Source organism: Tasmannia lanceolata, unplaced genomic scaffold (assembly GCF_043159265.1).
Source record: "Tasmannia lanceolata isolate RefF3 unplaced genomic scaffold, GAP_Taslan_0.1 ptg000015l, whole genome shotgun sequence".
Taxonomy (NCBI): Eukaryota; Viridiplantae; Streptophyta; class Magnoliopsida; order Canellales; family Winteraceae; genus Tasmannia; species Tasmannia lanceolata.
Genome location: NW_027518692.1, coordinates 8,335,120 through 8,396,067, shown reverse-complemented (window position 1 = coordinate 8,396,067; position 60,948 = coordinate 8,335,120). Strand labels below are relative to the sequence as shown.

Sequence of the window (60,948 nt, the reverse complement as noted above, 5' to 3'; positions counted from 1 at the left end):
TGAAAGTACAAGCATCCATAACTGGTGGGAATATAACATTCTAAAAGTACAAGCATCCATAACTGGTGGGAAATGATCTTTTGCCAAAGAGTAATTCTCTGCCTGAAAATTGTATATCCGAATTCGATTACAGTATAAACTATCCGAATTCGGATTCGGATTCGGATTCGAAGAATATCTAATATCTATTACCGAATTCGTATCCGCCGGATATTGTTCGAATTCGGATATTATCTGTATCAGTTTATCCGGTAAATTCAAACATTTTATTGTAGCACTTTATCTTTTTTCTCCTTACTCGAATGAATTTTCCAAACCCTAAAACTAGACCTCTACATTCTCTTCACAAAATTAGCTCCCAAACCCTAAAATATATGAAATCCTCTTCTTCCTTTTGAAACAAAGGCAGAGAGAGGGAGGCGGTGGGGATGGATGATAGTGTTGGTAGTGGTCTTTGGGTTTTTCCCTCTCTTTTTTTGTATATGATGGAATGGGTTTGGGCTATTTTTGTTTTTTTTTTCTAAAAAGAAAATTCACTTTTCTTTTAGAAACAAAAGATAGTGTGTCATTACTAAAAATAAATATTAATGATATTATTAATAATAAATAAAAAGAAATTACTTCTCGGATTCGGATGTTATAAACGGATCGGATATACCATTTACCAGATTCGGATCCGCTAAGAGCCGGATATCTCATAAACGGATTCGGATAATATCCGCTTGAAACGGATTCGGATAATATTCGCTTTAAACGGATTCGGATGCGGACGGTAATCGAATTTCTGAATATCCATTTACACCCCTAGGGAGAACCCTGAAAACCCGTTTCTCAACGAGTAGGAATGGCCATTTGTAGTGAGACCCGTGAACATCAAACAGTCATCCTGGCTTTTCAAAGACTGGCTCTTCAAATATCACTGCACCTCAGCGGAAAATATATCAGTTATACACCATCATAACAATTATTTACTTCATCAATGATACTCTCCAAATATGACCAACAACTAACACTTTTAACCCCAATTAATTGCATTGAAAATTTTAGCATCAAACCCAACAGTGAAATATTAGATAGACTTTGCTCTCTCCCATATAAATCATATTTTGTTGCTAAAACATGCTCATTTTCTTCTCTTTACTTCCATCTCCATGTACATACCTTCAACGTTCTAATATATCATTTGCAGAATTCTTCCCCTATATGGTAGTTGGTCGAGGAACATCAATTAACCGCTCTATCGTTTGTAACTGATCATAAGGTGCTATCTGCAACACAAATCCAAAAATTTTAGTTACAAAACCAATGGCATGCAGTAAGTGCATGTGAAATGGTCTTTTTTTTTAGAAAAGAAATAAAACATTAACAGAACAAACAGCACCAAATACAAAGTGGGCAGAGATTGCCCCACAAACAAAGAATTACTAGAGACACCCTTATTTACTCAAAGAGTTTGCCAATGAGAGGCTCACAATTACAATCAGGTGAAAAGGTAATCGATTTATTATTAGTAGAAAAAATGATAAACCAAAACATAAAGGTAAAAGTGAATTAGATTGAGTATTATTGAATGTTATCATCAGATACAAGGTAACATGAAAAATATTTTATATTGATCATAAAAACGATACAGACACTTGTTTTAGGATTGTCTGAACTCCCAAGTAGCCACCCTAATATTGCCATGTGTACTAAAGTTGTAGGGGTATGTTTTCCATTTTATCAAAAAACCGAGGGAATTTTTATAATGGAAAAAGTTACTACTGTTGTATTCGACACGTGGCAAACTATGGAGGGCTGCTAGGGATCTCCCTGAAATGGCCATGTCATCCTAGCAGCTCTATGAGTAAAGATTTGAAGCATTCTATTATATTAGACCTTGAGGTACACATGATTTACTTTTTCTTAATGGCAGATTAATATCTACCTAATTCTAAGATGATAAGATCCTTCATACAGATAGAGACCTTAGAAAAGTTTATAAGAGCAACTGATGTAGGACTAAACTCGCAACAAAATAGCATAACATAAAGATCATAGCATACTACACAAAGATAACAGGCAGAATAAGAAAATTGTGAGTTTTTATCCCCGACAACCACCCCCCCCACCCCAGACAGACAGACACACACACACACACACACAACAACAACAACAACAACAACAAAAATGGAAAAAAAAAACTTAATACCATTTGAAGTCTTCTAATATACCAAATGATCCTAATTCAGACAAATAAGCCTTAAAATGCTAGAGTTGGTGGGGATTCAACTATCCCGAAAGGGCTGTTCATAGCATGTTGATCGAGTAATCAGGACAAATTACATGCAAAATAATCTCTGAAAGGAAATAAGAATTGATGGAATGTGGAAACTCAAGTGTTACCAAGCACAACAGATAGGGTGTGTGAATCACTACCCATAACCATAACAAATAATGTGGTGTAAAACAAGAGACAAATCACCTGACTAAACCCATCAGGCCATGTTATGGAAACTGCATAGTTCCCCATTGGTCGAATATCTTCTGGCTCAATATCTTCAGAAACATCAGCAAACTGCAATTTTTGCTCCCCAGTCCACTCATCCTGATTCAAGCAATGATGTATTCATACAATGGAAGCAATAAATAAGAAAAGAGACATCAACAATAGGAAAGCTTTCATGGAAGAATAGAATATTTAACAAAAAATGTGAGGACATGATCTCCTAAATCACCACATAAAAGAAGAGCCCATGGCTTGAAGTATTGGTGCAGAGAATGAATATGTTTCGTGAAAAATCCCTTAGAAGCATGGTTTTAAATTTCGGCCGAAATCCGAAATTTTGGCCGAAATATTTTGGTGTCAGTTTGGACTGGAACCAAAAGTACATTGAATTGGAAAAATATAGGATTTTGCAGGAATTTCCCCGAATTTTCTTTTTTCACCCTTATTTACAAAATTTCCATCGAAATGTTAAAGATTTTCATCAAAAATTTAAAAATTACCACCGAAATTCCCACCAAAATTTTATACATTTCAGTGGAAATTTTAAAAAAACCCAAAAATTTCATGTACATATACATGATTTTGGCGAAAATTTTCACCGAAATTTATACATTTCGGTGGTGGCTGAAACCGACATTTAAATCCTTGCTTAGAAGAAAGACACAAATTTCACGGGAAGGTCCACATACAACACTTTGAGCAGAGCGATCATTCCGTCTCACTGTTGCAGGATGCAAAAGGAACTCTTCATCCGAATCTGGCACCTTCACCCTGATGGCTCTAATAGATTTATCATACATCACTGCCGTTGACACTGAAAAGGAGAACTTTAATCAGAATATGGATAATACCAGTAAACAATGGTGGGTCCAATCCCAAGCTTACCTATCAGATGAGAATAAACAGCATAGCAATTAAAGATTATTCTATTGATTGGATATGCATTCTTCCCCTGTTTATTTGGATAATAAGCAATAAAATGTGGAGGTTGATATCCGGTCCCCTGTTTTGATATTGGAAGCTCTCTATTTTACACTTCTCACTGGCAGTTACAATTGCCAACAAGCATCAACTGCCAATTATAGAAATGTAAAATAAAGAGGGGTGGCAATATCAAAGCAAAGGTGTGTGAATACCATCTCCCTAGAATATTAATAAAAGGGTTTTGCTAACGAGTGCCCTAAGGGAATCCGTTAAGGTGCATTGGGAAAGAGATTTTACACATATTTTTATAATGAAATCTCAAAACAGGTGCAATACAATGAAATCTCAAAACAGGTGCAAAAGTATGAAAGTTTGTGTAAAATGATTGAAAAATCTCTTTCCCAATGCACCTTAACGGATGCCCTTAGGGCACTCGTTAGCAAAACCCTTAATAAAAATATGAATTTAAATCCATGGCAACAAGATCCTTAGCTTACAAATGTGACTCTAGACGTAGACTGAAGAGAGAGCATAATGCACACATGCCACCAATAGCCCAAAGAATCCTCAGAACATATATATGAAGAAAGAAATGAGAGGGATTTGAAAGTTTTGGGCCTAAAGGGAGCATAATTGCCGATGTTAGCATGACACCTGATGATGTTAGTGTTAGAGTTAGTGCCCTAAAAGCCAGTACATTTCATATATCTTGTCACTTAAATATGAATAAAGGTTACTTTTCATGACATCTATTGGGTATTATATGATTGAATACTGTTAAAGTATAAAAAGATAAATAACGCATTTCTCCAACAGCTTAAGCTTTTGGAGAAGTTGGTTAGTTAACATGGTATCAGAGCCAAAGGTCTCGAGTTCAAACCTCCCAGATAGCAAAATCCACATGTGATGGTCGGCCCAAAGTGAGACCACATGTGCCACGTGTTTGCCAAGTGGGCCACACGTGCGAGGGAGTGTTTAAGTATAAAAAAAAAACAATGCATTTCTCCAACAACTTAAGCTTTTGGAGAAGTTGGTTAGTTAACAAATATCTTTGATGTGCTAATTATCTGACAGATATTCGTCCTTAGGTAGCAAAATAGGAATATCATGCTCAAGGATTCACAGATCCTAGGGAGCAATGAGATATGGAATTCCGGTTCTTTGTAGACCTTAAAGGTTCCTAATTGGGGTCGAGATTGGACATCTCCTCCTGTACACAACCAGCACCAGTCTTGCCTACATGCACGTGTCGTGAAGTGACTTTTCTCAGTCACTTGGGTAGTGGATCCTAAGCAAGAAGAGCGGATGCGACGATGGGTTCACGCACTGAACAAGATCACACTAGAATAACCTGTGGACAAGAGATAGTAAGGCAATTCTACCAGATAGGGATTATATAGCTATGAATTTTTCTTTGGTTGAAGTTGAACTATCAGTGTGCTTCAATTTGTTATATTCAAAATATTAGAAATGGTATTTTGAGTTTATAAACTAATATATACCAGAGGTATTAGAAGATAAAAAAATGAAAGAAACTGAACTACATAACTTGCATCAAAGGAAGACATCGCCAGGGAACAGAGACTGTATAGCACATTAATCTGAATCAAGAACCACAAAACTGGTGACATGCAGCATTACAACTGCCCATCATGTAGATGTTTAATTCTTTAGTTAGTGCATGGAGATAGAAAAAAAGTATGCAGTTTGGAAAATTGCAACTAATTGGTTAAAATCCATTAGAAAATAATTAGTCATAATTTGAATAAAATGCTCCATTAGAAAATAATTAGTCATAATTTGAATAAAATGCTCCAGTTCGCATATCTCTTATCCTGTAATATACAGATTCCTTCTTACAAGGACCATTTTCTCACATTTTAGATTAACATAGTGAAACTTTTGACTGGATGATAGATTACCTTGTTGGCGAATTTTGGCGCATTGTCGGACGACACAAACTCCAAGATTTTGAAACGTCTTGGAAACGTCACCTTGAGGATCAGTCACTACTTCAGGCATTCCACTATCTCCGGAAGCTGATAGCTGTCAAAGTGAAATCTATTACAAATTTTAATGGTTTGAAAAATAATCATATAATTCCACAATCATGCCTATGCTTTAATGTTTTACGGGCCGGGAAACATCTGCCATAGAATTCACTTCTATATATATCATGGCATCATGGGTAAATCCTAGGTAGTTCTGAATAGATTAGTGGTTCTTAATTCACTCACTTTATAGTTATTTTCTCTCACTTTTACCATACAACGATATAGATGGAATTTATAATAGTAGTTCATATCACTGAGACCTAAGAGACTATGATCTAGGCTTTATCAAACCATTGAGAAGTATATTGAATGAGATAAGTTGCAAAAAAGAAATATAATTTGGGCTGCAAACACATCAAGTTCATTTAAACATAACTTTTAAGTCTTTAACAGATCATCACTCATTTTTCATGCACCGAACATCCTTAAACTTCATTAATTTGACATCATTCTCAACATAAAGTCATTTTTCATTCAACTTAAAGATAAATAACTAAATGAAAGCACTCAAAACTGATTGAAAATCAACATAATTGATCCATGCAAGGCAACTGAGAAGCCCAATAAATGTGGTACACAGATACTGGAGGAGATGAAGAACAGGTACCCAAATACGTAAGGAGATGAACTGGTGAGGATAACCAATGGTAAAGTAGATGGGGCCACTCTGAATGAACAAACCAGATACCAGCACCTGGTGACTGTTTTGAGCCAGTAACAAGCCCATAGGCTAGCAACCAGAATACTCACACGAACAGTTGACGACTTCTAAGTATGGAAGACTGAGAACTGTAGTGAACAGCCCAGAGCACAAAATGAACATAAAATAGAGAAATAAATTAAGAGATATGACAGACTGAAAATACTGCACAATAGCAGAGAACGATTACATGATGTAAGCACTCCATGATAACAGCATGTAAGAATAGAGAATGGAATTGATCATCAGATGGAGATACATTTCTGATGGTATACATATTTATTTCACAAACCAAAGGGACACTCAGGGATTGGTTTGATGAAACAAAAGTGCACGAATATAGGAAAGGCTTAGATCACTGAAAATACTGTACAATAGCAGATAATGATTACACGATGTAAGTACTCCATGATAACAGCATGTAAGAATAGAGAATGGAATTGATCATCAAATGGAGATACATTTCTGTTGGTATTCATATTTATTCACAAAGCAAGGAACACTCAGGGATTGGTTTGCTGAAACAAAAGTGCACGAATATAGGAAAGGCTTGGTCTAGTATGACAAAAATGCATGAATCTTTAGGTTGTGTATAGTATAGGAAGGGAAAACTCTGTGTCTTATACTGTGAAAAAGTCAATTGGAGAAAAAGGATTTTTTCTGACTAGACGAAGACCTGATATACACAAGTAATAAGGACCAACAACCAAAATTAAGTTGTGCATATAATGGCATAACATGATGTTACTGAGTTAAATGATTAAATAAACTTGACCCAAAAAGAAATGTATAAATAACTGTTAACAGCGCAACAGTAAGCATAAAACCACAGTTGCAATTGCATGGTAGTTAGGACAGGAAGAAAAGTTAAAGTGTACCACATACAGTTGGTCTGATCGGAAGATCAAAGAGATGTGGGATCCCGAACTGTTGGACAACCTGTGCTGATACATTTCAAATTGTAAAAGAAGGAATCATGGCAAAAAAAAGCACTAGAAACTAGAAAATAATGAGGGTCTCAGTTACATGCCTGACGACCTGAACCTTCGCCAAATGGATAGTAACGTTTTCCATCAGCATCAAAGTGACACATGTTCTCAACTACTGCAACACATGGAACCTACAAATAGAGCTCAGCCTCTCAGAACCATGGTTTTAAATTTCGGCCAAAATACTGAAATTCAGATTTCGGCCAGGACCGAAACCGAAATTTATACTGAAAATTTAAAAATTTCAGCCAAATTTCCATGGAATTGTTTTTTCGGCAGCCGAAACTGAAACTGAAATTTCAAACCTTGCTCAGAACCAAACACATGAATAACATGTTAACTGAAATAAAACCTGACTACTGAATAAACAACTCAGCAGCAAATTTGCATTGGTACTTTAGTTATTCCCTTCCACTTTTGAAAATTTAAAAGGATGTGCCGTGAAAGATATTAAAACCAATGCCATAACCAGTAATAGAACTTCATTCACAATTTCATGAACGAATTATATTTCCATAATTCATATGAGCTAACAGGCATTGATTAGTGTGAGCCAGAAAGACACCTTAAGCTTTGAAAACATACGGACTCCTTTTGCGACGTCAATGAATGCTAGCTTTTGAGGGGTGGTAACTATCACTGCGGCAGTCAATGGAACAACCTGGAGATTTAACTTATTGAAGTCATATTGTAGGAAGATGAACTTTAAATCATCAAATGAGATTGATAGATTAATTATTTATTTTACTATCGTAAAAAAATGAAATGAAAAGAAACACCTGGCATAAAGTAAGCTGAATGTCACCAGTTCCAGGTGGCATATCAATAACAAGGTAGTCAAGTTCTCCCCTGTATAGTTTAAGAATTAGTATATAAAATGCAAATTGTGATCTCAAAAGTGAAGTTATAATTATAAAGTTGATCCCACAAATTGATACACATGCCTAAATGGAGATTGATTATGAATGGTACAAAGAGCCAATGTAGTTCTGTAACTCAGAACCAAATAATGACAGCGAAAATAAAAAAAAATGAGGTTCCTAACCAATGAATAATATTAAATAATCAAACTGAATATGTCAGTGCAATAATGATTGACTTATCATTTCATATCTTTTCTAGCTTCTCTCTTTAAGACCATTATTCATGCAAACCAGAGATAATCCAGTCCAACAAAATTTAGATCCAGCAATAGCCTAAATTAGTAAATTAAAAAAAAGTGGTACATAATTCATTAACTCCTGTCTAATTTGAAGACAAAAAGTGGTACATAATTCATTAACTCCCATCTACTTTGGTTCAAAATCTGAGCTCTAACTCTTACAGACTCTATTTTGTAAAACATAAATCATAAACTATGTACAAATTCTAGAATTCTTTTATTGAATTTTTTGAATGAAAATGGTAAGTGTATAATACCACTCAGTAGTAGTGAGTAGCTGGTTTATAACCCCAGAAACCATTGGACCACGCATTATTGCACGCCCTTGTCCAGTAAATCCGAAAGAAACCAACTTGACACCCAAATACTCGGTTGGAAGTATGGTTCTCCTCTCTGGGTTCTAAAAGCAGCCACTTCAAGGTCACTATAAATAAAATCCAATAAAAAAATAATTAATGTTAATTAAAGCATGAAACATACCATTTCTAACACCCTGTTTTCAGGGGAAACCATTGTCGGTAAACTTGGACCATAAACATCAGCATCAAAGATTCCCACTCTAGCACCCATACCAGCTAATGTGTATGCAAGGTTTACAGCTACTGTGGATTTTCCCACACCTCCCTGCACAGCTTAAACCAATAGTAACACAATGAATATACGAAATAAAATGTAATTAAGATGATAATAAAATGGCATGCTTAAATACCTGTCAAGAATTAGCATTACATGTAAGGAAGACAGTTCCCAGTAAACATGTCAAGACTCGTGATTTTGAAATTTTATTGTATATAACTTGGTCATATTTTGTATAATTAGAAGTTAGAACCCTTAATTTCTCATCAAAATTTTTTATAACCAGATCTAGCTACCACAGGACATCATAGGTGAATTCCTCCTTAAAATGATGGTTAAAACATTTTTCAGGAAACAGTTAAAGAAGCATATCATCTATTTGTTTAGAAAATATGTGGACAGATCAATTGCAATGGAAGTGGCAATAAAAAAAATAATTGCAATGAAAGAAAACCTCAGGAATTCAGGCTAGTGTGATAGTGGAAAAACACCTATTCTAATGTCTATAGTTCTAATTAAAGAGACCAACAAATATCAATTTTAAGATCACAGGACACTGAACACAAAATCCCATTCTGCCCATGAAATAATCCATACAACTCCACTCTGTCATACACTTTTTCCATATTCATTTTGCATAAAACACACGAATCCCATTAAGGTGGTAAAAGTGAATACACTAATTAGCTATCAAACTCAGTCTCACACACTCTAGGTTTTTGAAATGATACTTCCCAACACACCAGACCAATAATTTTTATTACAAGTATGGTTTATATTGAGTAAAATGAAAAGGTCATAGAAGCCCTACCTTACAACTTGAAACTGCAATAATATTCGAAATGGTCTGCAAACCCTTGGGAAGTTCCCCCGTAAATACAGGTTTTGCGGGTTGTGCTGACATTTCTACGTTGACTTTTGTAACCCAAGGTAGTATTGCCACCACCTCATTTGCCTGCTGCTCAAACTGACAAGCGAAATATTTTTCAGATCTTTTTAGAAGAAATACTAATGCAAAATGGAATAGAAAATCATTTAGCCAATAATCTTTTTTATCAAAAAAATTAAATAATTGATAATAGAAAGTAAATGTGGCATCTTCATATTGGTTCTATAGGTGATTAATACTGATGAATGCATTGCTTACCACATCAGAAGGCATTCCTAGTTACATCCATATTATTGTGCTCAAATAGCTGAGTAACCAGATTTTACTAAATATATCTATTCTAGAAAAATAATTGATTGCCTTTAATGTTTATGATTTTAAAGTTCATCAATTGTTTGATATGGCAAACACTATAAAGTTGGAAACTGATCCATGTTGTATATGGACACTTAATAGGTGAGGAACTCCCAGTTTAACAACATCGATCAGTTAAGAAAGCCAAAAGCTTTTGGCTAAACATCAAATTCATTGTGTGACAATGGTTAAGCATTATTCCCATGGTGTTAGATCAATAGGTTTGTAGTCAACGCTAGTGCAAGAATGCATACTGAGCATGAAATTAGCACATCTACATGTTAATGGAATTGTTTACCAAGTCAGGTACCAATAAGTTAAGGATGTGTGGGGTGTGTGAAGGAGGTGTGCATTTTGCTTGCAGGTAGCTTTGACGGGCTCGGTTCTTCACTACTGTTGGTACTGACTATTGCTTTTCCTTAACAATACCTTTGGTAATCACTCCTCAAAGATCTTTAATCAAATTTCCAAGAAGAAATTTGATACTATGTAAAATTGGGGAGTGCAACAATACATGACTGATCTAATGTGACAGAAATTCATTGGTTATTCATAAATATGTATATTGAAAATATATAAGCAACAAGAATCAATTATAAAGGGCATAGATAGAAAAAAATAAAATAGAGTATCACATAATTTCAACATTTGATTACTATCCCTTTGCGTTAACCTGCACTTCTGTGCTTATTTTAGAAAAAAGTCCCACCAAAAAAAAAATCATTGGACACTTGGAAGTAAATACTTTTGGCTGGGTACACCAGTCCATGTCAATGCCACCAAGCCAACATGCATTCATGAACATACCCCAACTTGATCATAATAGCATATTATGTTGCATTAAGGATTTGTATGAGAAAAAGGGGCCTAGTATAAGGAAACTTCTTTTCTTAAGAAAACAAATACAATCCGTAAGTTTGAGAATATTTATGTAGATAATCCCACAATTTTTTATGATGAGAGAATTTTAAATGAAAGAAAAAATTTCTACCAGTTGAAGCATTAGAGCAGTTCTTGATGAAACAATGGTAGTTGTATTTTATTTACCATGTCCTTGATTGGACATGCCGGTGTTGTGAGCTCCAGCCGAAATGAAACCTGAAATAAGCAAAGAAAGGATTCCTTAATAAGCACATCATCTTCCACATGTCTGATGGAAAGTTTCCCCTAGTGTTCTTAATAACCTTGCCCAGGGCTTCATCAATATCCAGATCCTTCACAAACCCACATGAGACAATATCAGTCCCAAAATCTGGATCAATGATTTGGGACAAGGCTGTCAACACATCTTTCTTGGCTATGTCTGTTGATATTGTGGAAGTGCCAGCTACAAAAATAAAACATGGAAATTTAGGATACATAAGAGAGAAATATACCAATGAATAGAATAAAGAGAGCAACAGTGAACTAGTTTTATGAAACCAAACAAAAGACCCTACATGATTAGGATCAAAACATTTATTAATTAGGAAGTATAATTTATAGGATAAAAAAATCATAGGATCAAAACATTTATTAATTCCCACATGATTACAAATTGTAGACTTTCTCCGTTCAGAAATCACATTTTGACAAAAAATTGTCCTTTGAGTGTGAAACTGAAAGAAACAAATTAGGATGTGAGGTCACTTTGTTAGGATCAATCTTACAGGTTCAATGCCACCTTATCCAACAAATTAAAAACACAAGCAAAGTTCGATTAATCTGGAAGAAATTTTAGATGTGGAGGTATAAATGATTAATCTGGATGATTTTAGTTGAGGAAGTATAATTTATGCATTGCTTAGTTGCACATGCTCACCAAAAGTAAATGGAATGTGCAATTTCATTAAATCAGATGTGAATTTAATCCCTTGTGTAGAATGAGGCACACTCCTCACAAACTACCTAAAAGCTTCAAAACACTTATAATCATCTAGAGTTACCAAAGTTCAAGCCATTTTTCAAAACTTCAAGGATTCATAAACCTTATTAAATTTATCCTTATCTATTGGGCGACAAAACTTTTGTATGTATGTATATACACCTCCCTCCGCTTGTATAAATAAAGTTAGAAACTTAGAATATTCATTTGTGAGTACGGAGCAGTAGACGGTAGGGTAGTTTTATAGAGAAAGACTGGCGCAGCACAAATACCAAGATCAAACAAAAACCAAGAAAGAACAAGTAACAAGAAGAACTCGTACGAAATCTCACGTATGCCGTGAAGATAAAATTTTATTCAATCTCAAAAACTCTCCCAACTCCAATCGTCCATCTCTTTTAATACATCTCTAAAAGATTTCCAAAAGATTTCCACAATCTAAAAAGTAGCTAAAAATGATATTGGCATATCTATCTAAAATATTAAAGTTTCCTTAGCTAAAAACTAGCTACAAATAAGAAAAGCAACTAGAACCTATCAAATCTAGTAAACAACTAATTTAGAAAATGATAACCTTTTAGGAAACAAAATACTAAGGGAATAGGAAATCATATTTTCCAAATCTTGAAACTTGCTAAATCTCAAAGCTTGTAATCTTGCAAGCTTTCCAAGAATGTAAGTTTCCCATATCTCAAAATCAAGTAAGCTTGGCAAGTTTCCATTCCGCCAAAACACTTCCTTATTCACGAAAACTTTCCGTATTTTCCACTTGTGAAACTTCCACTTATGAAACTTCCTAAAATAGCCATCCTGAAAATTTACTGCTAATTTTTGGATTGCATCAGTCACCCCCTGTTGAAAGAATTCACCCTCGAATTCGATACACCGTCCTGCGGCGAATCACCCTTGCTTCCTTGTTTCAACCATACAAGCTTGTAGGGCTTTGAATGGTTTGTTATGTCGATCTGCAACTTGGACGCGAGAGACTCTGATAGGATGCTCTCACATCTCCCACTATCGAAACCAAACAAGCAAATTTTCCTCGACACCGCACATGTAGAATGAAAAATATTATTTCTAAAATAGTTGACAAAATTGTCTTGAAGTGAAATCATTTCTTTTCGAATGACCGAGGCTTCTCCAACAACTCCTTGTAGTTCTAATATTTCATCCTCGTCCTCGTCCTCATACTCATCATAAATGGGTTGTAGTTCCACTATATCATCTTCATCCTCGTACTCATCATAGATAGGTTCACCTTGGTCTTCATCGTACGCTTCAACAAGTAATGGCTTTCTCTCTCTCGAATTCTGTAGTCATTGATAAAGATATTGAAAGTAGATAAAGGAAAGAAGACTTCTATCATGTTCTTCTTCATCTTCTCCCACGTATTGATTTTGGATTTTCCACGACGGGATCGTGTCACTTCCAATTATGTCCACCATGCCGAGGCTCGTCCCCTCCTAGTATAGGTTTGATGAATTCTCTTTCGCCAAGCCAAAAGGCTTGGCTTCTTGTTTTGATCTTATTATGATTCGTATGTGGTTCGTATGTTGTTTGTTCCTTCTGTTCCCGCTGCCACTGGGAAGATATAGATCATAATAAGACCAAAACAACTATGGCGCAGATACAAATTGAGTTCTTGAAGCGGATCCAGTTGATCTGGCTTATGTACTGGCACCATCACTAGCTTATACATCACCGCGATTCTTGCATTTATGGACCGAAGGAAAAGAACTCCAATCCTTCTTCAGGGCAACATGCTCTATGATTATATATGATATATCTTGGGACTTGAAGGTCGCAGCCCACCCGCCCATAATGTTCGTAGGCGACAGATTAGGCCGCAAAGGCATAGGAACAAGAAAAAAAAAGAACATTAAAAAAGATATTTCATGAGGGAACGAGCAAGGATCCCTGATGAACCGAATCTTTTGGTGCAGCGTGGAGGGCACGGCTCCAATGGCGTGGAGCCAAGGTCGGCCCAGCAAGAGACTGAAAGAGGCCGGAATGTCCAGGACAACCGGCTCTAGCAAAGAGAACCTCTCCGTTCTCCTTTATCGTAGATCCAGCCATCTGCCTGGCTAGACTCTCTTGATTTACCAAGGGACTCTCCAATTCCACTAAAGTTGGTTTAGTTGGCCATCCTTGGATTGCTGTGATGAAACCGTTGTACTCGGGTTTCAGTCCTCGGATAATAATCCTCCCCATCCGTGTCTCCGAAATTTTGGACTCTTTGTCGAGTTGCGATATTTCATGACAACTTTTCTTCACCTTCATGAAATACTCGACAATCGTCATACTTCCTTGAGATACGGAGCCTATCTCGTTCTCAAGCATCTGTAGTCTTGCGTCATTTGTTTTTTAAAACAAAGTGGCAAAGACATCCACGTCTTGGCCTCTCGAATATAATCAAGAAAATTCCTCTGAATATTTTTCTCCACCACAAGATCAACCTTCTCAAGATTCAACTTTTCTTCGTCTTTGCGAAATTCCTCAATTGTTCCGCTGATTTTGTTCAATCCCTCCAGAAATTGCCGTTGACCATCCATCAATTCCAAAACGAGTGCTTTGATCTTTCAAAAATCGTCATGCATTGAATCCAAAATCTCCCATGTTGTAGCCATGGCGCGGGATCGACGGCTTTGATACCAATTTGTTACGTGCCTAATTGGCCGTAACATAAGCAAACAAACGGAAAATAGAAAAAGAGGGGGAGAGAGGTTGATTCGAGGCAACTAGACCTCCTAATGGCTCGATTCGAGAGGAACCATAACTCTCCTAAACAAAGTGTCCTTTGCTGTAAAAATTCTCCTCTTCTTTTTCATTACAATACACTTCTTAAATACAAGCATGAAGGAGTGCTACATCACTACCCCATTAACCCACTTACATAACCCATAACAAGTAACCAACACCTACTTACATGACGCATAACAAGTAACTAACACCCACAAATTTAAAATGCAAAATCCTGTAATAACTACTTTGTAAATAATTCACATACACCATACTAAGTATGTATCAGGTAGCCTTCAACACGAACATAGCTTTACCAGCTTTGATCCTCCACTTCGTCAAAGCATCTGAGGTTTCGACACCTCCATTGAGAGAAGTGGTTTCTGCACCGTTCACTATTTCCCATAAATCTTGCCATTGGAGATGAGACTCTATGCAAGATTTCCAATATGAATAATTTGAATTATTTAGCTTCTCAATTCCGTTGACTGAATTGGCGAAATCCATCTCTTTGATCAAAAGCTTTTAACGAGTGGCGAACTTGAAGTTGGATCCCTGATCTACAACTTCGACGTCTGATTCTTGAGCGCAGACGAATCAGATCTCATTGCTAGAGGCTTGATCTTCCTTCCTTTGACTTTCTTTCACTAGTCCCTGACTAGTAGCTTCTTTCGCGATCGTTCATCATCCCTGATGGATGAATTCGATGTCCGTGCACCAGTCTCAAACCGGTAGCTCTGATACCACTTGTAGAAAACAAGTGTATCAAAGCCTTGTGTGCTTTGATCCTTTTTTTCTACACAAAATTCCCTGTGATATTTACTAGATAATTATTGCATGTATGTTGATGAGGCATTCTTGTCCCATAATTATAACATCCAAGCCAAAATCTACAAAAAGGTAGAATTTTGCCTGAAATTTCTTGGGAACAGTGCCTCTCTCTCTCCCCTCTCTCTTCTCTCTCTATATTGGTAATGACACCCCTACTTATTCACGTACTCTCCGAGTCTATTCTGTGCAACCAAACACTAGTTATCAATAATTTCTGAGTTAATTCGAGGCAAAGCCGATGCTTGTCTCCTCCCTTTGGACTACTTACTCCACCACTCTCCGAGTCTATGCCGCGCATCCAAACAGAGCCAAAGAATACTAAATTTTGGGACAATAATTCAAGGCATTACAGAACTTGAAAGCAAGGCTTGTGTTTGAATTGAGGTAGAATTTACCTTCAACAGAAGCAGCTCTAGTGAAAAATTGTGTCGGAAGTGACTGATTCCGCGAACGCAGCATAAATCCCTCATGAGTTTGAGATGCAATGAAACAACTAGTGTTGTAAAGAAAAGAGATTCCTTTCGGTGAAGGAATTCCTACACCAAAGGTAGCAATACAGAATCAATCAAATTGCAGAAAAAAAAAATAATGAAAGCAATAAAATCTGAAATTGTCCCAAGCAAGACAGAAAAATACCTCCATTTGAAGGCGATTTTGAAAGGGGAAATGGGAGGTTTGGGAAAGGTAGAGAGTGAAGAATTTGCATTTTGGGAGAGAGAGAGAGAGAGAGAGAGAGAGAGAGAGAGAGAGTGTTTCGAACCTCAGACTTCAATATTATCAACAACGTCAGAAATCTTTTCAAATAAACAGCTTTGTGTTTGTTGTGGTTGAAATTTACTCGTTATTTTCCGTCGCCCACAAATCTGGGCGATGATATTTTTCGCCCCACTATAGGATTATGCGCCTCCTTGTAGTGTGACTTGACGTCAAAAAGCGTTAAGTCTGCCACAGTTCACGTTATCAGGGGGCGCATAATCCCACAAGAGGGCGAAAAAGTCATCTCCCTAAATAAGGCGGTTGGGTTTTGGGTTTAAATGACAAAAATGTCCTTCTTTAAAGGTTAAATTTCAAACAAGTAGCAGCATCATCAACGGCCGGATGAGACCAAGCCAATATGGAGAAGTTCCATTAACCATCTGAAAATCAATCCAAAATCTATAGAACTTTGATTGGCATTGGTTTTATTAAGCCATTAGTTTGTAAATTTACATGGAAAATAATGGCGTTTTAGTCATTTTAATTGGATAGCTTCCCGCACTTTCATCTCTTCACATAAGCGTCACAAATAACCATACTAATATTTGTCAAATGCCGAGTACCAAAATAGGATGTATTTGCCATTTATAAAAAATGTAAATATATTTTTGGTTAGGACATGACAAAATCCCCTAAAATATTAAAAAGGACCTCTACACATCACAAAATCTCCAAAATCTGAGAATCGATTATGGGCCCAAAACTGATTGTTGGACTCAAAATTCTGTTCGTTTGGGATTAAAATAATGACCCACTATCGGCTGTCATAATCTCAAACGAACATGGCTTAAATGCAAATTTAATCCAAATCATTAAATTAAGGAATCCAATGCTCATTCCTCATCTCTTCCACCGTCATTTCAAAGATGTTATTCTAAAGACCATTTCAACCAGCAAAAGAGGAACAAGAACTTGTTCACAAACATGGCATTAATGAAAGAAATTATACATCCACCACAATCTAATCCATCTCCAATAATTAAGAGATGAAATTGAAAAATTTTAAGTACTTCAACACAATGCATAGAAGAGACAGAGCCTTCAAAACAAAAAAACTCTCTTCTTCCACAATGCCTCAATGTAAAATAATAAAAAACCATCTCCACGGGCAGACTCAAAACCTCAGCCCCGCAATCACACCAATAAATCTACACATTGCGCGATATAGAGTACACACATGAGCGTAGACAACGTGTACTCAAATACGAATCTAAGCTCAAAACCCTTAGATCTTCATACTCAAAATACGGACATAATAGCCTCATTTCCTACTGAAAAATGTGAAGAAATACGAACCTGAGCTCAAAACCCTTGGCTCCTCATACTCAAAATACAGCCAGAATGGCCTCTTTTCCTGAAAAATGCGAGATACACCGCCCCTTTAAATGTTTCCCTTCAATATTTTTCACATCAGTGCCACAGCTTACTACAGAAACCATTGCGGGGTCTCTTGCTAGATACGATATCCGAAAACGAATCAACCAGCTGCCCCGCTAAGCTATTTGGGTCATCAATCAGAGTTTGGATGAAGGTATTCACCACCCTACGCTCTTGCTCAGTTGATCTCAAGCTAAACCAAGTAAGGAACTTCATCCTAAAATTCTGTTCAACATGACCTCCACATTCTAAATACCGGATGATCTTCACACAGTATTCATAGTTTTCATCCAACCGACCATACCCACCTGAGAATCGCAATGGTGACCCGTTAATTAAAGTGCTATCACAATCAAATGCTTCCTCATTTACACTGTGTGTTCTTTTCCTGCACAGTTTTGTCCGGGACTCCACGTCTCTGATTCCCCTAACTGTGAAAGTCTGAGAGTCACCACTACCATTTGATCTATCTTGACCATTCTGATCTGTTCCTCGAGAATTGATATCATTTTCAGCTTCCATGATCCGCTCTGAAGTACATCCTATATCTTCATCTCTAGAATCATCTGGGTGGGGAGTGAGCTCCGCGTTGAGATCTGGCACCGAGACAACATTTAGATCAAGCCCGCGTGAAACAAAAGGAGGTCGGTCTTCTTCAAAAGTTTCGGGTTTCATCACACCATTCCCACAACATCTTTCGAAGTCAGCACAGCAAAACTCATCAAAGCAACCTTGTTCTTGGGCCCAAGCTAAACGCAGGATCTTTCCTAGGTCTCGGACCTTGAAACCAGAGGACCCAACTCTTGTGATATTGGGCTCTCTCTTTGCACTGGAAGAGCTTCCTTCGACACCTGAGTTTTCATTCTTATGATCTACGGCCGCTGTTGGGTTGGTACACTTATGGATTATCTCCACACTCTTGGTGAAACACTTGGCCTCAGAGTGGCCAAAGTCACCGGAATCCGTGAATGAGATAACTCGAAAGGAGTATTCAGTGCATGGTAACAAATTCGATACTAGAATCCTTCTCTGAGCTCTTGGAAAGACACAAATGGGATCCCCGTGGTGTGGTTGTTCTCGGCTCTTGCAATACCAAAGCTTGTAACCTTGGATATTATCAGATGATGCGTTACATGTTTCTTTCAATACAATTACTAGAGACGAAGATGTCACATCTTCAAATTGGAACTTGCAAGCAGCAGGAAGTGAATCCTCTGCATACAACAAAACACAGACTCGAGTTTATTCGATAAAAGTGTGAAACTTCATATATATTTTAAAAAAAAACCTGAAAGGTAAATATGATTGAATTGTTGTCTAAGCTTACCTCTGTAATTTGGGTTAGCATGAGACTTGGTGTTCAGCCATGCATCTGCCTTCTCGATTGCAAGAGAGCATAGTTTCTGAACATCACCAGCAACAGAAAGCCTGCTGACAATGCCGCGTGCCATCTTGGCCGAAACACCATTCACGGGACCCACCTCAGTTTCGAGCTTGCCCTTAGCATCTCCCACAATTTCATGCAACTCTTTGAACCTGGAAGTACCATCTAGAAGCTTGTAACTCAAGGATATGCGATAGCAGAGAGCATCTACACGTCTAACATCCTTGGCTATCACCAGTTGCTTCTTCCAATATCTGCAGGATATAGTCCATCAGCAATAAAATCAGTCTCTAAGGAACCCACCATCTATTATAAGCAATGTCACAAACATCTCCGATATTTTCAAAATATAGCGATTTTATCACGACATTTTGATAAAACGACAATCCCAAATAATCCCGAGATTTTTTTTTTGAAAATTGACATTTATTATTCCAAAGAGTGCCAAATAAGGGACAAGATGACCCCTAACAGGCTACAACAGTCCCACCCTCTACATACAGTAGAAATATATGTTGTATGCTACCCATTACATTACCCAATAGCTAACTTGTATCGAATACAACAAAAGTGCCATAATTGTGGGGCCCCACGAAGTCAGGATGCGCGTTCGCCATGTCACACAGACTTCTCCACCACATTCAAGTTGGCGAGTTCGATTTTCAAATACCCCGCTCGAGGACCTAGAGCTATTGTGCGCCCCTAAACCGTGCACGATAGCCATATCGTATGCCAGCCCATCACTTTTGGGTGCAGTATCACAGAGAGAGATTGGGCCGGTGGTCTTCTCCGGCAACCTCCCCGCTGATGACCACCTCCTTCTCCACGGTGACCACCTCCAGTCACTCCTACATCTCCTCCACACAAAAAAAAATAATCATAAAAAAATCTCCACCGGAGGAATCTCAGCCACCAGACCCACCACCACTGTCTTCAATAATCCAACAACCTCCATTGCCACTGGCCACCAAGCCCATCCTCAGGCCACCACCCACGATCTTGATTCCGAAGACCACGGCCTCCTACGACCAGAACCGACAACCCCATTGCTACATCCGGCAACCCACAACCTCCCACGTCCTCCAGATCCGACAACCCACGGCCTCGCACCGCCTATAGCCGGCCTTCCACGGCTCCAGATCCGGCAACCCACGGCCTTCCACAGCCTCCGGCAACCTCCCCATTTTTTCACGACTCCAGATCCGGCTTCACGGCCCCCACGGCTCCAGATCCGGCCTCCATGGCCCCAGATGTGGCCTCCACAGAAGAGCCACACTCCAGATCTGGCCTCCACGGTTCCAAAACCAGCCTCCATGGCTCAACTTTTTCCAACAAAGGGGTGAGACAGAGAGAGAGAGAGAGAGAGAGAGAGAGAGAGAGAGAGAGAGAGGGCGAGACGAGATTATTGCCCTCGTCAACTCCTCCCCAATGTCAGCCGTCAGAGCACTGCCGGAAAACACACCGAGCTTCATTTCTTTTCGTCCGTCCACACCCCAGCCGTTCTTCTCCTTGCCCCAACTCTCAACCCTAGAATCTTCAATCTCCGGCATCTCCTCCCCTGACACTTCATTTTCCCGGTGACTTCTTGCCGTGATTCTTGATCTCAGTTCCTCTATATTCTCCTTCATCGATCGATTCTCCTTCTGTAAAATCTCCATTTCCTTCCCATACAAAGAGAGAGAGAGAGAGAGAGAGAGAGAGAGAGAGAGAGAGAGAGAGAGAGAGAGAGGGAACCCGCCTCCCTCCCTAGGGCTTCTGTAGACCAAGATTTTAAAAGTATAGCAATATTTTGATTTTAATCATTTACAACAATAATATCGAAATATTTTTGATAAATAAAATTCCAAAATAATCCTGAGATTTTAAAAAGGGAAATGTTATCAGCACAACCAATTTTTGATATTTGCACAAACACATCTTATCTTTTATTATTTAGCGAGCTGTCAAAGGTCATGATCGTTCCCAAAAAGGGCTGACAAGCCAATTAAAAAAGAAAATATATGCTGCATTTGTGCAATTATTAATACATGGTTGTGCTGATAACATTTCCCTTTAAAAAAATATAGCAATATTTTCATTTTAATCATTTACCACGATCATATTGCGATATTTTTACGATATTTTTTAATATTTTTATTTTTATCATTCCCCCCTATATATACCCAATATATATATATATATATATATATATATATATATATATATATATATATGAGAAAACGGTTCCTACACATATGTGTAGATAAGTTATCTACACACTAGCTTAAAATACATTGGGGGCCACATTATTTGGGTGATCCAAACCATTCATTTTTAAGGCCCTCACATAGATAGGGTGTCCACAAAAAATCAGATCCATAGGATCATCCTAACCATTCGAACTGTGGAGGCAAAAAATGGACTAATTTGTGAAGGTTCAAAGAATCCATTTTACCTCCACAAATCGTAGGGTTGGGATGATCCTATGGATCTGATTTTTTGTAGACACCCTATCTATGTGAGGGCCTTTAAAATGGATGGCTTGGATCACCCAAACAATGTGGGCCCCCACTGTATTTTAAGCTAGTGTGTAGAGAACTCTCTACACATATGTGTAGCAACCGTTTTCTCATATATATATATATATATATATATATATATATATATAGATAGAGAGAGAGAGAGAGAGAGAGAGAGAGAGAGAGAGAGAGAGAGAGAGAAACTGTTGGTGAGCTTAAGCGCACCATTTTTTTGGTGCGCTTAAGTTGTTATAACGCCTCCCATTGGTGTGCTTAAGCGAGACCCAGCGGGACCCAAACATTTAAACGAATGGGAGGCGCTATAACAACTTAGGCGCACCAACAGTTTTCTCATATATATATATATATATATATATATATATCCCAAAATTTTCCCTTGCCGAGAAATTCCCGAGAACGATAATTGTGACAAAGATTATAAGAAACTGTCACTACTCACTAGAATGTCATTGCCCTTTTTGAGTTAACATGTTATAAGAATGGAGAAACACAACTTGCAAAAAGAAAGAACTATGGCTCAAACTCATCTAAACAATCAGCGTTTTATACAGTTTTGAACATGAAATGCAACTTTTTACTCACTCAATTATTCCCGAGACTTTGCCACAAGACGCACAGCAGTAACTCCCATCTAGTTGCATCAACTGTCCAAGATTGACAACCCCAGCTTTTTGGCGTTGGAGAGCACATTCAATATGGCAAGACAACCCACACGAATCACACTCCCCAGATTCCGATGTGCAGACCAGCCAAAGACTGGGATCCTTGTTATCGTCAAATAGATGACAAATGCAACATGAGCACCTCTTACAAAATGTGTCATCTGAGGTTAGGACTGCCCTACATGCAGAGTTCTTACAGATCCATGTGTTAGGACAACCGGCATCTGTACACTGTTCTGCAACTGATGGGAGTCTAACGGGATGCTCCCCTTTCTTTTGTTGCTTCCTAGACTCCTGATTCTTGCATCCTTTGGTACTCATTTTGACAAGTTGGTCAGTCATTTTACACTTTGATGAGCCTAAATGTTTCCTTTCTTTCTCAAAACATTTCCGAAGAAGTTCCTTCTTTGAGGAGGACTTGAGATGCTCTTGGCTGTTTTCCTGACATTGTGGAATCTCATATGTTCCATTTTTCTCTGGGGTACTCATAGTGCTGGAAGAAAGAGTCTGTAGAACAAAAAATGGAAGCAGCGCCAAAATAAAGTCCTTTAGATCAATTAAAAAAATACAGAAATGGCAGGATCCATATTAGAGTTTCAAATTCATAATTTTCACCTCCTCTTCTAGTTAACTCAATAAAAAAATCAGATCTATTTACAAAAACTCTCATTCAGTTAGATATTCTAGATTAATATGGGACACCAAAAGAATTGACTGCTGAGCCAAGCCATATGAGATAGGAAACTCTCAAGTACAGTTCTAAGGGAGGGAATTGACCCACCTATTCCAACCGGGGAGAATAGGCTATTCAACAAGGAGATTCTGAAATTAAATTCAAGTGCACTAATGCATGCCAATAAAAAAATTTGAACAGATATACAAGCTCAGTAACTTTCAAGGAAGAGGTTCTGTGAAACAGAAAATATATAAAGGCAGGATACACAATATACTTCCAAAGATTGTAAAATGAAATGTTTTCGCATCCGTTTCATTACTTCATATCATTTCCCGCTGTTAACTGTTGAAGAAGAGAAGGAAAGGAGAAAAGAGTGAGTTAGGGAATGCTCTCCTTCACTTATGTATTTATATAAAGGACAGAACATACATAAAAGACCACTATGCCCTTAGGAATTTACTCAACACACACATCTAACACTCCAACTCAAGCTGGAATGTAGATATTATACACTCCAAGCTTGTTACAAATATCATTTAATCTTCCTTTACTCAAGGGCTTAGTGAGGATGTCAGCTAGTTGGTCCATGGATTGAGTGTAGGAAACATGAATCTCGCCTCTATGTATTCTCCGGTGAATGAAATGACAATCAACCTCTATGTGCTTGGTTCTCTCATGGAATACAAGATTGGTAGCTATATGGATCACAACCTTGTTGTTACAATAAAGTTGAGCTGGAGAAGATGGAATAAAACCAATCTCTGATATGAGAGACCTCAACCAAATAAGTTCTCCACTCGTATGAGACATGGCTCTGTATTCTGCTTCGGCACTGGACTTGGAAACGATGTCCTGTTTCTTAATTCTCCATGATACTAAATTTCCACCAATTAAAGTACAATATCCAGTAGTTGATCTCTGATCTGCTGGAGATCCTGCCCAATCTGTATCATAAAAATCCTTCCAACTGGATATACCCATACTTCTTGAATATGAGGCCTTTCCTTGGCGTTCCTTTTAAGTAGCGAAGAATCTGAACCACAGCTGCCCAGTGTGAAGTACGTGGTGAGCTCATATGTTGGCTGACGACGCCAACAACAAATGATATGTCTGGGCGAGTGACTGTAAGATATCTAAGTTTACCAACCAACCGCATGTACCTGCCAGGGTTCATCTAATAAATCTCCTTATGAAAGAAGCTTCACATTTCGGTCCATAGGAACAGAAGTAGGTTTCACCGCAAGATAACCAATCTCCTCAAGAAGATCCAACACATATTTTCTTTGTGAGAGGGAGATGCCTCTAGTGGAGTAGGCAACCTCTATGCCAAGAAAGTACCTAAGACGGCCCAGATCTTTGGTGGATGGAAAATTCTTTCTGCAAGAAGGTCTTCAATTTCTAAATCCCCATTGAATTACTACTTGTAATGATAATGTCATCAACATACATTATCAAAAGAACAGAACCAGCAGCAGACTGATGACCGAATACTGAGTGGTCAACTGCACATTGCTTCATGCCAAAGCACATGACAGCATAACTAAATCTTGCAAACCGGGCTCTAGGGGACTGCTTCAGACCATATATAGATCACTTCAACGGACATACTGAGGTTGACATCCCCCCTGAGCAACATAACTAAGAGGTTGCTCCATATAAACATCCTCAGTAAGTTCACCATGAAGAAATGCGTTCTTGACATCGAGCTGGTGCAGGTGCCATCCATGGTTGACTACAAGAGAGATGAGAACTCGAACAGAGGGGATCTTGGCGACAGGGGAGATGTCTCGGTATAATCAACGCTAAAGGTTTGAGTGTACTCTTTAGCAACAAGATGTGCCATAAGGCGCTCTACAGTCCCGTCAGGTAAATGTTTGACAACATAAACCAATTTGCAACCTATGAGTCGAGCTCCAGGAAGAAGAGGAACAAGTCTCATGTTTGATTGGTCTGAAGGGCCTCAATCTCAAGATCCATAGCCGCACGCCAACCAGGATCATCAAGAGCCTCAAGTAATGACTTCGGCAAAGAGACCGGTGACAAGGAGGACACAAAACTTCGAAACATAGGAGTCAGATAGTCATATGAAAAAACATATGAAACAGTATGAGCAGTGCTATGCGGGCAAGTGCGAGAAGCAATACGAGAAGCAATAGGCGAATCTGGAGCAATGCTAGGAGAGGGAAGGATAGGTAACTGATGGGTGGTAGTATGGACCTCCAGCTGAGAGGACATTGGCGCAGGCGTAGAGTGAGGGGCTGTCGCTTTGGGCCGACGATAATATGTCTTCCTAGTGGTAGGAGGAGGAGCCTCAGATACCTGGACTGGAGAAGAGGGCTCACAGATAGGAACATCTCCAGAAACTTGTAACGGAGAGGGTGAAGAGGGGCATACTTTAGGAACGGGAAGGACAGGAACAGGAAGCGGAAGGGCAGGTTCAAGACTAGTGGGAGGACTCTTCGGAGGTGTCAGGAAATAAGAGTCCGACTCAAAAAATGTAACATCAGCAAAAACAAAGGATCGACGCAGGCGAGGGCTGTAACATCGATAACCCTTCCGAGTTCGAGAATAACCAAGGAAGATACATCGCTCGGCCCGGCGATCCAATTTATCTAGACCAAGGCCAAGCTTGTGGACAAAGCACACACAGCCAGACCCTAGGAGTGAGAGGAAACGGATCATGGTCGGGGTGTAAAACAGCGAAAGGGGAATCACCATCAAGAACTGAGGAAGGGAGCCGATTGGCAAAGAAGCAGGCAGTGAGGATGGCGTCACCCCAATTAAGCTTAGGAACTCGCATTTGAATAAGAAGAGTGTGAGCGCTATCAAGTAGTATGTGAAAAGAGGAGTGTCACCACGCCAGGGCTGCATCCACTATGAATAGGTGGCACAAATACGAGCAAGATTGCCCACTCCAGAATAGATAACTACGGTATGATCCCAAATACGTTTGACGGTCGGAAGGTACATCATGGTGCCAGCAATCTGAGTGGTCATGCTCTGCCATAAGAGTGTGCGAATAAGAGCATCGTCCTGCTCTCACTTGTCATATGTGGGATCAGAGGAGGAGGGAGGATCACGACGAATGAGAGAGACCTCCGTCTAGCAATGAGATAAGTCTCCACAGCAACCTTCCAATTCATATAATTGGACCCATTTAATTTGACTGAAGTTATCGGTGGGAATTAGCAATCCACCGATGAAGAATGGCTAGACGAAGAAGAAGCCGTTGGGTTGGGATGAACAGGGACTGTAGGGGCCTGTCCAAGAGAAGGATCCTCAATGATGGGAGAATCCATAGCTAGAAACGGAGATGAAAGACTTCAACCACAAACACGACACGAAGGACGAAGAACAACTAGATAAGCCCAAGACAGGTGGCACAGCTCCGATGAAGAGAAAAACAACAAGGAGACATGATGGAGCCATAGAACAAGAATCAGCGCCGCGGATAAGGTGTTAAAGATCCAAGGGAGATCTAAACCATGAGGAAGGAGTAGACCTAGCGTAGGGAATTGCTCAGGGAGAGAAAGGATCGTGGGGAAGAAGAGGAGATGAAGGGGAGAAGAGGTGGTGTGCCGGGAAGAAGAAAAACAGGGGGGCGGGAAAAAGGAGGAGGGGTCAGGGGGTGTCGGAAAAACAGAAGGCGGATAGGGGAGGTTGGGGGAAATGGTTGGGGGTAGCAGGGAGGTGGTGGGGGGGGGGGTGAAGTAGGGAGATAAGGAGATAGGCGAGGGATGAGAGGCGTTGGGGGGTCGTCGGAAAGGGGGGGATTAGCAGAGAGGGGGGATAGGGAGAGAGGCGAGGGGTGGGAGGTGGTTGGGGGGGGGGTGGTTAGGGGAGGCAGAGAGAGAGAGAGAGGTGGGGTCGAGGGGTTTGGGTTTGGGTTTTGGGCGAGAGGTGGCTGGGGAAGAAGAGAAGAAAAAAAAGGCCAAAAAAATTAGCGTAAGGTTTGGAGATGAAGAAGAAGATGGTGGTCCCTAGGGTACCACAACCCTACGGCTCTGATACCATGTTAACTAGGGTTGCAACTTGGGTCGGGCAGGTCAGGTTTTTGAGAACCCTACGCTACCCTACCCGAGAAACTGGGATGCAACCATGCCCTCTTGAAAGCTAATAATAAATAAATAAACATGCCCTCTTGACTATCATTTACAGATAGTAAAATCATGAATGCATAATTAGATTTGGAAGAAGTTACTCGGGAAAGCTTACTCCTCAAATGGCATCAAACAAAATATTAATATAATTGAGATCTTACTCTGATAAACATTTTAGAGACTACAAAACCCCTTCATAATATGACATCTCAGCGACAACCCTATCCGGGCTTGAAAAACTATATTATCTGAAGTCTAGGAAATGAAAAGTTAGACAACCTTATAAAATGAAGATAAGCCAGGAGATTGAAAAGGGCTAGAAAAACTAAATTAACTGATGTCGAGGAAGTGAATAATCAGAATAACTTATAAAATGAAGATAAACGAGGAGATTGAAACAGAAACATCTTAAATTAGGGCGGCAGTGTTGGGGTTTTGCAAGAAAAACCCTAAACCTTCAATTTTCATGTTTCAACACCTTCAACACGTGTTTTACCGGAAATCTCATGTTTCTGGCAATTTTTCCGGAGATCAAGGAACAACAATGTGTTCCTCTCCATCATATGGCCCTGCCCTTAAAATTTCGCTGTGATTGAACGGTCGGATCATGAGATATTAATCTGATAGTGCCCGAAATCTGATTGCTTGGTCTAGCCTGGACAGCCTGGACAGCCTGGTAGAGCCTGTGACCTTGTACTCACAGTGAAAGCGTTAGTGGGCCAGAGTTGTGGCTCTGAGCAGCCACTTCGACACTCAGGCCAATTTTGAGTAAATTCCAGAGCCTAAGAGTGCTAGTGTTGAAGTATAGTAGTGCAGACATGAAGTGTGAAGAAGAATAACATTACTCCAACCATGCACTTCCTATTGCACTGATCATTTTATCATTTATCATTCTAATGGCTGCCACATGCTTCTTTGCAATCCCCAAATAACTGTCCTAAACTGATGAAGTGATGAAAGAAAGACAAACTGAGCTTGTGAAACAGTTGTAACATGGAAGATAACTAATTATGTAGAATGTACAAACCGAATACATGGAACATAACTAATTATGCAGAAGCCTGACAATGCCAATATCTTCGACCAATGGAGCAAACATGGGCACTACTCTGTCCTGATACTTATACCTAAGTTGTTTCGTCTTTCTCTAAAGAAGGGAATTATTAGGACTCTCTTTGCAAGTTCTCAAAAGAATGACTTAACCTAAATCAGAAGGTGATAACTACTCATGTGCTGTTGAAAATCCAACACCAAATGAAGAGTAATGACCAACTTTGTGCAGCCGTGCAGACCAATTTGCGCCAAGGTTTTAAATCTCGGTTTCGGTTTCGGTACGAAATTTCGGACGAAATCTTGTAAAAATTTCACTGAAATTTCGGTGAAATTTCGGAAATTTCCGAAACGTTTTACCGAAATTTCCGAAGGTGAAATTTCGGAAATTTCACCGAAATTTTACCGAAACGAAATATTTCGGCGAAATTTGGTACTTTTCCGACTCACAGTGAATTTCGTTTCGTTTTCCACCGAAACCGAAATATTTCGGCCGAAACGAAACCGAAATTTAAAACCATGATTTGCGCATTCTGTGAAGCTAACAAAACCCAAGAAAATGACATAGAGTGGAGATGTTGACTGATCTCACAAATCTAGTCTGGGCTACAATTAAAACTGAGACAAATTAATACCCAAAACAAAAGGAAGAAGCCTTGATTCATGTATCACTGTTCTTAAGAAGTGAACGAACTTAACTTGTCACACACTTCCCATTACGATGCCACACTTTTATGAACACAGACCCATGCTATAGTTCGATCCACAACTTGACGAAAGGTATCTTCAACATATATGTGCATCTAGCATGGGTAAGCCCAATCCAAAACAAAGATGAAAACACACTCTCAGACTTCAACATTGGAGACAAAATTACGGAAAATGTATCAAACAATCCGAGGGGGAGCGTGGGCTTCTAACACATGATTTCGTAAAGGGATAGAGAACTGATCAGCATGCTAAAAATTTGGATAACATAGTGAATAAGATACCAACATTCCAAATTTTCCTAAATTCTTCCATGCCATTCACGAGCTAAAAATAAGAAAGTGATGATTACCTGGGTTTTGAGCAAAGGTAGCTGAATTTCTTCTTGTTCTTCCTTGATCCAAGTGTTCTAGGAAACTCCTTTGCCGATCTAGGGTTTGAGAAGCAAAATAGGGGAAGTTTTGAAAGAAGTGAAGGAAGGTGGTGATGACGACGTCAATGGAGATGGCCAGGCCGTGGTGGGTTGACAGAAGATGAGATCGGCCGGAACTAGGGCATGATGACTGAGATAGTGGGGACTTGTAACAATGGTGGTATTGTGAAGGAAATGGGTTTCAATGATGGTAGGAGGCTGAGGCTAGAATTGGTTTGAAGAGAGGAAGGGCAGAGAAGATTAAAAAAAATATAGAGGTGGGTGAGGTCGGAGCTCCGGCGAAGTTGCCGGCGAAGAAGACTGGATCTCTCTCTTTCTCCGTCTCTCTCCCTGTCTCTTTTCTAGCAAAACGAAGCCCCCCTTTCAGCACAGTGACACTTTGATATTCGCACCCTATAACTTGTCCTTCTCTTCTTTAATGACTAATGAGCATTCCCATTCTGCTAATTCACCCCACTCCTGCTTCTTTTGGTCAGGGAAATGATATTAACACAACTGTGTTTTAATATTCGTACAAATCAGCACTACCGGATTTTGATGATTACACAAACTCAGCTTGTCTTCTCCTCTATTTTCACTCGTTTTATTTGAGAATTTGCAAAGACATTCCCCAACCTTTCGGGAACTTTTTACACGTTAACGGACAAGGTGAGTTAGTTAAAAGAGAGAACATTTCCTACACACTTGTGTAGGTAAGTTACCTACACACTAGCTTAAAATACAGTGGGGGCCCACATTAGTGGACACCCTATCTATGTGAGGATCATTCAAATGAATGGTTTGGATCACCCAAACAATGTGGGCCCCCACTGTATTTTAAGCTAGTGTGTATGTAACTTACCTACACAAGTGTGTAGGAAATGTTCTCTCTAGTTAAAATACCAAAATGAGGTTGTTCCGATCATGGTTTTAAATTTCGACCGGAATCGGAAATTTTTGTCCGAAATTTCGATGGAGATCGACACCGAAATGGGTAAAAACCGAAACGGTCATTTATTTCGACCAAAATTTCGGAATTTCGGTCGAAATTTTGGTTTTTCCAAAATTTGACCCAAAAAATCTTTTTTTTTAATATTAATTTAATATTTCACCGAAATTTCGACCGAAATTTAGACCGACATTTAGGTAATTTCGGCCGAATTTAATATTGAATAAAATATTAGTTTCGGGTTTGGTACCAGATTTCGACTGAAATTTCAAGGTCCGAAACGGGTACCGAAACTGAAATTTTAAACCTTGGTTCCGATCATGGTTTAAAATACAGGTTTTGGTCCCTGGGAAAACCCAAATTTCGACCGAAATTTGGTAAGAAATTAAAAAGAGTATTTAATTTAATTTCGATATTTCGGACCGAAATTTTGTAACAATTTAAAAAAAATAAATCCAAAAAAGAAAATTTCGGTCGAAATTTGGTATTTAGTGAAAAATGGGATTCGGGAAATCCGAAATTTCGGATTTTGGTCAAAATTTAAAGCCATGGTTCCGATATCATTTTCCGAAATTATGAGGGGTATTTTCACAATTTTTCCAGATTTTGGGAAAATGCAAGAATGGTTCAGGAACTTCAAATAAAGTGCACAAATGGATTTCGGAGATCACCAGGGCTTGGTTTCGGGAATCATGGCTCAATTCCGGGACATCCAGGGGTTCGGTTTTTTGGATTTTCAAAGTTAGGCCTCGGTTTCAAGACATTTGGGAATCAATTTCAGGAATTGGTTTCAGAATCAGGTTTCGGGAACTTTATTCGATTTCTGGTTTTTTATTCGAGTTTGAGAGTTTTACGGTCCGGTCAAAATGGGGTGTTTGCAGCCTTCAACTGCTTGAAGGCTGTTTGACATTCGCCCGTCTATTGGAAATCTTTCACGTTTCTATGTGTCTTGAAGAACGGTGGCATCGTTCAACTGATTTGGACATGAATCGCCTGAGGGCGACAATCCTCTCTATCAATCTCTGGACCTCTCAAATCCCTTCTAGAGGGCCCATGTCTAGCAAGGTTTTGATCTTTTCTGGCTTAGCCTCAATTCCTCTCTAGCAGACCATGAAATCGAGCAATTTTCCCGAAGGCGCATTTCGAGGGGTTGAGCTTCATTCGGTTATGGCGGAGCAAGGAAAAGGCCTCTTCAAGGTCAGCAGCGTGGTTTCTGGCCTCAAGACTCTTCATAAGCATGTCGTCGACATACACTTCCATGTTCTAACCGATTTGGTTGGCGAAGATCTTGTTGATGAGACGTTGGTAGGTGGCTCCCGCATTCTTTAGGCCAAAGGGCATTACTTCGTAGAAAAAGAGCCATTGGTCGGTAATGAATGAAGTCTTCGAAATGGCGGGACCGTACATCTGAATTTGGTTGTATCCGGAGAAGGCGTCCATGAAGCTCAGCATTTCGTGTCCTGCTGTGGCGTTGATGACATGGATGATCAGGGCGAGGGGGTAACAATCCTTAGGGCAGGCTTAGTTGAGATCGGCGAAGTCGATGCAGATTCACCATTTTCCACTTGACGTCTTTACCATGATGACGTTGGCGATCCACTCGGGGTATCGGATTTCCTTCATGAAATTGGCACTAAGGAGTTTGTCCACCTCTTCTTTGATGTGCCGTTGTCTCTCAATGGCAAAGTTCCGATTCTTCTGTTTGACGGGCTTGAAGCTCAAGTCAATGTTCAGTTTGTGAACTGCGACCTCCGCTGGGATGCCCTCCATATCTGAGGCCGACCAAGCGAAGATGTCTGCGTTGGTCCTCAGGAAATCGACGAGGTCGGTCCGGCCCTTTCCCGCTAATAACGATTCGATCAGGATCGTCTTTTCTTCCGAGTCGAGGAAGAGGGGGATCTTCGAGAGTTCCTCTATTGGCTCTCCCCTGGTGGTCTTGATTCTAGGGTTGATTCTTTGACTTGTCTGTTGATATGTTTAGCATAGCTTTGCCTGGATCACATGCTTACTCATGTTCTTGTTATAGTGTTATCGGTTTCCTTATTACATTGATCATATGCTTGGCTGTAATATTACTTGTTCTTATTATGATCACATGCTTAGCTATAGCATTGTTTGTTTCTTTATTGCTTTGATGATATGCTTATTCACATGCTTAGCTGTAGCATTATTTGCTTTATCTCTTGATTACCTGCTTATTTTATCTCTTGATTACTTACTTATCTACATGCTTAGCTGTAGTTTTACCTGTTTATTTTCTTGATATCTGCTCATATATATGCTTATCTGCTTATTTGTGGCATGCATGTGCTTGTTTACCGCTTTCTTAGATGACAAGTATCAGGGTCATATGATATTGGAGTTTGCACTAGTCTCTTTGTAGACATCCAATTTTGTCAAGGTGGTACTAATGATAGGTGTCTCAAGGAAGAACCTTATGACGAGTCCCAGAGCACCAGATCGGTTTCTTTCAATCTCTCTTTAGGGTATTTACTGAAGAAACGATTTTCGAAAGTCATTTTACAACCGGAAAGCCTGTTTTTACACAACACCTGCCTTTTCGGCAACTGAAAGCATGTATTTACACAACACCCGCCTTTTAAGGCATAAACCGGTAAACCCGTTTTCACACGGTACTCCAATCAGTAAGTTAACTTTGGGTCAAAAATTCCATTTTTACTGAAAGAACACTTCATTTTTCCGAAAGCAAGCGATATTAGGTTCATTGAAAACTCCACAGAATGAGAAATCCAATGGATCTGACTGCGTGTGATTTGGAATTCAATTGGAGGAGTTACGGACATTCAAAACTCACCGATAAAAGATGAAAAATCACATTTTTCGAGACGGGGAAGAGATGAAACTGTGCGCCAACTGAAATATGATGTCACCCAGGTGATGTCACCTTGGTGACACCAAATTTCGTTGGGGACAAAATTCAATTTTGCCCCTAGCGAAATTTGGTTAAAATTACCAAACTCTAACCCCTCCCGCCCCCGCCCCCGCCCCCGCCCCCCCCCCCCCCCCCCCAAAAAAAAAAAAAAAAAAAAAAAAACTATAAATAGAGGGGGGGGGGGTAAGGGTTGAATGGATGGTTTTGGTGATTTTCTCCCCCCTCTCTCTCCCCTTTTTATGATATTTTCACCCCCCTCTGGTGTTCCTAGTCCACACCCCTCCGAATTTCAAAAAAACCGTAGTTTTCTTGCTTCTAGAAGAGAGAAACTCTAGGTAGCTCACACTGGGCGTCAGCATTCTGCTGAAATTCCCTAGGTTCGGAGCGACATCCTCAAAATAGCGCCATTGCTCTATCGAATTTTGTAGAACTACGAGCTATTTTTCAATAATAGTGCCGTTGTTCTGTCAAAATCTCAGCAAACCCAAAGCCCCTTTTCAGAATAGCGCCGTTACGCAGCCGATTCTCCGACAACCCTAAACCTCTACGTTAACACAGCACCGTTGCGTTGCCGAATTTCGAGGAACTCAAGGCCCCATTATCTAAATAGCGTCGTTGTTCTGCCGAAATCTAGGCAAAACTAGAAGCACCTTCGTCAACACAACACCATTACGCCACCGGAATCTCAGCGATTTCGGATTCTCATTTTCAGAATAGTGCAGTTACTCTGCCTATTTCTCTTCTGATTCTGGTAAATTTACATTTATTTATCAGCTTTATGTAATTTCTTTTACAAAGTAAGGTACGAGGTGGTGACATCATAAGATCTCCGACTCACATTGTCCTTAGAACTTATGATATAAATCCCTCTACCTTTCTTTTACTTTCCACACTGTCTTTTTCGTTAGATTTCAGTTAACATGATTGTGATCAGTTGCGAGATCTTCCGGGACTCATATAACAACATACGATTTCAATCAGGATAACTACCGCTTATTTTTGGTCTTTTTGTAGATTCACTTTATTTACATCCTGGAATTAAGCGTAATCTAAGTAAAGGATAAAAAGATAAGTTATCCTGGTTAAATCCTTCAACAAATGCCAAACTAAGTTAAGAAACCGGATTCGTCCGGGCAAGAGGGGTGCCTAACACCTTCCCCGATTGTAACCATAACCCTTACCAGATATCTGTAAGGACCATGCCTTAAAACAAACAGAGCAAAATATAAGGTTCTAGGCTCCGAGCAAAAGAACCCCTTTGGTTACTGTTCTTCCGATGAAAGTAGAGTATCACTACTCTTTTCATCGGAAGAACAGGCACGGGTCCTAGGCCCTAACCTAGATGGCGACTCTGAGTTTCTCTTTATTGCGAGGTTAGGATTTTGGTCCAGACTTCGAAAGAAACGAAGATCAAATTAACACTCCTAGAGAACCCGATGTGGTGATCCCCTGCCGCCTCATGCGCGCGGGAAAAAACTGGCTCCCACAGACGGGCGATTCTGCTGGGAAAAACCTTGATTTCCTTTTTAGCAGACTTGTTATCAAACTAAAAAAGGTTATTTCTCTATATTAATTTACCTGGGCATTTTTGAAGAATTCAACTAAACAACTTGGCTTTTCTTTCCTTTATTAGGGTTATCTTTAAACCCGAGTAGCCTTTAGGGGTACCAGCAAGTTGCGAACGCTCCTAAACGTGTGAAATAAAACAAGTGTAAGATTTACTTTCCAGTACCATATACTTGTTCTGCAAGGATTGCAAGAGCCAATACTCAAAATTGTAGCCAATTGTGCAAAAACGCCCCGGGAGGCGCCTAGGCTTACCTACTTATTTTTATTGAAACACATGCACACACCATATTTTGCATACCTATTATCCTCGGGAGTGACTAGCAATTGGAACGGATGGGTAGCGTTTGGGATTTCATCACCCGAATTGCTGCTGATCTCGCAACCATTTGATGTGAAGCACCACCTCTTTGCACGTCGCCCTTGTGGTGGCTTTAAAACGATTATGTATTAAACTTCCTGCCTCGCTGGGGACCACCTGGCAAGGGTTGTTTGATCACTTCGGCAAGAGGGACCTTCAAGCCTTCATCACAATGCATAAGCCCATCATACGCACATAGATGTTACCATGCCCGCATAGGGCATGCTGAGCTTAGAGTTAGGCAAAGCCAAAATCAGTTACTCTCGAGACATGTGAGCATCTTCCAAAATTAGGAATACACTAAACCTTTGGCCCACCTCAGGCATGTCGAGCGAGTTTAGAAAGGTGTCCCCGGGTTGCCTTTTCTTGTTAGGGATGTTGTTACCCTATCCCTATACGCAATCGGTCGTAGCTCATTTCATCCAAAACTAGAGTTTCGAAGACAAACCTATGTCGACAACCTTTTTTTGGTCAAAGTGTTAGGGCTCTGTTCGAATGAATATATCAAGCTAAACCCTTATCGTAACCAAAGTGTCGGACCTCTATCATCTCGAGATCAGAGTTAGATCTTTATCTAAACTCTGATCCAACTCAATCTGTTTAGGGGTATTTTCCCAGTCAGCAACCGTAGGGGTAGACCCCACTCTCAGCTCCTTGCATGTCTAGGTTCTGTCAAACTCCTGTCAAAATTTGACAAAATTGTAAAAATTACAAAAAAAAACTTTTGTAATCAGGCTAGCACAGACCTCTTGTACAAATCGTAAACGTTAATCAGACGTGTAAAAAAAAAGCTTTTGTAATCAGGGCAGCACAGGCAGTAGCTGAACTCACTCAAAGTTTCCGTTAACTTTTGTAAGAGAACGCCTCGTTGAGATCACCTCCTGTTAGCCCAAGAGTTCCTCATGGGTTCATTCAATCACCTTGTTTTGATGATTAACAAACACAAATTGATTAGTCTTTTAAAGACTAATTGTTTGCCTTGAGTGTTGTGCTATGGAAAAGAAATTCACAGGTTAATCTATGATAGCACCAACACACACAGATGGCCTATGCTTGAAGATGAACCAAACAAAGGACAAATGAGCTAGAGCATACTTGGACAAACCATAGCTTGGAGGATCAACCAAGGAGAAGCTCATCACAATCATCTTAAAGCATTGAATACACAAAGGAAGATCAAGAAGGCCAAAGCCTGTGGATCAACAACTTGTAAAGGAGCTTGAACCAAATGGTGGCATCATCTTTGGAAGGTGTCAAAGAAAGAAGCTCAACTTTGAAGATCCCAAAGCAAGCCAAGCACCATATTGAAGATCAAATGAAGATTGGCTCAAGAAAAGTTCAAGAGAGTACGTAAAATGATAGTATGTATCTCATTTCTCTCTTGCATTTTCTCTTGATCAAGGCACATCTTAAAACCCCTTAAAAATATATTTTTCAAAGAGACTAATATACCATTTAATGACTAAAATAGATAAGTAAATGGCCATGATGGTGTACCAACATGTTGGGACCCATATGTCATTCAACACAACATTGAACAAAACAAAGTTCCGAAGAAACAACCTGGACCAGCAACTATATCCCACTAAAACTTGTTTAAAATATTTTCAAATATTTTGAACATATATCTCTCATTTTTATCATATTCGTAGAGTATAAGAACATCGAAATCCGACAAGAAACGAAGGAGAAATGAATTTTTCAAGTCGGACACAGATTGTTGGAAAACCAGTCTCGGAATTCCGAGAATTATTCTCGGAACTCCGAACTCTGAACTCCGAGACCTTTCTCGGAGCTCCGAGAAAACAACCTAGAACAAAAAAAATATAGCTGTTGTGGCCCAACGGCAAGTTGACTGTTTGACCCGAAAATGACTGTTTTGCCTCTGAAACGGTCATATTGAGTTGGGACTTCATATATACCCATTCAAAGGGTCCAAAATACTTAATGAACACACACCAACTCAAGCAAACCCTTGAAAATCATTTGGCCATTTTTCTGGGGTAAAATCTCTCTCCATCTCATTTGTGCTTTGATTAGGGAAAATTCTTTTGAGATTGGATTAGGCATAACTTGTAATCATCGTTGAAGTGTATTGTGAGCTTTACATTGTATTACCTATCTAGAGGCAAGTGAGCAACATCCTTCTTCTCTTCATTGTATTTGGCAACAAAGGGCGCCATATTTAAGACCCTTGGAGCTTGGACGCTCAAATTGTACAAGGCGAAAGGAACAACGTATTTAAGTTCCTTGGAAGATAGTGAATACCTCAAGGAGAGCAAACTTGAGAAGAGTCGAGTAGGTCTTGGGTTTAAGACCGAACCACTATAAAAGCCCTTGTGTCAAAGCCTCTTGTCTCTTCCTCTCTACTCTTGTGGTAAGTGCTTAACTCTTGTGGTTGAACATTATTCTTAATTTTGTTTTACTTGTATGAACCATCCACAAAGTATTTGTCAAAGGAACTAAAAAGAGAGTAGATGAACCAGGGCTACACCAAGAGTTTGATAAAAGGCCTAAAAGAAACCATTCATCTTATTCCTTCATCTTGTTGTGAGATTTACATTATATTTTTAATCTTTAATTACCCACCAAGTATTTTGATAAAAAGACTAAAAAGGAAATAATCAACTAGGGTTTTCAAAAGTCACCAAACAAGTATTTGTAAATAGGTCTAAGAGAGAATATTCATTTAAGCTTCTGAGACTAATATAACAAAAGTATTTAAAGAGGATAAAATTTTAAAGACACCCAATTCACCCCGCTCTTAGGTTGCCTATTGGGATTTCACTTGGTATCAGAGCTAAAGGCTCTTATATAGATTTTTGAACTTTCAAATTTCTTCAAGAGAAAAGATCTATATTGGCAACCTAATGGCTTCTAGACTTCCTTGTTTTGATGGAACCGACTATGGTTCTTGGTTTATTCGTATGAGGTCTTATCTCAAAAGCTTAGATAGTGAATTATTGAAAGTGATTGAAAATAGTTTTGTCTTAAACTCCAAATCTAAGAGAATTAGTGAGCATGATAAAAGATTATATTGCTTGAACTCAAAAGCTATGAATGCCATATGTTGTGCCTTATCTTCTCATATGTTTGATAAAATAGCTAATTGTAAAATACCAAAGAAATATGGACCTCACTTGAAAATATTTTTAATGTTAAATATTTTATGACATTAGAAAACAATAATGCAGAAAATAATAATTTTGATATGGATGAGCCTCTTACAATTGATGAATTTCTTGATGGATGTGAGAAACTAAATAACGCCTTAAATCTTGAAGTCTCCAAGAATAAAAAACTTAAAAACTCTTTCAACTCAATTTCTAAGGAATTTGAAAATCTTGAAAATGACTGTCAAAATTTGCTAAATGAAAAAAATAAGTTAATTGAAGATAACAATATTCTTGAAAAGAAAAATTTTGAAGTAATGGAGGAACTCAAAATCTTGATGGAAAAAGAAGATGAAGTAAAAACATCCCCATCTCATGAAATAAATCACTTGAAAATGAAAATTGAAGAAATGAGATTGAAAAATGAAAATCCTGAGTTGGAAAACAAATCCCTACAAGAAATGAATGCTAAACATGTTTGTGTGCCTATGCATACTTGTAATTGTTCATCTAGATCCTCATCTACCTATTCTTATGATTCATGTGATTATTGTGGTAGATTAGGTCATCACAAATCTATGTGTACACTTAGGTTTGTGAAATCTTGCAAGTATGTGTGGATTAGAAAAGATGATCTATTTCATAGAACAAACTTGCATGGACCCAGGATGGTTTGGGTTCCAAAACTCCCTACTTGATCTATTTATGACTTAGTAGATGTAGGGATGTGCTTCAATGTTTATATAATATGAAAATGGTTATTTGGATACAAAATTATCTATCTTGCTTGAATGCCTTGTATCCATGTTGTGTGCTTAAATATTTATCTTTTTAAAAATTCAAAGTCTACATGACTAAAACTTGATTTGTTTTAGACTTTGACGCATTGCACTAAATTGTTATATCTATTGGAAAAGGTTCCCTATGTATCTCACTTGATATCTAGTTTATGTATGAGCTAAAATTGTCAAATCCTATGGAATGTATGCTTCTAGATACGATATGCTTGATTCCCTTGTATCTAGTTAGTCTTGAGCTTAAATGCCATATCTTTTGTGTTTATTTGGGTGCTAGATGTAACATTCTTATTTTCTTGCATCTAGCCTCATATGTGTTTTAAAGATCACAACTTTTTTGAAAGAACAACTTATAGATACAATAGACTTATATTGTTTGATTCTTGTGTATCTATATGTACTACTCTAAGTGCACACACTAAGACTTAGATCATTTTGCACTTAGTAGCCATCCACATGACATGCCACTCTAGAACTTAATGTGAAAACCATAGTTGGTCATTCATGATTTTCAACCCCTCTTTGCCAATGAGTTCATGATAAACTCATAAGTCGTATCCTTCATATTTGAACTCTAGTTTTCGACAAAATTGGCATGTGGTATATTATTTGGTATTTAATGTATTTATGATATTACTTCTAGCAAATTTATGGATCTATATACCATGTATAGGAAAATCAATAAATATCCTTCCTTAGACATCTTTCTTGTCCTAGGTGAGCAAATATGGTTCCAAGTCCCTATGCACATAGTTGTCCTTCACCCACTCACAAAACTTTTCTATTATGTGCTAGAGTGTCATCACTATATATAATAATGTGAAGTCTTTGATGAGTCATGTGTATTTGTATTCCTAAAAGCTTATAATGAATATCTTCACATGACTAGTATGGAATTAAAAACTTAGATGATATGTATTTAGTCATGGTAGTTCTTCTTTGGAATACATATGTCCAAGGTGTTCTCTTGATATTTATCCTTAGAGTCATTGGATCCATCCCTAGATTCTTATAGAATATATTTTGTAGGAAAAAATAAAAATGGTCTAGATTCAATGTATTTAAGTAAAATTGAAAAATCTTGTGAATCTAGTATCTTATTTGGGCATATTTTACCTTGGTGGTTGATACCCTATACCTTGTGATGGGAACATGTGTCTCCCACACATTTTGGTTTTCCTATGGGCTTATGCACTTTGTGCCTAATGCCTTGTCTTTATATTGGTGGTTTGTGGATATAAATGCAAATATTTGGACCATGCACCTTATATGTCATGTTCTTTATGTCCAAACATGGTAGACTATCCATGGATGTTTTGATATAAATTATATCTTCCTCATGATTACCCATAGTGGTATACTCTCACTCATGAGCCATGGATGTTTCTCTTAGACATGGTACTTTATTGTCTATTCTTCTATGTCTAAGTCCTATAGAATTGAGCCAAATTGGTATATTTAAATAATCTATAGTTATCACCCCTGGTTGGTAGTATCTACATAATTGAGATGTCAAACCTTAACTTTAAAAGCTACTCAATTGGTGCCCATAGCCCTATTTGACCAAAGGGGGAGTCAGTACCTTCAATTTAATTTAAATACTTAATCAATTGGCCTTGTGCCACCATCTCAATCATGAATAGGTATTTGTATTTGTGTGATCTCTCTAGCTTGTTTGTATGCTAAATACTTAGGGAAGAAAATTTAAATTGTAGAAAATGATATCACACTTAGGGGGGAGCATGAGCCAAAAATTGCAAATCTTTTGTGCTATGCTTGTTTATCATGATGAGCTAGACTATGGCTATCATTTTGATCATGATAAACTGACACTTAGAGAGAAAGTGTCATTGTAGCCCAATGGTTGAGTCTAACTTGGTATTTTTTGAAAAATATATCCAAAAATTCTTGGAGTCTATGTGAGGGCAACCCTTTGGATTCATGCATTGCATGATTCTTTTTTAAAGGGAGAGCTTTAAAGTTAAATGTGTATATCATTCCTCATATGATAAGTACACTCATTTGGAGTATGGTTGCTCTATATGGGTTGTTTTGGCATTGTCTTGTGCTTGTATGTGTATTTTGAGTTTAAGACAGGTATGCCCATAGCCTAGATTTTAAGGTCATATCCTATTAGCCTTCATACTTACATTGGATCATCTATTTGATTTCATTTGGTATCATTTTGGTATCAATATGTGGTAATTGTCATTCCAAGGATAAGTTTCCATTCTAGTGGTCTACCTTGTGTATTCCCTAGAATATCTTTTATATTCTAAGATCACAAAATCTCTCTTCACTTAGAGATTTGGTGAATATGTCAGTAAGTTGAGCATCGGTGTGAATATACTCAATTGATATGTCACCTTTTTGTGAATGATCTCTAAGAAAATGATGCCTTATTTCTATATGCTTTGTCCTAGAGTGTTGAAGAGGGTTCTTGGTTATATTGATCGCACTTGTGTTGTCACAATGAATTGGAACACAATCAAATTTGAGACTATAGTCTTCCATAATGTTCTTCATCCAAAGGACTTGTGCGCAACAAGCTCCTGCCGCAATATATTCAGTCTCCGTATTGGATAAGGCGACCGAATTTTGCTTCTTACTAAACAAAGATACAAGGGATCTACCAAGGAACTGACAAGTGTCTCTTGTACTTTTTTATCCACTCTACATCTGGCAAAGTCAGCATCCGAATACCCTACCAAGTTAAAATTATTGAAACTTTCATACCATAAACCTAGGCTAGGAGTACCCTTGAGATATTTGAATATTCTTTTGACACCTTGCAGATGGGATTCCTTAGGGTCTGACTGAAATCTAGTTGTAGACACCCCCATTTTGCTACACTTTAAAAAGCAAAAGATTCGGTAGTGTCATCGAGTCGGTCTTCTGCATTTTTGCATTTTTAGGATAAGTTTCGTCTCATTATAGGAGTTTTGAAGTTGATTTGCGATCCTGAAAGTCTCTAGGGAATTCCATTAGTCTACGGAAGATTAGAATTCAAGTTTTCAATCAAGTAAGAAAACCTGCAATTTTTGGAATTTCTCAGGATTTTCCCTAATTTCATCAATTTTCGCACCACAGGGGTAATTTGGTAATTTTCAATGTGTTTCATTTGACCCCCGGGTTGTGTCTAAAAAATCTTAAATGATTACATGAATTTTGAAAAGCCTGCTAAATTTAGACCTCTTGGTTTCGCTCAATTTGAAAATTTTGAGTGTTGAGGGCATTTTGGGCATTTTCAGGGAATGCCAAATGATCCTGTTTGATATTACCCACGAAAAGAAGGAACCTTAAAAATTTTCTATTTTTGAGGTTTGACTACGAAAACTTTTTATTTTTAACTTTCCCCTTTAAAAAATGAACCAATTTGAGGGTATTTTGGTCGCATTTTTGTGGGTCATGGTCAAATAGGGATGTTTTGGTCCAAAATTTTTTTTCTTTAAAGGAGATGGTTCAACCATATGTTAGGGGTGCACTATAAAGGTCACATGGGTTAGGTCCATCCATAAAATATTGAATTTAAAAGAGTTATATTAAATTTTTATGAAAAAAACCTAAAACCTATGTGAGAAGGCCCATTGGGCTAAAGTCCACAAGGTCAGGGTCCATGTGGACCCGCCCAAGGGGGGTGGCCACATAAGTGAGTGCCCCACATGAGGAGGCCACATGCAAAAACGTCCAACATGGGATAGGGTGGTTGGTGAACCATATTTGTTTTGAAAAAATAATAAAGAAATGAAGAGTTATAATTAGAAAGGGCTTGTAAGGTCAGGTTAGTAAAATGGCCATAACGTTTTATCTTCTTTTCCAAAAAATTTGTAATTATACTTGTTTCGATCATTTTGAAAAGATCTACAACTTTCTAGTTTATGACGTTTTCTGAATCAGCCTCTAAATAGGTCAAAAATGAGGTCAAACGTCGGATAACCCTTTTTGGACGAAAATCATTCATAAAAGCTAGTTTCCTATGTGAGAAGGCTTCTAGATTGATCTTGAAGGATCTCCATTGTATAATTTAGCATTGCTTGGCTTGCAAGAAATCAATATTAGAAGTAAATCCAATTTAGAAGGTAAGGGAAAAGTAAGCCATAGGTGAGAATTGGAAACTAACTAAAAGTAGGAGTCCTCACATTGGAAACTTCTAAATCCAATCTAACCCTAACTTTTTTTATAAAAATAAAGCAAGCACAACCTTTGGCTTATCTCTAGAAAATTCATCTCTTTCTCTCTTCCTCCTTGGAATTCATTCATTTCTTTTGTTGCTTTAGTGTTCATCTCTCTCTCAAGTGTTCTTCACAAAATGGATTCTTAAATTCCTTCTTCTTCTCCAAGGCATCACACAATCAAGGATTATTGGAGTGTTCTTTGGATCTTTTTGAACGTATAAAAGGGTTGGAGAAAGCGAATATCTAGGATCACCAACCCTAGAGACAAGGATCGCGATCAACGGTAAGAATTTTCTTCTTTGCGAATTAGAAAAACATGCTAGGGTTTTCTTTTTTTGGAGCATCAAATCTATGAATTTTCTTTTAAAATTCCAGTATGATATAACATAGAATATAAGTTTCTGAAATAAAAAATTTTGCCGAAAAATTAGTTTTCCTCCATTCAAAATCGATTTTCTTTCTTTTCTTTTCGGTATGGTTTTAAACGAGATTCACAAAGTAAGTGTTTGGAAATGGGATCCTTTTCAAAAACTAATATTTTTCTAGGGTTTTAAAATTTCCAAAACTACTGAAAATCGTGATCTTTGACCATGGTCTGACCGTCTCGGTCTCGGTTCAATTTTTCGAAAGGTAACCCACTTAAGGGTTATTGTTTTGAAGTATAAAATGGAAAACATATCAAATCAAGTCCAAAATTGATGAAATTTTGACCCAAAATCGATTTTTTAATTTCCAGTTCACCAAGAAGTTTTCGAAATTTGTTGAATCTTTTTAGTCGGATTTCTAATTATTTTAAATTTTGGCTATTTTTAGTAAATTTCAAAAGGTTTTTAAAATTTATGAAACTCTCAAGAATTAATGTTCAATAATAAACGGAATTTCGCATGAAAAAATGTTTCTAAAAAATTATTTTTTTATTTGTTTTGTAATCGCTTCTTCCTTTTACGTGTCGTAATTCTTTTTTATATTAAATTAATAAAATTTCAAATCTTTGTCCTACAAACCAGTAGTTTAGGCCATTAGAAGGTTTGTGAAAAATTTTCAAAAGAATTTAAAAATTTTTAATATGATTTCATAATTTTCTTTTAAAAAACAGGTTTTAATTCCTAGGAAACGAATTCCACTTTTTATTCAAAAATCAATTTTATGGAGGAGCATTGATTTTTAGGTCTTAAAATTTTGACAGTAAATCCTTTAACCTATTGTATATCTACTGAAATTTTTACATGATTTTAGGATACCATTTAATCTACTTTTAATTGATTTATTGATTTTATCCGAATTTTATGTGAATTTTAATTGTCATCAAATCTTGATAAAAACCTTTGACATTTTTACAGTAGTCTAATACCAAGATTTTATCAATATTGTAAACGTTTTACTTGATTTGAGATTCGTATGCTATGAGTTGATTTGTTAATTTGTAATCTGACCCAAATTTTAGAAATTCGAACATTGATAGAAAAACTTGTTCAAAATTCCTGAAACTCTTCCCGTAGTCTAACCTCATTCATATCTTGTTGTTGGAAAAGTTTCAATAAATTGGTAGTTTGATTGCTTAGGGTTACTATGTAATCCTAGCAATCTAGTCTAAATGATAATAAATCACAACTTAATAGCAAACAAACACAAAAGTCAGTAAAAATCTTCAAAAGACCTTAACTTTTCATCATAAATTTAATCCCTGACTTGTTTGAAACAGAAACCTTAGGGTTCATAGATTGCCTTTGTAAATTGGCTATGCTGTGACAATTCAACTACCGAGATCGTAACCATAATCGTATACTAATTGCGATCGATCCTGCATAATTTGAGCATGTAAATTATAGTATGTTGTTAGATCCGAGGTCCACTGTCCATGAAAATCCTGAGAAACATACCAGGCAATAATATACTATAACTTATGTGTTAAATTATACAAGGATTGAGAGCACGATGCCCTTCCATGGATGCAACTCAAAGCTGAAATTTGCCAACCATAGAACCTTTGGTATTCCTTAGAAGTTAGGAATAAAAAATCTTTGAAAAATTAAAAATCATTTACTTAGTAAATTAAGATCATTTGATCAATGCTTTTGGAACCGTTGGATAACGGTATCTCTTCGTAAGGACCTTTAGAACCAATTAGGAACACTTACCTCGGTTTGTTTTCTAGGTTTTAGGGTGTCTAAGAGTTAGGGAGTTAAGTCTCATCACAACCGATTGCTATTCTTAGCAATTGAGTTATAGATCTAGTTATACTAGTTACCCCTTTTTCTCATAGGACAAGCCTAGTCACCTAGGATGTAGGTTCACCTGCATTAGTCTAAGGGGTGTCTTGCACTTAGATAGGACCATATAGCATCTTAGATGAAGTCCTAGGATAATAAAATCTTCAACTTGAATTAAATAATTTCTCTTAAATTGTTAAAACAGTCAATCCAGTCTAGATCGGTGTCCTAGATGAGTTAGGCATAAGTAGCTTAGTTCAGGTGCACCGAACTACGTCGACTCTGATTCCAGTGAGGCTTGGGTACGTAGGCAGCTTGGATGCTTGATGACATGCCAATCACGAGTCGGCTCCACACATAAGCGGTGGGGTCATGTATATTAATCCTTAAATTAAAAGTAATTAAATCGCTTAGGACTTTTCATGAAATTAGAATTTTAGGAGAACTTTCACTTAGATTAAATTCAAACAAATTAATAAAATCAAGATACACATTTAGGAATTATATTAAAATTAGATTTTAGGATGCATGTCACAAAGTTCGCATATTAATATAGAGTTAAGTGAGCCATTTAAAAGAAATTCAAAAGTGTTAACTTTTGGAATTGAAGACCGATTATCGGGCAAGAATGGTGCATGTGGTGGTAACTCCCCATACCTTCCATTCTCGTAACCAGGTAACGAGTCTAGATTTCTGGTCAATTATGGGTTCTAGATCCCTCATCTAGGTGGAGACTCTGTCACTCTCTTTTGCGTGGAATTCAGATTGCCTTAGTGATCCCAAGTTCACGAAAATGATGATTTAAATCACACCTTGCTAGGCTCGGCGGCTTACCCCTGCCCTTATGGGTACTGGGTTGCACGTTTGTTTACACCCTATGGCCTGGTTGCTGCTTGCTTGGTTGGGTAATTAAAAAGATCAACAATAAAAAGCACACGCCATTCGCGTGGGTACGAGAGACTAAGAGAGAGGGATGTGGCTCGCGGGCTATTCCTTCTCGCGGGATCGGGTCCCACAGTTTGGCGACTCTGCTGGGGACCACCTAACTTCATTAAAATTCCAAAGGATAACTTATTTGAATTGATTTTAATTGGCTCATGAAAACTCTATCTTATATCTTGTATGCTTAATAGATTAGTTTGCATGTTCTATTTTCCCATCACATCATACTGAAACTTAATCTAACAAAACCTGAAGGCATCATAGATTGCGCAAACTTATTTCACACACTTACATCACTTGCATCTAAACCCTTACATTTCACATGCACACACGTCCTATTTTAGGAACCCGGAGTGTTATCTAGCATGGTTGACGGGATTTCTTCACTTGGTGCCTGTGTGCTAGGGAAGCATTCCACTCTTTGCCTAGTACCTTTATGGTGCGTAAACGGATCTCTTGTTCACGTACTGATACGCCGGACACTGGTACAGTATATTGAGTACAGATTCGCGCTAAGGGAACTCTTGGCCTTACCCCTAGATTACCCCACACATGCATATAGTATACGAACATACGTGCATCACGTGTGTGAGCCTAGTTTAGGATATCCTACCCATTTGTGTCTAGATTAGGCCGTAGTTCATCTTCCAATGGCTGCGATCGGTTTTAGGTACACAAACAAGTCATGAGTCGAGATCTTCTCTCCACTCCGCTTGATTAGGCTTAGGATTGATGCCTTCAGGTAGCATTGCTAAAATATAAAAAGATTAAAAAACTTCTCATTTGAGATTAGGATATAAATCTCATCTTTTCCCAAGATCTCATATGTTATCTTCTTAGTTTATCCCTCATATACAATCTCATCTCGACCGTATCCTTCTTCGTCTATGATCCATCTATCAAGAACGATGATTCTATCTCCATATTCCTCTGATCTCGTGGCTTTCATTAGTTTCATCTTCTAAATTTCTCTTGCTTAATCTTCATCATCTTGAGGTTTAGAAAGTCCATCTCATTGGTCCATTACCTCGTCAGTCTTTGTTTGGATCATTGTCAAGGTTGTCATTACCTCTCAATTGTCTGCCAATTTGTCTCTCATACTTAAGGCTGTATTTGAACAATCATTGGACTCATTCTAGTCAAGAAAGTTCGTTCCATGACACCCGAGTTTGAGCTCATTGCATTCCTAGTCTAGGATTATGTTACTTTGCACTAGGGGCATTATTCAAATCTTCTCTCTTAATAACCGAGTGTTCATTTCCATAGTCCTTAGACTAGTGGCATTCCCCTTTGCTATCATGTCGTAATTGTCATACCTTGCTCATTTCAGGATTCATTCTGTCATCCCATTGCTTGCAAATGCCACAGTCATCTCTAATCATTGAGAAGAAACACATGCTGAATCTCAATCTTATACCTTGTACTTATTGTTTTCATGTCAGGAGCATTCACCATTAATCCCGCTCAAGCAACTTAGGTTCAAATAGACTCTCGTTTGGTCAGGAAGTCACCTCCCCCATCTTCTTCGGAAGCTTCTCCATCATCTCCATCTACACCCATGGCAGAACACGTTGAGAACCCTCAGACCAATAACCTTGAAATTATGATGGCCGCACTCCTTGAACAAATGAAAAGAATCAAAGAAGATAATCAGTTTCTTAAAGCCCAATTCGCCGAGAAGTTTGGTCCATCATTTCCTTCACCTTCAAAGGGCAAAGAATCCATGAACCCTGTCATGTCAGAGCTTCATCCTAAGCCTTTGGTGATTCCCATTCCTCAAGGCCCATTTGATGTTACTGATGAAGAACAATATGGTGAAGAGAACTACAACCCTGTCCCATTGCCAGTTGATAAGTTGGTTATGGAGAAGTTGGAACATCTAACTAAGAAGGTTGATAATATGCAGATTCAAGAGCAAGGGGCCTTTAACTTAAATGATCTCACACTCTTCCTAGAAATTCGTCTCCCTAAGAATTTTCAGATGCCAGACTTTGACAAGTATGATTGCACGGGGTGCCCTACTTCCCATCTCTAGATGTTCACTATCATGTGCCAACCTCAAAACTTATCTCCTGAACAAATGGCCCAGCTTTTCCCGGTTTCTTTAACTAAGGTAGCCAGGAGGTGGTTTTTAGGATTGGACAAGACCCGCTATAGGACATGGAAAGACATTGCTGAATAGTTTGTGAACCAATTCAAGTATGATGACGGGGCAGAGATAACTAAGAAAGACTTGAAAAAGACCAAACAAGATTCAAGGGAGTCTTTCTTGACATTTGTGAAAAGATGGAGGGGGTTGGCAGCACAGATGATTGACCGTCCTACTGAGAAAGAGCAAGTTCAGATGATACTAAAAAACCTGTCCCCTCAGCTCTATTATCACATGTCTCTCCAATATTATCCTAACTTCGAACACCTCATTAATGCTGGCACACAAATTGAAGAAGCAATGTCACAAGGGGTGTATAACCGAACCAATCTTAATATCCGAGATTTTAAGAAGCCTGCACCCGCACAGGTCAAAGAGGTTGGCAGTGTCTCTCGTGCCAATCCTCAACTGCCGAGACCTCAGAACCCTATAGTCATGGATTATGATTAACCCATGGTCGCACCCCAGCAGCAACCAAAGAAGGATTTTGATCCTCTACCTGTTCCACCTTCTAAAATCCTACAGGATTGTTTAGCCTCAGGGCGCATCATTTTGTCTCCCATTAGACCACCTCCCAATCCTTTACCCCGAAGTTGGAGAGCTCATGAGCACTGCGATTACCATCAAGGCCCGGGCCACGTCACTGATCGATGCATAGCCTTGAAGTATGTGATCCAGAGGTTGATTGATGAGAAAAATTCAACAGAGGCCGAACGTCATCAATAATCCTTTGCCGAATCATGCTGCTGCACCACCACCAAATAATGCTTAGACACCGTTTAGACTTGAGAAGCTTTGTAACATCTGTAGTGAAGAAGAGACTAAAATTAAAAGTACTAGACATGAACCAGCCTTCGCCGAGCCTCCAACATCAAACAACAGTTGCACTTACAGTCGTAGTCTTCTACTTTTTTGAGTCAAGTCATTATGGTTAGTCCAGTTATTGAGTCAACTCTTACAGTTCTACAGTTCAAAGTCAATGCCTAGTCCAGGCAAGTTATCTTTTGCTTTTCTTCTCGTTTTAAAAGTTGTGAATCCTGAGCCTGTTCAGGATGAGTTATAATGATGTAATCTTTTTCATTCAATAAAGTTTGCTTTTTCATATGTTCTAGTTCGTATGTTTCTGACTTAAATGAAAATAATACTCCCGCCTCAAATGAGGAAAAAGATGCCGAAGAAACTCCCCTTGGTTGGCAACATATGTTCAAACAAGAGGAGGAGCGCCAGGCCTAGCCTCTCAAAGAGAAAATTGAAATGATAAACATTGGCACTAAAACTTTGATTCAGTAAATGCCTATGGGAAATACATTAGAGTGTGAGGAATTGATAAACTCATTTCGAGGATAAGAAGATTGTCTAGAAGCACTACAACCGATACCAGGGCTAAGACATAGATAGAAAGCTCAAGAGAATGAAGAAAGTGAGAGACATATGCTATACAAGGGGCATGGATTGGAAACAACTTTCATATCTCCAGTCAATGACCTTAGTTCCCAAATTCATAATATAAAGCCAACAAATTCAAGAGCAAGCATTGAAAAGCGATCATCAAATATCAAGAGTTACAGTTCTATAGATGGAAGATGTCAAAGAACAAGTTTCGCTCCATCAAAGTCGAAAGCACATATCAGAATCTTGAAAGAAGAAGATCTATTATCTCTTACCTCGAAATGCCGTTAAACTCTGTAAAAAAAAAGCAAAGAAAAAAAGAAGTAAAGAGAATTATTGACGTAGATCAACTCCAAATCTGAACATTGAGAAGAGAACACCCTTTTTGCAAACCCCTTTGAGCCTGAATAATATTTTCTTTCAAAACCCATTATACTAGGGGCATTCGCCCCGAACTACGCGAGACCTGATCCCTACGCTGGGGTACGTAGGCAGCTCGATCAAACCGAGTTCGGTCGATTAAAAAAAATGAAAAAAAGAAATTCAATAGTTCTAAAAAGAAGAAAAGATAGTGTAAATCAATCAAAAGAAAGAAGTAAAAAAAGAAGAGAAGAAAAGAGAATAGAGTCAATCAAGAAAAAAAGAAAAGAAAAATTAATTTACCTTCAAACTAGGGGCATCTGCCCTGAACTACGCGCGACCTGATTCCAACATTGGGATATGTAGGCAACCTGTTTATGGGTTCGGTCGAAATTTTTGCAAAGCCATAAGCCTTTTCTTTGAAAATGCCAATCCTACCTATAAAGTCCTTCCGATGTTCAGAATCAAGGATTTAGGTCCCAATGCAAAAAAGGAAAGAAAGAAAGAAGAAAAGAAAAGAACAGAGTTTGAAAATCTGCTAAACTGAAAACCTGAAAGGGCGGTCTAGGTAAAATTTAGGATCATTCCCCTGCTACGTTGAAAACCTGAAAGGGCAGCTTAGGCAAAAGTTATGGGGATGGTCTGCTAAGTTGAAAACCTGAAAGGGCAGCTTAGGCAAAAGTAAAGGTCAAGCTGTCCGCCAAGTTGAAAACCTTAAAAAGGCGTCTTGGTCAAGGTAAGAGAAAATATTTAAGAAACCTATACCCAATATCAAGATCAATGATTCAAGAAGTTCAAGCAGGCACACTTTGTACCCTGAAAACTAGGGGCATGAAACCAAGAGATCTAAGGGGTGGTAATCGAATCCTTGGAATATTACTGTTTTAAAGGAGAAGTCCAGTGCTTATCAATTGCAAAATTACTCTTTGAAAGGCCAGACCTACCAAACAAAATGTTAACTAAGGCAGAAGCATCACTTTAAGTTGGTATAGTCAGTCCATCCATTTCTATTCTTTCAGAAATCCTTGATTATTCGAATAATGTCTTGTACCAAGTTTTTCTCTTTTGAGTAGAGTCAGTCGTTGTCTTCATATCGAAAAAAGTTGCAACTGTCTTGGTGAAAGAGGTAAGGCATCAGCTCATCCGCAACTGTAACTGAGCCATGCGAATCCTGAAAGGACTTCAGGAATCAAGTGAAAGAAAAGCCAGCCACTTCCGAAAGCATTCAGAAGCATAAATATCAGAAAATGCGGTTTCCATAAGAAGACCCTATCCCAGAAAGGCACCATAGGCTTGGGAGAGTCTCATAGGTGATGATGATTGTGCCGATTTATCAGCAAGATGGATCATTAAAATTTTGAATTTCCTTTCAGTCAATTGAATACTATCTTCATCAAGAAATTTTTGTCCAAATACATGCTAGAAGAAAAATCCCGCCTTCCAATTTTATTATCCAGGAAAGCCGTTGTTCTAGATTACAAGTTCAGGGATTTAGATCAAGATTTCAGTTTGTCAATTCCAAGAATTCCCAGCAGTAAAGACCAACAGTCTTTATGCCATAAACCATTTTTTAAAGCTTCCTCAAAGCATTCTCAGCAATTCTCATAAAGTCATGTTTCATTGTTTCTTCTCTAGGGATAAATGTCAATAGCCGTTGCATTTTACTCCTGTATGCGTTGTCTCGTCATTCGTTTGAATTTTGGTCTTGCACAATATCTATTTTCCTTGAATATGATTTCACACATCTAAAGTTTATCAATTTCCAAATTTATCAAATTCCAGTTCATGCTCAAATGTCCAAATTCAAGTTCATTTCGAATCATCAACTCAAGTCCATTTCAAATTTCCAAGTTCAAGTTCATTTCAGGTCATCAAATGAAGTTCATATTAAATTTCAAAATCCATCATCTTTTTCTTTTCAAAGAAAAAGTGAAAGTGCATCTGGATCGCAATTCATCCTCATTTTCTTTTCAGAGAAAAAACGAAAGTGCCCATGGATCAAAAATTTATCTTCCTTTTCTTTTCAGAGAAAAAGTGAAAGTGCCTCTAGATCGAAAATCCATCTTCCTTTTTTTTTCAGAGAAAAAGCGAAAGTGCCTCTGGATCGAAATTCATCCTCCTTTTCTTTTCAGAGAAAAAGCGAAAGTGCATCTGGATCGAAAATATATCTTCTATTTTCTTTTCAGAGAAAAAGCGAAAGTGCCTCTGGATCGAAATTCAACCCCATTTTCTTTTCAAAGAAAAAGCGAAAGTGCCTCTGGATCAAAAATCTATCTTCCTTTTCTTTTCAGAGAAAAAGCGAAAGTGCTTCTGGATCGAAAATCCATCTTCCTTTTCTTTTCAGAGAAAAAATGAAAGTGCCTCTAGATCGAAATTCAACATCATTTTCTTTTCAGAGAAAAAATGAAAGTGCCTCTGGATCGAAAATCCATCTTCCTTTTCTTTTCAGAGAAAAAGTGAAAGTGCCTCTAGATCGAAATTCAACATCATTTTCTTTTTAGAGAAAAAAAAAGCGAAAGTGCCTCTGGATCGAAATTCATCCTCCTTTTTTTTTCAGAGAAAAAGCAAAAGTGCCTCTGGATTGAAAATCTATCTTCCATTTTATTTTTAGAGAAAAAGCGAAAGTCGATCGAAAATTCATTTTCCTTTCTTTTCAGAGAAAAAGCGAAAGTGCCTCTGGATCGAAAATCATTTCTTTTTAAAGAAAAAACGAAGGTGCCTCTGGATTAAAAATTCTCTATCTTTTCTTTTCAGAGAAAAAGCGAAGGTGCATCTGGATTGAAAATTTTCTCTCCTTTCTTTAAAAAAAAAAGGGTGCCTATGAATCAAAATATTCATCTCCTTTTTTGTTTAGAGAAAAAGCGCAAGAGCCTTTAAACCAAAAAGATTCTTTCTTCTGCCCTAGAGAAAAAGCTTAATGCCTCTATGACAAAGAATTTCATCCGAATAATCCAATTTCTCAAAATTCTAAGATTTCATCAAGGGTCTTGCATTAGGAAGCATTTGCATATAAGTTGCTTTGTGTGTAGTGAATATTTTTGTTGATTAAAGCTGCGCAAAATGATTTTGTCACTTTTCCTTTAGTATTCGATGACTACGTCGTCTCTACCAAAGAGGGGCATCTGTAGACACCCCAATTTTGCTACACTTTAAAAAGCAAAAGATTCGGTAGTGTTATTGAGTCTTGAGTCGGTCTTCTGTATTTTTGCATTTTCAGGATAAGTTTCGTCTCATTATAGGAGTTTTGAAGTTGATTAGCGATCCTGAAAGTCTCTAGGGAATTCCATTAGTCTCCGGAAGATTAGAATTCAAGTTTCAAATCAAGTAAAAAAACCTACTATTTTTGGAATTTCTCAGGGTTTTTCCTACTTTCATCAATTTTTGCACCACAGGGGTAATTTGGTAATTTTCAATGTGTTTCATTTGACCCTCGGGTTGTGTCTGAAAAATCTTGAGTGATTCCATGAATTTTGAAAAACCTGCTAAATTTAGACCTCTTAGGGGTTTCGCTCGATTTGGAAAATTTGAGTGTTCACATGAATTTTGAAAAACCTGCTAAATTTAGACCTCTTAGGGGTTTCGCTCGATTTGGAAAATTTGAGTGTTGAGGGCATTTTGGGTATTTTCAGGGAATGTCAAATGATCCTGTTTGATATTAACCACCAGAAGAAGTAAACTTAAAAACTTTCTATTTTTGAGGTTTGACTACGAAAATTTTCTATTTTTAACTTTCCCCTTTAAAAAATGAACCAATTTTAGGGTATTTTGGTCGCATTTTTGTGGGTAATGGTCAAATAGGGGTGTTTTGGTCCAAAATAATTATTTCATTAAAGGAGATGGTTCAACCATATGTTAGGGGTGCACTATAAAGGTCACATGGGTTAGGTCCATCCATAAAACATTGAATTTAAAAGAGTTTTATTAAATTTTTATGAAAAAAAACCTAAAACCCATGTGAGAAGGCCCATTGGGCTAAAGTCCACAAGGTCGGGGTCCATGTGGACCCACCCATGTGGGTCGGCCACATAAGTGGGTGCCCCACATGAGGAAGCCACATGAAAAAACGTCCAATATGGGATAGGGTGGTTGGTGACACCATATTTGTTTTGAAAAAATAATAAAGAAAGGAAGAGTTAATTAGAAAGGGCTTGTAAGGTCAGGTTAGTAAAATGGTCTTAACGTTTTATCTTCTTGTCCAAAAAATTCGTAATTATACTTGTTTCGATCATTTTGAAAAGATGTACAACTTTTTGTTTTATGACATTTTCTGAATCAGCCTCTAAATAGGTCAAAAATGAGGTCAAACGTCGGATAACCCTTTTTGGACGAAATCATTCATAAAAGCTAGTTTCCTATGTGAGAAGGCTTCTAGATTGATCTTGAAGGATCTCCATTGTGTAATTTAGCATTGCTTGGCTTGCAAGAAATCAGTATGAGAAGTATATCCAATTTAGAAGGTTAGGGAAAAGCAAGCCATAGGTGAGAATTGGAAACTAACTAAAAGTAGGAGTCCTCACATTGGAAACTTCTAAATCCAATCTAACCCTAACTTTTTTTATAAAAACAAAGGAAGCACAACCTTTGGCTTCTCTCTAGAAAATTCATCTCTTTCTCTCTTCCTCCTTGGAATTCATTCATCTCTTTTGTTGCTTTATTGTTCATCTCTCTCTCAAGTGTTCTTCACAAAATGGATTCTTAAATTCTTTCTTCTTCTGCAAGGCATCACACAATCAAGGATTATTGGAGTGTTCTTTGGATCTTTTTGAGCGTATAAAAGAGTTGGACAAAGCGTATATCTAGGATTACAAACCCTAGAGACAAGGATCGCGATCAACGGTAAGAATTCTCTTCTTTGCGAATTAGAAAAACATGCTTGGGTTTTATTTTTTTGGAGCATCAAATCTATGAATTTTATTTTAAAATTCTAGTATTATATAACATAGAATATAAGCTTTTGAAATAAAAAATTTCGCCCAAAAATTAGTTGTCCTCCATTCAAATATCGATTTTCTTTCTTTTCTTCCCGGTATGGCTTTAAACGAGTTTTACAAAGTGTTCGAAAATGGGATCCTTCTCAAAAACTGATATTTTTTTAGGGTTTTAAAAATTCCAAAACTACTGGAAATCATGATCTTGGACCATGGGTTGACCGTCTCGGTTTTCGTTCAATTTTTCAAAAGGTAATTCATCAAAGGGTTATTGTTTTGAAGTATAAAACGGAAAACAGATCAAATCAAGTCCAAACTTGATGATATTATGACCTAAAATCGATTTTTGAATTTCCAGTTCACCCAAAAAGTTTTCAAAATTTGTTGAATCTTTTTATTCGGATTTCTAATTATTTTAACTTTCGGCCATTTTTAATAAATATCAAAAGGTTTTAAAAATTGATGAAACTCTCCAGAATTAGTGTTCAATAATAAATTGAATTTCTCATGGGAACATGTTTCTAAAAAATTGTTTTTCTATTTGTTTTGTAATCGCTTCTTCCTTTTACGTGTCGTAATTCTTTTTTATATTAAATTAATGAAATTTCAAATCTTTCTCCTACAAACCAGTAGTTTAGGCCATTAGAAGGTTAGTGAAAAATTTTTAAAAGATTTTACAAAGGTTTAATATGATTTCACAATTTTCTTTTAAAAAACGGGTTTTAATTCCTAAGAAACGAATTCCCCTTTTTATTCAAAAATCAATTTTTTGAAGGGGCATTGATTTGTAGGTATTGAAATTTTGACAGTAAATCATATATCCTATTGTATATCTACTAAAATTTGTACATAATTTTAGGATACCATTTAATCTACTTTTTAATTGATTTATTGATTTTATCCGAATTTTATGTGAATTTTAATTGGCCTCAAATCTTGTTAAAAACCTTTGAAATATTTACAGTAGTCTAATACCTTGAGTCTATCAATATTGTAAAAGTTTTACTTGATTTTAGATTCGTATGCTATGAGTTGATTTGTTAATTTGTAATTTGACCCAAATTTTGGAAATTCAAAAATTGATAGAAATACTTGTTCGAAATTCATGAAACGCTTCCAGTAGTTGAAACTCATTCACATATTATTTCTAGAAAAATTTCAATGAATTGGGAGTTCGATTGCTTAGGGTTACTGTGTAATCCTTGCAATCTGGTCTAAATGATAATAAATTACAACTTAATAGTAAACCAACACAAAAGTCAGTAAAAATCTTCATAAGACCTTAACTTTTCATCATAAATTTAATCCCTGACTTGTTTGAAACAGAAACCTTAGGGTTCATAGATTGCTTTTGTAAATTGGCTATGCTGTGATAATGTAACTGCCGAGATTGTAAGCATAATCGTATACTAATTGCGATCGAGCCTGCATAATTTGAGCATGTAAATTATAGTATGTTGTTGGCTCAGAGGTCCACTGTCCATGGAAATCCTGAGAAACATACGAGGCAATAATATATTATAACTTATGTGTTAAATTATACAAGGATTGAGAGCACGATGCCCTTCCATGGATGCAAGTCAAGGCTGAAATTTGCCAACTATAGAACCTTTGGTATTCCTTCGATGTTAAGAATCGAAAATCTTTGAAAAATTAAAAATCATTTACTTAGTAAATTAAGATCATTTGATCAATGCTTTTGGAATCGTTGGATAACGGTATCTCTTCGTAAGGACCTTTAGAACCAATTAGGAACACTTACCTTGCGTTGTGTCCTAGGATTTAGGGTGTCCTAGAGTTAGGGAGTTCAGCCTCATCACAACCGATTGCTATTGTTAGCAATTGAGTTATAGATCTAGTTACACTAGTTACCCATTTTTTCCATAGGACAAGCCTAGTTACCTAGGATGTAGGTTCACCTGCATTAGTCTAAGGGATGTCTTGCGCTTAGATAGGACCATATAGCATCTTAGATGAAGTACTAGAATAATAAAATCTTCAACTTGAACTAAATAATTTCTCTTAAACTGTTAAAACAGTCAATCCAGTCTAGATCGGTGTCCTAGATGAGTTAGGCATAAGTAACTTAGTTCAGGTGCACCGAACTACGTCGACTCTGATCCCAGTGAGGCTTGGGTACGTAGGCAGCTTGAATGCTTGATGGCATACCAATCACGAGTCGGCTCCACACATAAGCGGTGGGTTTTGTATATGAATCCTTAAATTAAAAGTAATTAAATCGCTTAGGACTTTCCATGAAATTTGAATTTTAGGAGAACTTTCACTTAGATTGAATTCAAACAAATTAAGAAAATCAAGATACACATTTACGAATTACATTAAAATTAAATTTTAGGATGCATGTCACGTAGTTCGCATATTAATATAGAGTTAAGTGAGCCATTTAAAAGAAATTCAAAAGTGTTAACTTTTGGAATTGAAGACCGATTATCAGGCAAGAATGGTGCATGTGGGGGTAACTCTCCATATCTTTCATTCTCGTAACCAGGTAACGAGTCTAGATTTCTGGTCAATTATGGGTCCTAGATCCCTCATCTAAGTGGAGACTCTGTCACTCTCTTTTGCGTGGAATTCAGATTGCCTTAGTGATCCCAAGTTTACGAAAAGGATGAATTAAATCACATCTTGCTAGGCTCGACGGCTTACCCCTCCCCTTATGGGTACTGGGTTGCACGTTTGTTTGCACCCTATGGCCTGGTTGTTACCTGCTTGGTTGGGTAATTAAAAAGATCAACAATAAAAAGCACACGCCATTCGCGTGGGTACGAGAGATCAAGTGAGAGGGAGGCAGCTCGCGGGCCATTCCCCTCTCGCAGGATTGGGTCCCACACTAGCAGTCAAATATAGTAGACTCCCTATCATACGCCTATACTTCTTTTGATCAATAGATGGGCCGAGATCATCTTTGCTTAGTTTGGTGGATGTACTCATAGGAGTAGGCTTTGTTGGAGAGCTATCCATTCCTAAATTTTCAAAGCAATTCTCTTGTGTATTTTCTTAATTAATGAATATGCCATTTTTCAATTGATGAATTTGGAGACGTAGGAAATATTTGAGTTCTCCCATCATGCTCATTTCAAATTCATCTTGCATGCATTGAGCAAAATCGTTACACATACTCTCATTTGTTGATCCAAGGAGGGTATCATCAACATATATTTGTACAATGAGTATGTCATTTTCTTGACGTTTGATGAAAATGGTTTTATCCACCTTACCCATATTAAAGCCCTTGTCTAATAGGAATGAACTAAGCCTATCATACCAAGCTCTAGGAGCTTGCTTTAATCCATACAAGGCTTTGTCCAATTTATAGACATGGTTAGGAAATTTGAAATCTTCAAATCCGGGAGGTTGTTCAACATAAACTTCATCCATTATGTATCCATTTAGGAATGCACTCTTGACATCCATTTGATGTAGCTTGAATCCTCTATGGCAAGCAAATACAAGAAGCATCCCAATGGCCTCTAACCGGGCTACGGGTGCAAAGGTTTCATCATAGTCGATTCCTTCTTCTTGATTGTTACCTTGGGCTACCAATCGAGCTTTGTTCCTTTGAATTTCTCCTTGTTCCTCCAACTTATTTCTATAGACCTATCTAGTGTCAATCATGGGATGGTCTCTAGGTCTAGGAACTAATTTCCAAATTTTGTTTCTTTCGAATCGATTTAGTTTCTCTTGCATGACAATAATCCTAAAATCATCTTTCTCCGCCTCATCTATACTCTTAGGCTCTATATGTGACAAAAATACAGCAAACTCACACACATTTCTATAATGAGACCTTGTTTTGACTCCTTGAGTGGTATCACCGATGATTTGAGTACTTGGGTGACCGGATAGAATCCGTTTCCCTTTCCCTTGATCATCAACCTCTTTAGGAGGACTTTCTAGCTTTAGTGTTTCCAAGGTTTCACTAATATTATCAACAGGCACTTCATTTTTAATTTCGTTTTGGTTTGTGTTTCGGGGGGTAACTTCGTAATCTTCATCATAATGTGATCTTTTCATTTCTTCACTAAGTTCATCACATTTCACATGAATGACTTCTTCAACATATAGTGTTCTTCTATTGAATACTCTATATGATTTACTTCTATTAGGGTATCCAAGAAAAATTCCTTCATCGATTTAGCATCAAATTATTGAAGGTTGTCTTTGATATTCAAGACATAACACTTGCACCCAAACACCTTAAAGTATTTAATATTTGGCTTTCTATCATTCCAAAGCTCATAAGGTGTTTTGTGAGTGTGAGGCCTAATCATGACTCTATTTATGATGTAGCAAGCCGTATTAACGGCTTCCGCCCAAAAAATTCTAGGAACATTTTTGTCATGAAGCATAGACGTAGCCATTTCCTGAAGAACTATATTTTTCCTCTCTACTACACCATTTTGTTGTGGGGTTCTAGGTGTTGAGAAGTTGTGATCGATTCCTTTCTTTGCAATATGAACTAAAGTGAATGTTTTAAAATTCGGTTCCATGATCACTCCTAATTTTTAAAATTTTGCAACCTTTTTCAACTTGTAATCTATTGCATAAAGTACAAATTTTTTCGAAGGTTTCATCTTTGGAAGCAAGAAAACAAACCCAAGTAAAACGAGAAAAATCATCAAGAATTACAAACACATATCTTCTACCATTAAGACTACATGTTTTCATGGGACCAAATAAATCCATAAGCAATAATTGTAATGGTCTAGAAGTAGATATGAAATGCTTGGGTTTAAAAGAGTCTTTATGTTGTTTACCAAGTTGACAACCTTTACAGGCAAGATTATTTTCATATTTCAACTTCGGTAAACCTTTCACAATCTCTTTTGAGGCAAGCCTCGACATTAGATCCATATTCGCATGGCCTAGCCTTTTGTGCCAAATCTATGAATTATCTTCCACGGAGGAGAGACATTTCACGTCTTGGTCATCTAGCTCTTCGAGGACCAAAGAATATAGACTTCCGTCTCTAGCTGCTGCAAATTTGATTTTGCTTTCATTTTCTTTCTTAACTATGCATTTGTTGTTTTTAAATAAAACTTCACAATTAACATTACATAGTTGGCTAATACTTAGCTGGTTTTGATGCAAGCGTTCAACAAGAAAAATATTTTTTATGCTAAGGTCTTTGAATTTAATAGTACCTTTCCCAATGATTTTTCCTTTGCCATTATCTCCAAAAGTGACATGTCCTTTGTCTCTCATGATAATGCTTGAGAGTTTGGTGGGGTCTCCCGTCATCTGTCTTGAGCATCCACTATCCAAATACCATTTGTCTGTTGTGGATCTTGACCTCAAGCAACCCTATAAAGAGGATTTAAGTCTTGCCCTTAGGTACCCAAGCTATTTGGGTCCTCTATTGTTAGTATCAAACGCCTTATCCTTTCTTACCCAAATATGGTTAGATGACTTTCTCAATATACATTAATAATTATAATGTCTAAGTTTTCCACAATAATAACATGTAGGAGAATAAGTGTTAAAATTCTTATAAGGGGTTTTGGACTTAACAAACTTGGTTTTATGAGCAACTTTCTTTTGGGAATCTCGGTAACCAAGACCTTGTTTTCCAATAGAAACCTTGTTAGCTAAAATCTCATCAAGTTTGTCATTTCCACATGCATGTGTAAGAACAAGTTTATCATTTTCACTAGTAAGTCTTTTGTTCTCAACATACAATTTTTCAGTGTCAACATATAATTTTTCATTTTCTTCTTTTAAATGATCAAAATTGCGGTTTAGATTTTCATATTTTCCTTTGGGTAAGGTGTTTTTCATGAAAAGTTTATCATTTATAGAAGATTTTTCATTAAGCTCATTCTTCAAGTTTCCAAAATCCTTGGTTATCATTTCAAGAGATTTTTTCAATTTTCAATTTTTG

General features: G+C 37.8%; 2 protein-coding genes across 2 annotated transcripts; both read right to left on the bottom strand.

The window, feature by feature from the left end:
* Nucleotides 1-568: 568 nt before the first annotated feature.
* Nucleotides 569-16,368, bottom strand: HCF101 (ATP binding protein). The gene is made up of 16 exons (XM_077398009.1): nt 16,207-16,368; nt 15,966-16,106; nt 11,321-11,463; nt 11,184-11,234; nt 9,705-9,860; nt 8,798-8,941; nt 8,575-8,717; nt 7,935-8,004; nt 7,721-7,816; nt 7,197-7,286; nt 7,052-7,105; nt 5,335-5,458; nt 3,178-3,302; nt 2,465-2,587; nt 1,162-1,268; nt 569-919 (listed from the first exon to the last, which is right to left on the bottom strand). Exons 1-15 carry the CDS (start codon nt 16,274-16,276, stop codon nt 1,200-1,202), a joined length of 1,599 nt encoding a protein of 532 aa, XP_077254124.1. The 5' UTR covers nt 16,277-16,368; the 3' UTR covers nt 569-919; nt 1,162-1,199.
* Nucleotides 16,369-17,295: 927 nt separating this feature from the next.
* LOC143893135 (VIN3-like protein 1) lies at nt 17,296-29,634 on the bottom strand. The gene is made up of 4 exons (XM_077398118.1): nt 29,155-29,634; nt 22,189-22,775; nt 19,031-19,341; nt 17,296-18,917 (listed from the first exon to the last, which is right to left on the bottom strand). Exons 2-4 carry the CDS (start codon nt 22,755-22,757, stop codon nt 17,737-17,739), a joined length of 2,061 nt encoding a protein of 686 aa, XP_077254233.1. The 5' UTR covers nt 22,758-22,775; nt 29,155-29,634; the 3' UTR covers nt 17,296-17,736.
* Between the last annotated feature and the right edge of the window lie 31,314 nt (nt 29,635-60,948).

Bases quoted from the DNA above. Each gene is read 5' to 3' on its own strand.
- HCF101 (XM_077398009.1), bottom strand. From the start codon at position 16,276: ATGCAAATTCTTCACTCTCTACCTTTCCCAAACCTCCCATTTCCCCTT. The intron at 11,235-11,320 runs GTTATTAAGAAC...TGCTTATTTCAG, and splicing joins TTGATGAAGCCCTGGGCAAG to GTTTCATTTCGGCTGGAGCT. The intron at 7,817-7,934 runs GTGTTTCTTTTC...TTAAATCTCCAG, and splicing joins TTCAGCTTACTTTATGCCAG to GTTGTTCCATTGACTGCCGC.
- LOC143893135 (XM_077398118.1), bottom strand. From the start codon at position 22,757: ATGAGTACCCCAGAGAAAAATGGAACATATGAGATTCCACAATGTCAG. The intron at 19,342-22,188 runs GTGAGTAAAAAG...TATATCCTGCAG, and splicing joins AAAGTCTCGGGAATAATTGA to ATATTGGAAGAAGCAACTGG. The intron at 18,918-19,030 runs GTAAGCTTAGAC...TGTTGTATGCAG, and splicing joins TGCTAACCCAAATTACAGAG to AGGATTCACTTCCTGCTGCT.